The sequence below is a fragment of the Gavia stellata genome, chromosome 1, assembly GCF_030936135.1.
Source record: "Gavia stellata isolate bGavSte3 chromosome 1, bGavSte3.hap2, whole genome shotgun sequence".
Taxonomy (NCBI): Eukaryota; Metazoa; Chordata; class Aves; order Gaviiformes; family Gaviidae; genus Gavia; species Gavia stellata.
This window is the reverse complement of record NC_082594.1, coordinates 90,372,893-90,444,981: the sequence shown is the minus strand read 5'-3', so window position 1 is coordinate 90,444,981 and position 72,089 is coordinate 90,372,893.

The following is a 72,089-nucleotide window of genomic DNA, read 5'->3' as shown; positions in this document are numbered from 1 at the left end:
TGAACACATGAGAGGGGACTGAAATTTCAGGAAATGTGCTTAATTCTCCTAATATACATATTTTTTCTCTTTAGGCTTTATACATTTTCCACTTTTGGCAGGAGGCAAATGTGCTGTCATTGCTGTAAAAAGCATTTCTACAGTGTTTCAAACTTAAGCCTAAGGAGGGAACACTACAGATCACGTTAATTAATCGTCCTAACTTTTTAGGCTAGTTTTGAAAACTTAATCAATCTGCGACATTTAGGTATAATTAGTTGAATAGCCTTTGACATTTGTTAAATGATTGTCTTAAAATGCTATAAAAGCTCTGAAGTTCTTGGTGAATAATTTATCCAAAGTAACTTCAGCAAGTCACTGTATAGTAAGTCTTATTGAGCTTTACAGCATTGCATGAGACATATTATGACTTGGCTGAACTGTTCTAAAAGACATCTCAGAAGCATGAAAGTTTCTTCCTCCCACACTTCTTCCCTGTTTGAGAAAGAGATGATCCTTGCCATGATCTACCTTAGCTTCAATTTTTGATAGCAAACTTTTCACATATTCCATTTTGCATATTTTAAAACAGAAATTCTGTCTTAAAGGCAAAGCTAAATGTTTATTCTACCAATGCAATTAAATATCTTAGAGAGAAGAAACTTAAGAAGTACATCATCAGTGCTTATCCTTTTATCTCTTCAAAGTCATTGTAAAGGATTACAATTATCAAACTGAAAACCTATTTAGAAAAAAATGAAGATTTAAAATTTTACTTAACATCCCTCTTTTTCAATCTTTTCTTGGGTGAGTCCTTTCAACTGGTTGCCTGTTTGAAAAAGACCTCTTGGATATAATTTAATTGTAGTTTGAGAAGCTCCTCAAAAGAGTTTCTATTTATTTTATTTAGGCTTAGGAACACTGGACATTTTTGGTTGTTATGTTTGGTTGCAGGCCAAAATATTCTCTATTGAAAAACGTGAAGAATTTTTCAAACTAACTTAATTGATTACAGGTTTTGAATTTTTTGAAGTCTGTGTGTTCATCATTAAGCACTTAAATAATCTTACTAACCTCATTCTTAAGAGTCTAAACTCCAGTGAGAGGATGGCAGCCAAATACTAAAATCCCATTTATAAGGGGAGGTAGTCTAATAAATCACTTATATGCTATTGAAAATATTGCCCTGATGAATTGGTTTAAGAGGAATTTTCTCCTATGGGCACATTATACAGAATTACCCACTACGAGGTTTTCAATTTCTTCAGAAGAATCACCTGTTCCAGTTTTTCATTTAAGTCTTATTTTCCTTATACCTCCTTGGAATTGAAGGTATTAGAGATCATTTTGATGGTCCTTCATTTGATCAGAAGTTTTTAATAATTGCAGGTATTCTGAGCAAAGGCAGTCATGAACTGTACAAACCTGAGTCTCTTCCTCTTCCCTCTGTTCTCTATGATGTTGCTCATCTTCTTCTTAGATCAGGAACCTAACCATTAGCCTACAGGTCTTTTAAGAACTTGAATATACAATAATCGATATTAGCAATGATACTAGAGTGTCTGTACTTCTCTGTCTGCACATGTTACCTATGTGCAGAGCCACTGGTACAGTACACAAAGGAGGACTTGTAGGGTGATTAAAGAAACAGAAACATCTATTGAATGAAATAAGGCTAATAATGTGGCTGGAAGGCTAATGTGTGGCTAGCTTAGGCTACAAAACCAATAGGGAAAGATCACTTGCAACACGTCCTTCTGGCAGGCAGTGGGAAGGAGAGAGGGTAAGAGAAAGGGAAGAGCAAAGAACAGGAAGAGAAAGCTGCTGTTTAAACTAAAGGACCAGACTGGCACAAAAATAAATGGGTGCAAATAGCCAGGAAGACAGGAGTATGATTTTGGACCAGCCTTCTAATAGGGCAGGTAGACAACAAAACTAAAGTGGACCTTTACCGAGTGATAAAGGTGTGATATCCAGAGTTCAAAAGAATTGGACTTCATTACCCTGAATGTCCTCTCGTCCTGAAAAAGCAAGATTATCAGAGTGTCTCTTCTTTCAGATGCCAATAGAAACATAAATACTGATTGTCTATGTGCTGATTTAAGTATGTTTGCCGATCTATAATTACCAAGTATATGTGAACCATTACAGTGGCAATTTCTTAATGTGATTGGCTACCTTAAGCAGTCGGATTCTGCCTGGCCATAAGTCACAAATGCAGTAGAACAGCAATACACTGTGTACTTGGATAATACATGCAGGTGAAACAACTGTTTCTGTAAAAAAAGACTCATGTGGGCATCATAAGGAGCAGGGCTTGAAGTTTGGTACTAAAACCTTTTCTGATGCTGTATTAGCAGTATTTACAGATAGATATACATAACACTTCCTTTTATTTCTGTCGTGCCTCTCCTCATTACTACCTTATTGTCTAGCACAGTCATCTTTGACAGATGGAGAAATCTTTGCTAATGTTTGATTTCCAAGTGCACAATATGAACAAGTAAGAAGAGTCATTCAAGAAGATAGCAACTGAATTTTAGTCTAGTGCAAGAGCTCTAGCATGTAGTATAAAGAAGTTTCATTACCAAAACATCATTGAACTTCTACCTCTGGGTATGTATATTAGCTTCCTACATGACAGCACAGCTGGTGATAAAATAAGAAAGAGGATTATGAGAAAAAGTGTCTTAGTGCAAAGAAGCCTCACAAATATATAATCACCCCACACAACACAGAAAAGGTCAAACTGGCTCACTGTGCTTGGAAGGATACAGGAGAATAGTACTAATGCACATTTATAAATGGTGGAAAAAGACAGCTGATCCAATACCTGCTAAATGCTCCCTCCTCCTGGGTCCTCAGGGAACCCATCACTTCATCAGAATGCCTACAGCACTTTGCAGAACTGAGCAAAGTAAATATAAAAGCCTTCTGAACTAAAAATAAGGTGACCACTGAGCTCTGAAAAGGAAGACTAACATAAACTGTAATAGCCTATCTCTTTATCATTTGACAACAATGTGCCTTTTAGATGACCATCTAGTGAAAACTTATTGACTGTTGTACGCTGCTGAGTTAAAGGGAATCAAGGTCAAATCATTAAGGAAGAAAAGAAGAAGAAACAAAATCCTAAAATCAATCGGTGCAGTCCAGAACCAGGGAAATAAAAAGGAACCCTATATACAATCAACAGTGAACAAAACTCATTGTTTTTACTTGTTCCAGTGATGCCAATAATTATCATTTTATAAGAGCTCAACATTTTTTTCTATTTTTTCTTTTTTAAAAAAAGAAACTATGAGAATCTGATCTTCTATTTTCGAAGATAAATTTCTAAATTTTACAGCTTTGGGTAAAAGTTCGAAATACAGAAAACATGAATCCTAGAAGCTCTAAATGAAGTCCAACACAAACAGTATGAACAACATTATTTAAAATTTTCATAGTTTAAGATCAATATCATGATAATTAGTTTAAAAATTACTAGTTTGTGATTTTTGGACAGTATTTTTTTTAGTGATGGGGAAGAAGAGCTTTCTCAAAAATGGCATTAATGGAAAAGACAACTCAAAAAACTCATGGAATCATTTCAATCTGACAGCCAAGATGGCAGGCAGACTTTTTGTAATGTAATGTTCCGAATATAACTTTTTTCATAAGCAATGAATGTGGGTGCTACAACGTTACACAGATCTTCCCTCAGGAAAGTCTACTGGTGCCAATACTGTTCAGCATTATCATTAATGGTCCAGATGATGGGACTGAGCACCCCCTCAGTGAGTTTACAGATGATACAAAACTAGGAAGAGTAGCTGATGCACCAGATTGGTGTGCTACTATTCAGGAGGACCTCAACAGGTTGGAGAAATGGGCCAAGAGTTTCATGAAGCTCAAAAAAGGGAAATGCCAAGTCCTGACCATGGGGAGGAACAACCCCAGATCCCAGTATATGCCTTATCTGGCAAGCAGTTTGTCAGGGAAGGCCCTGGGTGTCCCAGTAGACACCAAGTTGGACACAAGCCAGCAGTGTGCCCTTCTGGCAAAGAAGGCTAAGGGTATCCTGGGCTGCATTAGGCAGAGTGTTGACAGCAGGTAAGGGAGGTGATCCTTCCTGTCCTGGCCCTGGTGAGGCCACATCTGAAGTGCTGGGCTCCCCAGTATGTGACAGACATGAACGTACTGGAGTGAGTTCAGTGAAGGGGTTCAGACTAGAGCATCTGACAAACAAGAAGAGACTGAGAGAGCTGGGACTGTTCAGTCTGGAGAAGAGAAGGCTCAGAGGGATCGTAAATACCGGATGGGGGGAGTGAAGAGGACAGAGCCAGACTCTTCTGAGTGCTGCCCAGTGACAGGACGAGAGACAATGGGCACAAACTGAAACACAGGAAATTCCACTTAAACATATGAAAAAATGTATTCACTCTGAGGATGGTCACACACAGGAACAGGTTGCCCAGAGAAGCTGTGGAGTCTCCATCCTTGGAGGTATTCAAAACCCAGCTGGACATGTCCCTGACTAACCTGCTTTCGCTGACCCTACTCTGAACAGAGACTTGGACCAGATGATCTCCAGAGATGCCTTCCAGCCTCAGCCACCCCGTAAGTCTATCATTCTGTGTTTTAATGAACAAGTTATACAACTCAAACTTCTTTTCCAGAGGACTAATTGTATCTCTAGACTGCAATCTCTTCTTCCCTGCTTCCCTCTCATTAAACTTGTCAGTACAACAGATGTTTTTATATTGCTGATAACAAATTTCTACCTACCTGACGCACACAGTACTGCATAAATCCGGAAAACCAATTCTAGTTAACAGTGACAGCTCCACAGCCACTACACTATTCCTGCTTTCTATCATAAAAAAGAATTCTGATGACTTATTATCTAGAGGGACATGAAATGAATCTTTTCAACCCTCTTTATGCCTTGTGTTTCAATATTTTGATGCTACGTCCACACTGGTCACTGGCAATCTATGTGCACATAGTAGAGGTAATGCTCTGGTAGGGACTAAGGGACGCTTATATGGGAATGACTCTGACCTTTCTCAACAAATTTAGTTACCAGTGTAATATGAGCACACAATGAGTTATTGCCCCTCTAATGAGTCGTAAGATAAACAAAGGCTTTGGAAGAAGATTTATATTTTTAGAATCTTTTTTTTACTATCTAAACAATTAAAAATAGTTTTCAATAGATTCAGAAGTAGACATAAGAGATATATATATACACATATATAAATATATGCATGTGAAATATATCAAAGTTACGGCAAACTCCTGGAAGTGAAATTGGGAATTTGAGCACCGCAGCAGGTGGAAGAGTGGAAAGAGATTTTTAATGTAACAACACATTCTGGGTTTTTTTCGTCTGAATACAGTATGATTAAGAAGCACTTTATTCAAGCTTTAAGACCAGGTTGTTTTGTGTCCATCTGACCGATATCAGCGGTCCGGATGTTATTCTCAGAGGAACAGGCTCAGCTTGATTTGACTAGAGACTTTGTGCTGACTTGAACAAGGGCAAGGTAGGTTGCTCATGTGGAGATGGTCCAAGTCTCAGATCAATGCGAACTATCTTGTGCATGCACCTGTTAAAAAAAGTATCAACTCGTCCAACATTTGGAAACAGCTGTTGCAAGTGAACAAGTGAGGTTTGGGTGTCTGTCTTCTGCAACAAGCTCTAAAAATTGAGAAAGGAAAAGGACAACCTAGCCACTGTGTATGAGGCAAACATAGAGACAAGTTGTGAGAAATCCAGGTTAGTCAGGACATGATGATTCCAACTAGTATGAATCTGTTCATAAGTTTACCTGATTGAAGAACTGCTCACAGCTTGTCAGAACTTCAGAGCTCTGTAACAGAATTGAAATGAATATGTAGCAGCTTTTATTACACAGAAGCAAAAAATAATTGACATCGACCACCTGGTGAGAGAACATCAGCACTAATGTAATGAACTTCAGTTTGCAGAAGACAAAAAATGCTTTGTCACAGTGATGAACAGATACTACTATACACTTGACTTCCAAAAGTGTCATGAAGAGCTGGAGTCCTTGAAAAGTGCATAGAAAGAAAATCATGCCACATGATAGTTTTACAGAGCTAGCCACTCTGGCAGCTAGGGTCTGTGTGCCTTCTTATGTGCCTAAATATGCTATTATGAATATCCATAAATTCATATTCTAAATATATTATGCATATACACATGAGTGTGCATACATAATCCATACATATGCATACACTTACATACGTGTGCATATAGACACACATATTTGTATATTTACACACAAACTTATATAGTTGCAGTATATATTTATCCAAGAGGGCAAGCTGGAAAGCACAATGAATGGTCATGAAGAATCATCAAAAAAGCTCGCAGTTCCTAGAAAATCCTTGGAAAAGAACTAAAATGTATATGAAAATGTAAGAATCCTCAAAATAGATGAATAAAATTATGTGAAGCTTTGCAGAGTCTCCAAGTGCATGAGGAGTTCCAGTAATAAACATCAAAAGAGAAAAATAACATCAATGTTTGAAAATTTGGTATGCTCTGATAAAGGAAGGAAGAATTGGGAGGAAGAGTGCAGTCTGTATAGCTCCCCAGAACCACCATGCAAATGCAAAACTAACAAACCTACAAATCAGTCTGTGGAAGATACTGAGAAATTACTCCAGAGCATAAAAGGTCACTAAACTGTTCAAAAGTCAGTTCCTCAAAACAATGGCAATTAAAAGAGAAAAAGTATATCAATATTTGTCTACACAGGTCTACGGGCTGAATTCTTTAGAACTGTAGAGGATGTTGATAAATAAATCTATGTCACAGGAACACTGCCTTTAAACCAAATGAGGATTTGACCCACTAATGCTGAAAATGTCTTACTGGGGATGAATCTGGAGAATTATACTTGCTAGAAAGTCAGAGATTTCAGAAAACAATGATTTACAGTCTGTGTCCTTAACAGACTATTGTAATGAAAAAGCATCCCTGCAGTTCTGACTGTGGGCTCTAATGCAAAAGCTGCTAAAAGCCACTAGCATTCTGGTAAGCACTTCTAAAAAAGATTAGGACTGAAGCAGCATGACAAAATTTTATTTTTATTTTCTTATATACCAGTGTTTTTTTCCTTCATCTGACATGTGTTTCTTACTGAAGTGGTGCTGCTTATTCTACTCTAAGCACTGAAGAACATCACAGCAGAGACCCCTTTTTTACAGAAATTTCATACAGATAGATGTGTTCTGTCCTTGCACACATGTAGGTGAGAGCAGAATTTGGATGTATTTCTTCACCGACAAGGGAATTTATACAATATTGGGTATTCTGTGCACACTATGTTGGTTAACAAGACTTTGAGTCAATCTTTCATAGTTAGGTTACCTTTTGGTGCAAAATTGTGAACATTTAATGAAGTTGGATATGCTTTTTTTCTCTGCACTCTATATAGAAGAAGTAAGTCCAGTGATTTGTCTTCGGTGGAATCACAGGAAACTTTAAAAACTAGAGAACATAGAGATAAGGCTAGTGAAAGTATGTTATATAAGAATGCACTCTTAAAATAATAATTAATACTGTGTGTAATCAAAACCAAAAGACAGTCAGCCCTGAGTGTAAGGGGTTTGCTAACAGAAAAAAAATCACAGAATTATATGAGCACTAGTATTGTAAGTGACACAATACAAATGATCAAGAAAGACGTACCTTATTTATGGGAGATTAATGCCATAATGTCATCCTTCATGGGGATTCATAACTCTGTATGGCAACGATATCTGGAAATGGCATTTGTTCAAATTCCCACATTAGATAATATATAAGATAATTTGCAGAACTAAAAATCTGTGATGTGGCAATTAGGTGAAAATCTGTGTAGAAATAAGCTGATCATTTCCATGAATCCACACAGCTTTAAAAAAGGGGTCAATAGTGTCAGAAGTTCAATGCAGAATTGGACTGCTCCGCCCTGCCCTAAACTCTCTTCTAAGTAATTTTTAACTTTCTTTATTATAAGAACACCAAATTTAATTAACTACAGATTAATCTACAAGAGGTATGAAGATATCTTGTAGAGCTCTGGAACAACATGTTTTGAAATATATATAGGAGACAATAAACAGCTGAATAGTTGAATGCAATAGGAAAAAAATATCTTGTTCAAGTACATGTTACCTGAATTTTCCAATTCAGAGAGAAGGAAGGTATTCAGGTTTGGAAGTTATGTAAGTATTGTATATGTATTTCTAGAATAAGAGAAACTGAGCTGATAGCCTTAATTAGTTAAAAAAAATAATAATCTATATTCCTTAAAAATATAACCCTAAGTGTTTCATGTTGGTTTGAATGTAGACATGTTGCCATTTAAAGCTGGGACTATATCTTGCATGATACTCCCTCCTATTCATTGGCCACACCGGAAATTTTATAGTAATGGTGCCCATGTCCACCCCCTTTTTCTTCCACAAAATTTCAGTGTGCCTGTTTGAAGTGTTGTCACATTGTGTAGAAAAAAAAAACCATATTAAAAAAATCCTCCCTTGAGCTCCTGTAATTCACATCCATTCCATGGAAAATAGTTAATTCTCTCCTGATGGCTTAAATGCCAAACTAGAGTATTTTTGGAAAATGTGTGCTAGCCAATCCCCAAGTCATCCTGTAGTCAGACAAAATTTAAAGGATTTCCTGAAGGAGTGTTTTGATATATGGCTTATAGACATTTAGATGAAATGACTTAATGGTCTTTTCTGGACTTAACTCTATAAGACTACGAAAACTAAAACAATTTAAAAAGTCAACAGAGGAGTCAAGATCATTTCAAACACTTTGAATCTGATTAATAGTACAGCCCCAAATACATGCAAGCTATCAATATATATTTGACTTTTCTGGTGGATCAATGTCTCTCTTCTGAAGCAGTTTAAATAAAGGAGAATTGAGGATTTTGACTGAGAAAACCATGCTGGATTAGGAAGATCACTGGTCTCAGATCTTTAATCAGATGATCACTAGTGTGATTAGTGGCTTTAGTGTATCTATCACACCACCTCTGTGAATTAGAAAGTTATCATTGTCCCCAGTTTTAGTTGGCAAGCAGGTGCTAAATGATTTACTGAACACAGAAGATTCATTCAAGATGAAGCAGGAAATCGAACTGTCCCAATTTTTATTTGTTTGTTGATAATATTTTGTAGAAAAAGAATAATTATTATTTTCAGTTATTAGACCAGCACTTTTAAATTAAAGAAACAGTGACAGCAATCTGCAATTCCAGCCTGCAGTTGTCTTCTCCATTCCACACAGACAAGGAAAATATTTATAACAATAATTGTAAAGATTTTTCTCATAACAAAGTTCTGTGAAAATAAAAAACCCCAATATCTTGACTTCCAGCAAAAAAGTTTTCATGAATACTTGCAAAGTTTTATACCAGTATAAGGTATAAAATCACTTAAAAGTACAGTCAATTTGCTTTTTGATATGCATTACTATGTGTTTTCAGCTGGAATTATGTACTACAAACAGGAAATGCTGTACATATACTGGATCATCTGCTGTCTTATAGGAACTGCTGTGCTGGAGCAGACCTGTGATTAGTTCAGCACTCTGTCTTTAACACTGGCCAGGGCCACATACATCAGAGGAAGATGTAACATACCCATGGTGGAAAATGACGGAGTAATCTGCCTCCTTAAAACATATCTTTATGCTCTTGTCAGTTAAAGATTACCTTGTGCCCTGAAGAGCAATGGTAATGACTTGAAGGATGAAGGATTGAAGCTTCTTGTTTCAAGCTGTAAAGTATGACAAATATAAAAAGAAATACACTCTCCAAATGGGTTGTTGCAAATATACCTGCTACAGTACTGTCTGAAACATATTATCTTCAACAGTACCAAAGAGAAAATACTAGACTAGATGGACTACTAGCCTGGTCTTGTCTGCTTTCTATTTATTTTCTTTAAAATATGGAGAATTACTTACTATCCTTCAGTTATCTTACTATATGATTTTATACTCATAAGGGTATCCAACAGTGGTGAGGATTAATATTTTGTAGACAATTATCTTCTAGGAACTGGGATAAGATATGCCATGTTGCTTTACTGGCCATGTTAAATATTTGCCAATGGCAGAGTCAAAATGCTGAACAGAAATGCCTCTGTTTATTTTTATATTTAAATTCTGAAGCACATGTTCAAACCTTAAATGAACAAGAAGAATTTTTTATTAAATGAGTAGCCAGGATATTGAAAAAAGTGTCAAAAGGTGCAGAAGAGTAATGTGATAGTACTTGATAGTACAGTAGATAAACAAATACTGAAAATAATAAAATTATGCACACTGGAGAAAACAATCCTAATTTTTTTCATGCAAACACTGAAGATGAGTTACTGCTAGTAGTTAGTAACTACCAGTTGTTAACCTTACTACTTAGACAAAGATCTTGCAATTTTAATGAAGAGTTCTATGAAAATATTAGCTGAAGGGTAAAGAGAAAAAAACCTAAAGACTGAAAAATAAAACCAAAATGTTTAAGAATGATAAGGAAAGGAATGAGAATAAAACAGTTCTTGTCTTCATATCCCCAAAAGGTTAATAATACTTGAAAACAAGAAGGGCAGCAAGGATTCTCAAAGATATACAAACACTTCTGTATGAAAACTGACCTTTAAACCTCAGGCATGTAACAGCAGTCTGTAAAATCATGGTTGCCAAGAAGAAGGTGGATAAGGAATGAATGTTTATTTTTTGTCATAAAACAAAAATGGAAATAAAGAACTGAAAACATCAGACTGGAATTTCAAAACAGGAGATATGCTATCACTTTGCTCAGTTGAACTCTGTGCATGCAGGTAAATGATTGCCTCAGTTTGCATAGGCTCAAAACATTTCTCCTAATTAATGGGAGAAAAAAAGTCATAAAGAACAATTCAAGACAATAACAGCTGGTTAATGGAGAGTACGAGCACACCCAAAAAATGTAATAATATGGTTGCTCCTTGCCTCTTCCCTGTCTACCACAGACTGGTGTCAAAATTAAGGTACTGAAATAGATGTAATTTTTTTCTGACCTGGTATGGCTAATCTCATACAATATTATAGTAAGTTTAAGCTATTACAATGACATTTCCCAATCTCTGCTTCCAGGATTACTTCCTGTATCTTGTCCTCTACTAAAGTATCATCATTCTTTCTTTATTTCCTTTTTATTTTCTGAAGATACTGTATTTAACTCAAACTTTAGGGCTGTCTCATTTTCAAATATTCCTATACATTTACTAATATATGTTTTGCACATATATTTGAATACATATATGACACATATGTATATAATATATGTATACACACAGTGTATATACACTACAGTGTGAGACAACTTTATACAAATATAATTTTTCTTAGTAATTTTCTGCTTGGTTTGAGGGACATTTTCCTATCATTAGGAACTATTAGGTAGTTTAACAATAACAGGCGGTATGGTTATAGAATTCAGTTCTGAACTTTAATGAGGAATTCATATCCTTGTTATATTAACTCCTGAAATTCCAAGTGTCAGGAAAATAATGGAGAAAAACAAAATCTTCAGTCATAAGATAGTTTTGGATTCAGTTGCAAAACTTGACACTGATTAAAAGCAAAGCATTTTCCCTTCTGGCAAAATATTACCGCTCCGAAATAACAACCATGAATGTCAAGCAGATTCTTCCAGCTTCCTGTAACAGAATTTGTCCTAAATTCTGACAAGACATGCAACAGAGCTAGTTTATGACTTTCCTGTTTTATGATATAGTCATGTCTATGACTGATACTTAGGACAATATACTAAAAGATACACATGCATTTCTCTGGCTCTAAAAAGTTTTTTAATATAATCTGTAGGCAGAATGAAAGAAAATATACTTATTCCATTGACTCTAGACTTCCAAACCAGCCAAAGAGTTATTGAGAACCTTCCCCTTCCAGGTAGGCATTCCCAGCTTTGTCTTCTCTTGGAATAAGAGCCCATTTTTTAATTAGAAACAATGTACAGCTTTAATCAGATAATACAAACATCTCATTTTCCTTGTTGTTTCTCTGTTTTATTTTTTAAAATTAATGTGGTACTTATAAAATTTCCTGATGCATTGCTCTGGAGATTGTGTTTGAAGGTATGACTTCAATGTGCTCTTTATCCTATTTGTTGTGATCCAAGACACCATTCCCTACTGTTCTAACAATTTGAAAAAGCAGCAATACATACTTATTTAAAAAGCCATCAATGAAATCTTTTGATTACAGGCAGTGAAATTATGATCTTTAGAGAACCTTATGTTTTCTGAAAGTCTTTTTTATTCAGATGTTTATCATACATATACAGGGTAATACTGCTTGTTTCATTTACATAAAAACACAAATATATGTGTCTTAGTCACTGTTAAATGATAATGATACCGGACAATCTGAATTCACTTAAAGTTTTATGGAAACAAACCACCTGGCATTCTCAAGAAGATTCCATTCTCAAATATACTAGTACAAGCTAGATTAGGTGAGCAAAACACATACACATTCATAACTGACAAGTTATACATAAAAGAACATTTTCGGTTGAGACTTTAACTATACCCAAACACAAATGTGGTAAACTATTATGAGCAAAATGAATAAAAAGTAAGACTATTACTTGACTTCCATTTTGTTTATAGTGGAATGTAACAAGACATGAGCAACATTAGCATGTTTTTCAGAATTTATATTTTAAACTTACACCTATAATTTCTACAGGAAACAAAGCAAATAACAAGAAAAAAGACACCCCAGAATCTTCCTAAAGAAGTTTGGTTTTCAAAATGTTTATATTTATAGAATGGCTTCTGTATTTCTGGTTTGGTTTTTTTTGTTTACTTTCAAAAATAAATTTAAGAAGTCCATCTGTCTAGTTACCTGGTTGGTCTCTTCCTGGGTTTGATTCAGCTAAATACCATTCTCCAGGGAAATTAATAGTTAATTTTATCCTCAGTAAAGATTGACTAATGTTCTTTCAACCCTGACAACCCAACATGACACCTAAGTGCCTGTTGCAGCAGAAGAAATCACCATTGTTTATTTGCCAGGTGGCCTGTAGCTTTCCAATTCTTTTTACCAGCTCCAACTTAGCACTGAGCTGTGCTCAAGCTGCATGTCATAAATGGGTCTGTAAAAACTCCTTTCAGATCCATAAAGCTCTTTTTCTTTGAGAAATATCAGTCATAGCCTGGTGGACATGGTCTCACAAAGGCCATCCTAGAGTAGGTGTTATGGTCAGCCACCTCAGTTTTTGAGTCAGGTTATGCTGGCTGGGTGAAAGTGCTTTAAGCAGCATAGTAGAGCAATGAGACACAGCCAATGCATATTTTCCAGCTCTAAAGATTTATTTTTAAATTGTTGTTTGTTGTTTTGCCAGTTTAGTGGGTTTACATTTCAATGCAATATAGAAGAAAAGGTAAGCATGTCAATGGTGGTTCGTTTGATAATTCCAAAATTTAGCTTCCCTAACAGGATTTTGCAACTTTTTTTCCAGTTGAAAGCCTGACTTTCCACTTAGAGATAAATAGCTTATATTTGATGCTGTTAATAAAGCAGTTGTTTTATTCTGAAGTAACTTATAACAACGGTATTTCCAATACCATAGCATTCCTGCCTAACAAGATAACCCCCAAAACCAACTGAAAATACACTAACATAATGAGTGAGTAAGTTCAAAAAATCATGTATATGATTCCAATCTAATGGATTTATTGATGGTAAAGTGAGAAGGTAAAAGGCTAAGAAATTGTAATCCCTTCCTCTTCTGTGACCCATGCAGAATGTAGTACATATACTTTTACATTAACTTTCATATTTTCTATCCTCATGATTTACAGTCTAATAAATGTCACCATATAACAAATTTTATGATACAGTTACCTTTAATTGTCTTGAACTTTTGCTGGGCAGCTGAGGACATCAGCAATTGCAGGACAAAACAAGCTTTCACTCTAGAAGCCTTGGTGAACACAAAATCAGCTGCCACGATGGCTGTTGACTATTGCTTGGCAGACTGAATTTTTTGTTCAATCACTTGAATGGCACTGAGGTTGAGTGATGAAAGATTTTATGATTGCAAGTCCTATTTCTAGTACTCACACAAAAACAAAATACGTTTTTCATCATCACAAAGCTAACAGCAGGAGAAAAAGCATTATTAAGCAGAGAAATGTACAGGTGAAACATGAATTTGAAGGTTAGTTTTGAACCTTCTCAGTTCTGTCAGTGTAGCAGTTTCAAGCACAAGAATTTTTTATATTTAATACTTGTAAGTATCTGCTGCTAAGTGTGTAATAGAAGTCACTGATTAGCATGTCATGAAGAAAAAGATTAAACACATTTATTTGATTCCTCAGTTCCAACATAATTTCAGCATTTAGATTACAATTTTCCTTTTTAAAGTTCAACCTATGGCTCAGAATGAGAGCTGTGGTGAATGCATTTGTATCTACCGTCTATTTGAAAGTAATTGGTAGCCTGCCATGTTGTAATTCAGCATTTTAAACCTCAGTAGGCACTAAACTATTTTTTTATTGTTGTTATTATTATTAGTGGTAGCTGAAGGAATATGTGCACAGAGGTTGGTAACTTGGCATTAACAAGGAAAAAACTGCAGGTGATGGCGTATTTTTGAAACAGCTAGGAAGCTTACTTATTCAAAAACTCTCAAAAACATAACAAATAAGAGATAATCACTTAACTATGCACTTATGGTAAATGACTTCTGGGAAATGAGTATGAGCAACTTACATCAAAGATTTATAATCCTTATTTTCATAATCCAATCTGCACATTTTTCCATTTGAAACAAATGCACTCAAAGAGCAGGATAGGATTTCCATGTTGGAAAGTGGCCACTATTCTTTGCGTTCTGGTCTGTGAGGTATTGGCTACTTTAAAAACCCACTTTCAACAAACAGAAATACACACATAGAAAACACAAACTCCACAGCTATGCCCACTCCAAAAAAATAATTGGGACCTGACAGCTATGGTTTGTCCTTCAGTTCATGCACCTTCATCTCTGTCAGCCTGTTGGGCATTGCTGCTGCTGGGGTACGGGAGAAAGAGTGGGTTCCACTCTCCTCTCCAGTCCCAGGACAGATCATATCTATGATAGTGACAGTTAATTACAAGCTAATCATAATCAGATGATAACTAATTAGAAAAGTGGATTACTTGACCTTCTGGAAGCAGGATTTTGAATAATGTTGTTAAAAAGGTCCTGTGGAAACAGAAGCAAGTTTTAGGCTACTAACTGGATGGTTTATTATAAGAAAGGATGCATTATTTCTATACATCAATAAATCATCAGAATTCTATAGACTATCTTAAGAGGAAGACAAACAGCTTTTTTAAAATATTCAGAAAAATTAGTTAAATTACCCCCAAAATAACAGAGCCGTAACTGAAAATACCTTTCTTCCAATACTGATGCTTTCATTTTAACTGAGCTAGGTAAGCATTGCCACATCTACTTATGTTGATTAAGTTCAACTACATTAAAGCAAACACAAATAATGCATCCTTTGAGGGAGGGATAGGTTAAAATTCTAATGCTGATAAAATATATTAACATTCATTTATTTTTTTATGTTAATACAGAAATTATCTCTAGTAACTTAGAAATAGTGTAGAATTAAAAACTATCGTCCTGGAGATACCAATTTTTTTTAGCATCTAACATTTTAAAGAACATATCACTAGACCACAGAGTATTTTGGAGTTACTTATTAAAAAATTCTGTAATTTCTTCTTGCGTTTAAAGACTTTATTTTGGGGAATGCTATTTTCAATACTATTTGCTATAATGCTATTTCTTTTCATTAACAAGTGCTTCACTCTGCTTCAGTGACTTCTGATAGTCAAGCAGTTACAGATGAATTTAATAGACTGAAGGTCATGATATTTTGATGTAAAATAGCCAGACATTTTTTTCCCACTAATTTACTATTGTAAAAGAAAGTCAGACATTTTTTTTTTCTGTTAAGTTTTCCTGTGTGCCTTTTTGCTAGAAAGTCTTTGTATGTCCTGAAATTTGAAAAAAGACTTTTTTGCTTCATTAGCTCTTCATATTTTTATCACTCTAGCAAAGACAGGAAACAAATTGACCTCAGGCTATTCTAGGCGTTCTTTCCAGAACTCTTGAGCTACATATTGCTGTTTCACTTAGTACATGGTTCAGATATGTTCAGGACTCTATTCAGTATACCAAACAAAAGAAAAACAGAGGCTATGTTTTGAAGAAATCATCTCATTTTCTAATGTTAATGGTGGGGTTTTTTAAGTCCTTGCACAAATAGACCACAATAGAAATTCTGCCTAAATACCAGAATATATAAATCTAATTTGTAGAAAAAAAGCACGACAACTAGAAATACACCAAAAATTCTGCTAGTTGCATAGTCTGCAATGATGCTGGAGATGCCAGGTGAATTCTGCACGAAACACATCCCCAAAAAAATATCCACCACAAGCACCCACTAAAGTATTACCCATTTTGCACAAGAGCTTTCAAGGCTGAGGACAGTACCAGGATTTTCTTCTTCCCTCACCTTCACTGCTTACTGCCAATATGGTCACACTGCAGAGGCAAACCTGCCACAGCCTCCTGAGGGACTTCAATCTGCAACTGGGGCCATACTCCAAGGAAATAAGAGAGGAGAAAAGCTTCGCTTTTTGCTTTCTTGATTTTCAGATTTTGGATGAAGTACACAAGAATTAGTTCCTTCTTTGTATAGCATTCTCCTTAGGAGTCCCTGACTCCCAAGACACAGCATCTCTGCCCAATGCAATTCTCCAAGAGTAGTTGTGGAATAATTGCTGGAGGTAATTTAGGAATTAAATTTATATTAAAGGTACAGCATTGAAGAAATCTTCAGGGTGGAGTGTGGTGAATATGCAAGGAATCCATCCCACAGAAGTTCCCTAGGCAACCTTAGATGTTGGCAACACCAGGGGAGCTTGGTGCGCTGACTCTAAGAGAAACTACACGGAGGGTGGAGCGGAGTGAAGACACTGCGGCCAGGCTCTGTGATAAGACGGGAACTGGAAGGTACTATGGAACTGACAAGCTGCATATTTACTACCCTGAGCTGCATATTTACCCCCCTGAGCCAACAGTCTGTCATTTTTTGACAAAATACTATCCTTTGGGTGAACTTTGCTCATTATAATCTCATTATAATACCAGAAAACACACCTCCATCCCAAAGCTACCCACCTCCAAGGTGCGACCACCCCTCACTGAGCTTGCGCTCTGAATTTTTCTTAGTCTATACCTTTAAAAGTAGACGAGAAACTTTTACACCAATTACAATAGAGGTATGTATAACTAGAGTCACTCAAGCTCCACCTGTAAGGACAAATAATATAAAAATGGCTTAGGAAAGGAAGGATGCCAGGGAAGATACCATCGCAGACCACCTTTGACACCTGGGATCAGTCGACGGGCTGAGCCTCTCTTCCTCCCCACAGGGACGCCTTTGGGTAAGATTCGAACACTTGGTTATACCGAGTGCTTCCCCGGGAAACTTAGAAATCTCTATAGAGTTGCTTTATAACTTAACGCGTTTGTACCCAGGCTATATTACTCACATTCTTGGTATCTGTACATGCTTTGCAAGCAGTAATTTTATCACCGGCAATCCAAAAGAACTTGTGTATCTGTTGCTTCAATAAACTGCACTATTCACTAATCTAGCCGTGAGAGTTCTCATTGAACGCCACCAAATCCCTTAAGTGTGGCCGTGCTAGTTCATGGAACGCGACTAGACTGAAAGTGTGCAGTGTTACGAGTGTATCCGTAATCGTGAGAGTTCAATACATTGAACGCGACCGGGCTTGTAACATCCTGGCGGTGTTACAAGTGGCCAGCAGGAGTAGGGAGGTGATCATGCCTCTGTACTCGGCTCTGGTGAGGCCGCACCTCGAATACTGTGTTCAGTTTTGGGCCCCTCACTACAAGAAAGACATGGAGGTGCTGGAGCGTGTCCAGAGAAGGGCGACGAAGCTGGTGAGGGGTCTGGAGCACAAGTCTTATGAGGAGCGGCTGAGGGAGCTGGGGTTGTTTAGCCTGGAGAAGAGGAGGCTGAGGGGGAGACCTTATCGCTCTCTACAATTACCTGAAGGGGGGTTGTAGAGAGGTGGGTGTTGGTCTCTTCTCCCAAGTGACGAGTGACAGGACTAGAGGAAATGGCCTCAAGTTGCGCCAGGGGAGGTTCAGGCTGGATATTAGGAAAAAGTTCTTTACCGAGAGAGTAGTGAAACATTGGAATAGGCTGCCCAGGGAGGTGGTAGAGTCACCCTCCCTGGAGGTATTCAAGGAGCGTGTGGATGTGGCATTGTGGGATGTAGCTTGATGGACATGGTGCTGTGTGGTGTTGGGTGGGTTGGTTTTTGTTGTGTTGTGCCTTGTTGTTGTTGTGTGGTGGTTGGCTTGCGTGGGTTGTTGTGTGTGGTTTTTTTTTTGTTGGTGTTTTTTTTTTTTTTTTTTTTTCTTCAGGTTGGACTTGATGATCTTACAGGTCTTTTCCAACCATAGTGATTCTGTGATTCTGTGATTCTGTGAGAGTTCAATACATTGAACGCGACCGGACTTGTAACATCCTGATGGTGTTACGAGTGTATCCGTAATCGTGAGAGTTCAATACATTGAACGCGACCAGACTTGTAACACAGAAAAATTGGGCATCACTCAGAATCTAAGCCTAGCCGCCCCCAGCCCCTCTGATATCTGAGGACAAGCTGGAACGCAAGGGGGTTTATTTTCTGCCAAATTGCCTTGCCCTTTAATGCGACAGTAGTACTGTGTATACAACAGTCATATTTATACTTAAGAGTTCTGGCATTGTTTAATATAATATACACCTAAAAATGCACTATATTTTATCTCAGAACCCCACCTTTAAAAGTTTTACAGCAATATCCCAGCGTAACTTGCTGTCTTTTAACCAACACACTGCCAAAGAGTGAAAAAACCCAACTTTTTTGGAAAGGCTATTGCTATTACACTTTTATTGATATGAGAGCTCAGCACTTTTAGAGGTGGGGGAGGAGAAAGAAAGAAGACTGACCAGCAAAATAAACCAAAAAATGGTCTCTTCTTTCATTTGCTGTCTTTGCTACATTTCAACACTTATTTATATATTCTTTCCCTCTATCCTTGTATTCTCTATGCTCCTTGAATTGTCCACTTCCTGATTTTTGTATTCCTCCCTCATTTTCTGTCCCCTGTATTTGTCTCTTTATCTTCTTTTTCCATGTCTCTTCTTCCTTGGTTTGCAGTTAACCTTTAAGCCTTCTTTAAGATCAGCTCCTTCCCCTGTGTCAGCTTCCCTATCGTTGCACCAGAGACAGAAGGAGCAATGAATGCCACCAAATCTAGCACTGGCAAGGATGGTTGAGACATTTTTGTTATCAAATGCACAGAAACAACTTCAAACAACCAGAAAGATGCAAAGAAACAATTTTCCTTAACCACAGACAAACGCTAAGTTAATATTAAGAGCTATTTGTAGAAAAATAATTTTATTCTTTGTTCAGCTCTAAATATTATTTCAACCTGATGGTGCTCTTTTCAACTTAATGTCACCCCACATGCTCTGGGCCTCACTGGTTTATTTATGTTCAGTGTTTCCAAATCTGATTATTATTATTACTTAAAGGTTACATTTGTGTTTGCTGCTTTTCTCCTTACGGTTTAAGCTGACTCAAAAATATTACTCTGAATTATGCATTACCTTTTTTCTTGTATTCTTACATTCAGAAAGTGCTAGTTTGTTCTAAAAATGTTAGTGGTGAAACCTTTGCCCTTACTTTTCAGCCTCAGATTAAAAGCATCAGACAAAAATGCTCATCTCCTAACATGACCTATTGACTATTCCACTCTGTGCCATCAAGTGTTAAAATGGCTTTTGCAACGTGGTCTGTGCTAGTGCATGAAGAACAGTTGACTGATTGAGAAAATAATTTTATTTCTGTTTTGAATCAAATTATACTGTTCGTACAGGGGACTCGAGTGTTTCCAGACCCATTCCCTGTAAAATATTCTCCATTCTCTTTTTGCTCTAGTATGATGACATGATTATTTAAGGCATGATTTTTCTATGTTAGCCTTTTTATTAGATGTGGGTTATACATTTATGTATATATACATATGTATATATACAAATAAAAAACCCACTAACTTTTCTCATAAGAGTTTGAAAAAGCAGAGATTGTCATGAAATGTTTAGTCATGCCCCAATTTTACCTTTCCCATGCTGAAGTCAGCACATAAGTCAGCTCATACAGTGGAGAATGCTGAGATGCCAACTTGTCAAACATTAAATCAGGGATTATCTCAGTGATGCTTCTGTTCCTTTGAACAAGACTCCCTTGGTGCTTAGCCAAGTAGTTGTTTAGTTACATATTTCCATGTCCATCTGTTGGTCTTTTTTAGAACATAATGCACTACAGAGTTTTGTGAGATTTTTGAGAACTGTGATTTTTGCATCTTTCCCTACATATTAGGGAAATCATAATTGTATCCTTACATAAGGTATGCAGCCTATGCTCTTTTTTTTTGTAATTATTATTTTAGTAGCTGTCATAAATACTACAGAGTAAAATGTGAACTCATTATTCCTCTCTACTTTGCACACCAAGAACTGTAATTCTGCAATGCTTAACAACTCAACCGCAGTTTCCTCTACACTACACTTCACATCAATACGTATTGTCAGGATCAAGCTTAATGATATAGGTAGTGTGTCCTCCTGAGCATGGGAAGAAAAAGATCTGCAAATGAAACGGCATTATTCTCCACTCACTCTGCACCCAAGAAAGTCTCCTTCTAAACTTGAGTCGTACCTTCATACAAACCACACCTTCCTCTGTTACCACACCTTGTTATATTAGATACGATTTCTGGACTAATTCCCTTCTGCATGGTTTGTTTGTTTTTGCAGAGGAAAGAAAACCATTGTACTTCAAAGAAATACAATCCAACGACTTTCCTAAGCCAGATAGGATCAATGCTATTTTTCTTACTTATGCACTATGTAGATTTTTCAAATACATACAGATCTAGATGACATTCCTCTATCAAAATTGTAATCATGTGGGTTTCAGTACTTTTTTGCTTGAATTATAATGGCCTTGCCAGTGAATCCTAAGCTTTAGTAGACAAAATGTCATCCAAGTACATTGGAGAATAAATCATACCAGCCTACCATTCTGAAGAGTAGATGGAAAGTCAGTGGATTTAACAATACATTGATTAAAATGTCCTTCTGATGGAAAAGGCGTAACATAAATCACAAAACCACACCAATTTTTCACATACCCTGATACCTCAGTGAAAGTTCAGTTTCTATCACAGTTCTGTGTTGTGTTTTTTTGTAGGGAGTAGGTGTTGAGAAAGTCTAGTGCTGTTAAGTTAAAAAATTTCCCTGTGAGGATAATGAAGCACTGGATCAGCTTGTCCAGAGACGTTGTGGAATATCTGTCCTTGGAGGTTTCCAAGACCTGACGTGACAAAGCCCTGACTGACCTGGTCTGAATTCAGTACTGACATTGCTTTGAGCTCCTGGTTGAGCAAAAGTTAGGCTAGAGACTTCTATGGTGCCTTCTCTCCTGAGTGATCCTATGATTTGTCAGTAAAGGTGTTCATATCATTATTCATATCATTATACAGCAAAGCAGTCAGTAGTTCAGCACGAAATCAGGGATGAGCTGCTGTAAGTTTGGACTGCAAGAAAGCAAGCTTTTAACAATAACAACATTTTCATATTTCTGTCATTCTGCATTTGTAAATTCTTGTTCCATCTTCCTAGTGCTTTGATTCCAGCCCCACCTCCACCAGTAAATTCATTATGATTTTAAGGACGTGTACTCTCTGGACCAGATGATTGTTTGTGTACGTGCACGTGACTTTCTAACTCATAAAATTTATACCCATGTTTTTGAAGCTTTTTGAAAAAAAAAACCACTTCAAACTAAAAAGAAACTAGAAATACATTAGGTACTTGTCTAGTATGATGCTTTTTGTGATGATTTAAAATAAGTTGGGAAGATTCCTGAGATCTGAAGGTCATATTTTTGCAGAGACTTAGATGACTACAACACAGTTAGATACTGGGCTGTTTTCCAAAGTGCCTAATTACTAAGATTTAATGGGAATTATTTGCTCACCCTATTTCAGTTCTTCAGAAAAATACAGCTATCCACTTACCTTCATTTTAATGAACGTATACACATTTCAAATTAGCCTTAAAGTAACTAGTGCTTGAATTAAAGGCTTAAATTTTTCATTACTCAGTCTAAAATCCTTTTTAAGAGATATATTTTTTTAAAATCTACTGCTTTAATATTTAGCCTTTCTTCTGTCTTACATTCACTGTTTAATCCAAGTGATTGAAACTACTATTTAGTTTTGGGGAAAAAAAATCGTAGCGTTGTAGTTTTAGGTTTCTCTGAAATACAAGTGACCAAAGGCCATTATTTAGCTGCATTTTATTGTCCTACACTAGGCAGCCAGCAGATTTTTCTAAAGCAGCAAAGTTTGTTACACAATCATCATGTATATCTTATTATCACAAGACAAAGAGATGAATCTGAAGGGTGGGGTTCAGCTGCTTATGCACAGATTAGGCATGTCTGATGCTGTTTAGATTTGCTGAAGTATCTGGCAGACACAGCAGTGTAGTAGGAATACCTCACATTCTGGGTAGGCAACTGGAGACCAGAAAAGGCACTACAAAGTGTCTAATATAATGATAATGCTTATGTTAAGGTGAATGAATTGCTCCCTAATAGCCCTTATGCAAGATTAACTCATTAAATATAGTGGAAAATAGTGGAATGTGAGTTGACAGACTTTGCCTGTGACTTCACAGATATTTTATTTTAATTACAGAAAAAAAGATCTGACTTTTGATAATATCTATGTATGTTCACTACAAAACAAGTAATATACCTTAATAAAATATTTCTCAGGTTTATATCATCTCCTTGAAAAATTAACATATTGAATAGGACACTACAAAGAAGTTATTCAGTGACCCTCCAATTGATACTAGATACTTATTGGTCTCCCTTATAGGCCATCTTTTATAACTCCAGTGGCTTTGTAAGTGATTGATTTCAGATGGTCTCTTAAAGACCACATTTATTTCAAAATTCCTGTAGTTATACAGAATTACGTAACACTCCACAATTGCTCCAAGGAACTATTACATTTAATTGTGCCAGTTTTACCACAGAATTTGTTCTTTTGACAACATTTTGCACACAAAAACTTAACCAGCAAATGCAATCATTGTGGCTTCACCCAACGGAGAATACATCAAGCTCCTTCTTTTCTGAGGTGGAAGATGCAGCAAAGTGCTCTTTCGTTAACAATTCCTTCCATGCTTCGTGGGCTTGTAGCACATGAACAGCAATGGAGGATTTGTTCTGTAGTAGCATTTAGAGACACACCACACATTTTCTGCAACATGTATTACCACAGAACCTAGTATTGCAACTACTTTGCGTCCCCGTTACGAGTTTTATATGCCACGTATTTACGTGGGTCCATCCCACAGGACAGAATAGCACACAAAATGAAATGTTACATCCTGCTTCCGAAGCACACAGAGGCACTGAGTGAGGTTCATCTCCCATTCAAGTGAGCCACCCAGGTCTGAGGTGCAGACAATCAGTCAGTGGCTCTGGTGACCTTTCTGTCTAAGGGTGGCATAGGCCGCCTTCTAGAGGTGCCTTCTTTTCCATGGACTATACAGTGAGTATCAGGTGGCTACATCATATTTCTAGATGCTAAATTTGGCCAAATGAATCCTACACACCTTCCATACCACAAGGAAGGCATCACAAAAATGGCTTCTTAGATTAAACATTACATTGAAGCAATAATAAAATATCAAACACAGTAAAACCTGGTGGTAAACAAATCCACATTTTTATATGTCTTTTGTTTTGTTTTGGGAGGTTTTGTTTGGTTTTTTGTTGTTGATGTCCCTACCTTGAATTGTTTGCTGTGGGTGACACCACTGGAATATACTGCAGATTAATTACTTTCCATTCTTTCAACTAATGAAGAAATACCAGCCAGTTGCACACAGGGTGCACACTTTTCACACGCTCATCATTGAGATATGTGTGGGAATGCTTCTCTGATATTCAGGAACATAGACAATGATTTCAGAAAATGAAGTCAACAGTGTCTGGTAAAATTATTATTATCTGTGCCTTTCAACTAAGAGTTATCTTCCCAAATCAATTAATCTTGAGACTATTATTTCCAACAAATCTATCACATCTTATTATTCCATGTGCTACTATTCTCTACATAACCTAGCAAAACATTTCATGACAATAATGCAAATTTTTAAAGTGCCTTTTGTGTTTATTGTTCCATGAACCACCGACAAATAATAAATAAAGTTGTCTCAGGGAAAGTAGATTGCTGCTGTCTGCAAGGAAGATGCAGCTGAATGAAATTATGTGGGCCTAATAAATAAAAATGTAACTATGTCCTTCCAAATATAAAATGATAAAACCCCAACAAACTGAAGAAGACATTGCTTAAGCAAATGCTTAAGCATTTCTATCCAGATTTAGAAATGCTTTAATTATTCTTTAAGGAAATATAATTTATTTTGATTATATGCTGTAGCTGCTCTTGGTGGTGGAGGTGGTGGTAGTGATGGTGATTTTTTCCCTACCAAAGTAATATGCTTTTTCTTCTAAATGGTGATTTTTACATTAGATTCTGTAAATAGGTGGAATATTGATTTTTTTCAGTGATGACCTTTTGTACTGTATTTTAATTGATTTCACTTCCCTTTAAATAAATAAACTGCATTCATTTTATGTTTCATCTGTACGTAAATCTGTCTTATCATTTGCTTAGATGTCAGAAGCTTTATTTATGTTAACATTGAGGTCTGGCCTTTAGTTCTTTGTGCTGTAAAAGTTGCATTCCTTTGTAACTTTTTACACATTCCCAAGTACTCCTAACAAGAAACTGGCCTTGAAAAATACAATGTTCACTGCTCAAAAGAATGAGGTCAAATTCTTTTGGTGATCAGCTTATCTGAAAAAGTACTAATCATTACCTGCTTAAATGTCAACTCATGCCTTTGAATCTGAATATTTTATTTAAGCTTTAGAGAAAATAAAAAAATAAAGTAAGAGCAAAAAATGTGTTAGTAAACAATTTTAACCACAAAATAATTACATTAGCATAGGGTGGAGCAAAATTTCTGTATTTAATACAGAACTAATTTTTTCAGGACTCCGCTTGCCTAATACAATAGATATGATGTAGTTACTGGATAAGGTTAGGTAAGACGCTAGACCTTTAAATACACATGACACATATTTAGGCACAAATCTATGGTTTTAGAAAGGAATTATGAGTCTATATCTTATTAAAATAAATAATTCATAAATTGACATTTTTCCCCAATTTTCATCATTACTTTTTCATTGAGCTGCTTGTTCCTATAAGTTACAGAGACGTACCATATACTGTACCACATTTTCTAGTTGAACAAGGAAAACATGCCTTCAGAAATTAATTTTCTAGCTCACCCTGGGCACAAACACTAACTATTCTAACAGTAACCAAATGCATTAGTGCACAGATTCAAAGAAAACCATCAAACTCAGGTGCTGTCTCTGGCAGATACTGGAAGAACTTTACAGAGGTGAAAAGAGATGTATATCTTCCTACCATATTCTGAACTACAACAAATCCTCCTTTCTACAGACACTTCAATAACTAGAAAATATTTCTGTGTTGATTTTGAGGTTTTTTGCTTGATTGCTCAAATAGAACTTAATAGTAGTAACAAGAAAATTATTTTTTGTCCCAGATGAAATATCATTTGGAATTTGTATTTTCAAATTTTTTAATCAGGAGAGGAATGTACAGTTTTGGAACTGATCAAAAAAATGACATGAAAAAGAAATATTTAAATTAAACCAATGCTTTTGATAAATTTAGCAATTTTAAAGATTTATTTGGATTGACTTAACATTTTCTTATACAGTACATAAGGAGGACTGCTAATGTGTATGTTCTGTAATAAGAGTTACTGGAGCAGTGGATTTTACATATACTTGCAAACCCCCGTGACTGAAAAAAGCCACGATTTTTACAAAATCCATAATAAAGGGGATTTGCTTTGGTTGTAGCATGCAAATAGGACTTAAAGTAGGCCTCTAAACACATAATTTCAGTTGCCACCATTGACTTCTGAAAGTACCCAGCCCCTGTTTCCTCACTGAGAAAATGATAGCCAAAATGTTAAGGGATTTTTATTTTTTTTTCCCTAAATGTGCAAATTGTTCATGCACTAGAGAGTCTGCAAGGTGTATTGGCAACAACGCCAAGTGCAAGAGTCCAGGAAACCATTTTAACAGAAGACTGATTCCTGACGTTGTTTCAAAGGAGCCTGAGCTACATCCGTACACCTGAGTTCAAATTTGTCCTCTGCAGAGATCTGGGTAGAACCTGTGACTAGTTATGTTGTACCCCGTCTTAACAGTTTCTGCTGGAAAATACACCTAGCTAAAGCTCATTTAAAAGGAGTTCTGGCCCTTTTACATAAGATAACAAATTAGACATGCTCTACCCATATGATCACTCTGCACTTCTCCAGCTGACTGTAAATACCAATTAATCAATTAACTTTAATTAACTCAGAGAGAAAAGGAAAGACAACACAGTAATGAAAACACACTTCCTGCAAAATCAAACAGAAGATGCAAAACCAGGGGTTAGCAGAGGATTTTTAGGTTCTTTGTGTGTGCCTGTTTAGGGTATGTAAGAGGTTTGGAGAGTGAGGGAGGCTGTGGGCACAAACCAGGCAGATGACATCATGAAGCACACCAGCCTAGGAATAATAAGACTTGCCTAGATATATGTGAAAGTTGGAATGGAGGAGTTTCTTACAGGGCATACTTTTTCTGCCACAGTGATGGAGGAGATGGAGATAAATGAAAGGGAGACAGATCAAGTGATGTAAGCCAGTGGGATAGAGCAAGGTACGGGGGAGGGACGTGAGAGCAGATGATCAAAAGAGCATTTGGAAACTCCTATGACAGGAGTTGCTCTTATTGCTTCTTTCTGTTCCACCATCTGCAATGGCTTGTCCTTGTGAGAAGTGTAATTGTTTTAATGGGCTAACACATGCAAAAACATGCCCTGCTTCTTTGTTGCTGTAAATACAAAAAGCACGACACAAGTCATTGGGAGTGAATCTTGTACACATACAGAGAACTTATTGTTTCTCACTCATTAAAAAAAAAAATTAAAAAATAAAAGGGAAGCAAAAACCATGAGATGTCGGGTCTTTTCCATGAGTTAGAGAAGAGAGGTAGACTCAACTGCTTAAAAGATAGCCAAGAAAATAAATATAATCATGAAAAAGTTAAAACATAGGAGGGAAAATGACCACTGAACTCTAGTAGGGCAAAGAATACCAATGAGATTCCCATACCTTCTAGAAGATGAAGGGATGAGTGAGTCCTCCACAATACCCTTCAGTTCACACCGTCATATGTGTTCATAAGGCACAGAGCTTACACACTAGCCAGATGCTCTTTGGAATGCAAGAATAATCCTAACAAGTTCTCAATTTAAAGGTAATACACATCAGATGATATAATGTTTTATTAACTTTGTGACGGTTATGGTAGAAGTAACATTTTGTAAAGGATGAAATTATCTTGATCATTTTTTTCTCGGTTTTTGCACCAACAAATAATCAGATAATTTGGTATTTAACAGAATGAAATTAAGCTTATCAGAAGCAAATGTTCCTCTCTTAAATAAAAGAAAAGAAAGTTATTTCCATCACTTGCACTAATAGCAAAGTTATTAAATTAAAATATATATCTACTGCAATGCACATCTCCACTTTTGCTTATGTCTCATTCTCTTCAGATGGCTGGTTTATTTTATCTTTTACCAAATCTGCCCTAAGGCAGTGTTTTTCATGTTTTAAAGAAATTCCCAGAACCTCCTGTGATATCAAATATAAACAGTACTGCACTGAATGTCCTTTTCCTCACCAGCAAAAATGGTAAGAATTATTTGCACCAGCATTTCAGCCCAGGTAAGGATACGAACCACAGGGAGTGTAAAAGTGAGGGCTTGTCATTCACCAAGGTGACTCAGATACAATTTATGTATGCCTAATTTCAAACAAGATAAATGTCTATAGATAGAGGAAGACCATCAACTGCAGAAGGTTTTGAAGGATTTTCTTAAATGGGAAAACACACTGACCAATAAAGGGAAAAAACAATGTTTGTCTTTGTTTTACTGTGCATTGCTACATAATATTACTATATCTGAAATTAGTTGCAATTGTTTGTATAAGTTTTACTACATCAAAACCAGGGAGTTTTATACCATACAAGCCTTTCTGTAAAATTTATGGGATAATGAGTATCTAGGATTCTCTCTTCAATGTCAGAATTTCTATGCATTTCTACTCATAAACCTTGTATTTCCTGTGAAGTAGGTGGAATGATAATGATTAAAGTCTCATTTTCCTAGACATTTCCACTCTTAAAACAAACAAAACTGTTTGAGGAATTCCTTGAATGACAGCAGATTTTTTTCATTCTGTAAGGTTTGGATCAAACATCTAAGAAATATTATTTCTTGGTTTCATGTAAACCCATTGAGATTTGATGAAGTTGTAGTATTTTTCAGTTTCATGGCTGGGGAAAGTACATGATCATGCAATTAAAGATTACATTATACTGCAGCTATTAAAGAAATAAAGATTTTCAAGAAATGCTTTACTTTTAAGCATTTCTCTTTGTAACCATATTATTTTTTTTCCACCTATCCTAAAACAACTCTCTATGCCTGTACTACCTCTTCCTGACTGGATCTAGAGACGCTTTTGTGACAGAAAAATAGCTTGTCATTTCTTAGCTGGGATAAAAGACTGTTTCAGTGTGCTGCTCAACAAAACAAAATAGGAAAGAGAAAGCCTGAAAATGTATTACAGAAGAAATTCGAAGTCTATTAGCACAGGAGCAAAGACTATGACCCTAGAAAGATGGAGAGCTGTTTGGCAAACAGTTCATTCGAAAAAGAGAACACAGTACTAAGACTATAGGTAGCAATCTAAATTCTCCTCTTTAAAAGCATGCTATCCACACTGTTTCCTTTCTTCTTGTCTTCAGATAACTATGTAGAGAATTTTTTGTATACACACACACATATATAAGGCCCTGTAAAAGTGATTATCGCCAACTGGTAATTTTAATTTTAGATCCCTGAGATAAAAGATGCTTGGTCTCTTCTTCCGCCTTAGTTCACTTATGGTTGGAGTACTGGTGGTTTTTCTTGTATAAAATTATAGTGCTCTGTGTAACAGCTGGGAATTTTTTTCAGATTTGCTAAGAATAGTGCTGAAGAAGTGCCAGTGTCCCTGATTTTAGTCATGAAGATGAGGGAGAATTTTGTGAACTGTGTTTATAAAAATCAGTATCATTCTAAAAGACCTCACTCTAATTTGTGTTGCAAGAAAGAAACAAACAGAAAACAGTCTACACCAAAATAGTTTTTGTTACTCACAAGGAAGACAGAAAGAGAAGGAAAGTCTACAGAACTGTAGAGAGGATCTCAAATACAAGTTTACAGCTGCAAGTTGTCAGATAGAGTGGAACTGAAAGAAGAGGTATTTTGATAAATGAGAAATTTTCTACTTCAAGATGCTCTTGGATAAAGATGACTCTGCAGCCCTGTTGCCAAAATTGGCATGTAAGCAACAAAGTTCTGTGGCAGCTCATATATGCTAATGACAAGCAAACATAACTTAATGCTGGAGAAATGTCAGTACCTATATTTGGTCCATAGTCCAAAAAAGATGTCGAGTAATTATTCTAAAATTTAGCATGCACTGGCAATGATCTGATCTTTTCAAATATTTTGCTTTCCACACTGTATATGCTCCTAAACAATTTACATTTGGTGAAGATTTTCAAAGATTTAATATAAAAATAGTAGAGATCGAAACATATCAGTAATGACCAAATTTCACTTCTCCACCTTTTAAAACAGTGTATAATGATGTAATAATAATAGCAGTATAATACCAATATTTTTATTACACTCTAAGTCAACTGCAGAAAAAGTGTCACGAAGTTAAGGTTATCCACCGATTCCTTATGTACAATCTATTTCTGAAACGAAAAGTTATAGCAAAGCAAGCTGAAATCTCTCAGTTTAATTTGCTTAATATCTCTTCAGTAGTACTCTATGGGCAAGGCCCCAACTTTCCTAAATCTGAACACTCATCTGACATATACTACTGAATAAGTCCAGTACAGAATGCATGAGCTTTTTAGGACAAAGTCCTAAAATTCAGGCTTATTCCTGACTGCATTTGCCTACATGACCTCCACATAAACCACTCAAACTTAAATGTTAATACTCTTCCACTGTTGTAGTAACGACTTGCTGCTGGGTTTCAGTCTTTTATTTTTTTTTATATTTATATATATATATATTTTTATATATATATATATATTTATGCACACACATATACATATATTCTATTTGGTGCTCCCTGAGTCCTGGATAATGTGAGTCTTCATGGTAAGATCCTTATATTTCTAGTAGCCAGCACCAAAATTGGCCACATGTACTTCCTTAATATATGTTTGAACCAACTGCACCAAAAGCTCTTCTGTTCTGTCTCTAGCGAGCCCATCATTCAGTGTGGTTTCACCTCAGAGTAACACATCTATAATACATGTTACTATCAGTTAAAAGACGACTGCCTTTTCTTTGTATTTCCCTGTGTATTTTTCACATTGCTTCATAAGTTTTTCTAGCTGGAAAGCAAGACTAGTTCATGCTGTCCCTTAGCAGAGGCTGTTGAATTATTACTGCTTCTATGTGTTAAACTTAGCACTTTCTGACAACCTTGATATGAAGGCTGCAAGAGATGAAGACCCTGTCATCATGTGGCAGCATGTTAGCCTTTGAACCTCTTCTTCTCCCAGTACCAGTTCCAGAGGACATAGGGGAAGGAGAAGTGTTTCCCCCAACTTGGTATTCTTGGAGATCTACATTTGTGTGAGGTACAAATAGTGCCCAGAAAAGAAGGGAATAATGAAGCTGTGTGGCCGTGAAGATATTCCCACAGTGCATAAGAAAGAGCATAAGTAATTAAGCAATACTAATGGTGGGGAAAGATGTCAGTCCAGATATAAAGTCTTACAGAATAAATCTGTGCTTGCTTTAATATTTCATTTTCTGGTTTTAGGAAGTTTAAATTTAATAACTTCTTGCCCTCTAAGTGTGCAAGACAGGACGGAGCAATTTTTATTGTGTCAACAGCATTTTAAAATAATGATCAAAATGACAGGCTTTTACTAGGATCTTAAGCCACAATGTGCTGTAGAAGTTATTAAAGAAGAACATCATGAAGTTGGTATTACAATTTCTTCATATGGCAAGAGATATCTATTTTTGGAGGGTGCTGCAGAGCACTTGATTACATCATCAACATTAAATGATTATAATACCCTCCCTTGTAACCAAGTAAACCACTAAACAGAGTCCTTAGATGGATCTGAGAAAATCTGCAATACTGCAATTGTGATTTGCAGAATGAGAATAAGTGGAGAAAAAGATAACAGTCGCTCAAAGTACCCATCATGCAGGAAAAGGACAAACAAGGCTCCTAGTTCCATGCTAAGGTGATAGTAGGAAGCAGGCACCGTTTTCGTCCTGGAGGTAAAGAGCGACCTTGTCATATATATGGGGATGGGGATGATTCCAGATGCTGGCAAACACCTATAGAGCTGGATGAAGAACCAGTCACCCTGCAGAATAGCAGCTAGAAGCGAATTAAAAGGGAGCATAGAAGGGAATTAATTTATCAGGTATAATAACAATGCACTTCTTTTTCTAGGAGATTCTTGAACATTAGAATTTTCCTTTTTTGGTATGATTTTGAACAGTTCAGCTCAAGCTTTCTGAAAGTGTGATTCCCCTTTTTAACTTGCCGTCTTTTTGTAACCTCCTAATGGCTCAAATTTATAGAATGTCACTGTCAAATAATTAAGGGAGGAAAAAAAAAAACAAATCATGATTTGAACTGGCTTACTTTAGGGATTCATATAGATTTTAGCTATAGATATAGATCACAGAATCACAGAATCACTACGGTTGGAAAAGGCCTGTAAGAACATCAAGTCCAACCACCAACCAACACCACCATGCCCCTTAAACCATGTCCCACAATGCCATGCCCATACGTTCCTTGAACACCTCCAGTGAGGGTGACTCTACCATTTCCCTGGACAGCTTATTCCAGTGTTTCACCACTCCCTCAGTAAAGAAATTTTTCCTAATATCCAGCCTAAACCTCCCCTGACGCAACTTGAGGCCATTTCCTCTTGTCCTGTCGCTAGTTACGTGGGAGAAGAGGCCAACACCCACCTCTCTGCAACCCCCTTTCAGGTAATTGTAGAGAGCGATGAGGTCTCCCCTCAGCCTCCTCTTCTCCAGACTGAACAACCCCAGTTCCCTCAGCCGCTCCTCATAAGACTTGTGCTCGAGATGATATAGATATAAGGTTCCGTATTTTTCTTCTTAAGAAAAATAATTAAGCTCTTTCAAATACTTGCAAGAACTTCTGAACCCTTTTATGACCTTGTCAAAGAAAGACTGAAGTGGAGTCACCTCTCTGAGACCACCTTTTTGCAGTCCAGCAGGAGGGTCAACAGGTATTTCAGACTCAGTAGGCAAAGCAGAAATAGAACATGCGAAAAGCAAATATACAGGGTAAGGAATGTATTTTACTCAGATGTGAGTTGACTTTATGTGTCTTACATTTTTTCCTGGCAATTTTTTTCTAACAAATATATTATGAGCATTTAATAAGAGGTCAAAGGCTGCTTGATGAGGTAACACCTTGCATTTTTTTAGCTTGCCAGGGCAGAATATGCCAGGAGCCACATTCTCAGAATGCATGAACTCTATTTTAACATGATTTATTGTGACAAACTTGCTTAAATACAACATTTTTCTTATACTAACATTCTGAAAAAAATCTTAAGATACAGAGTTTAATCCAAAGTTGTCTGACAAATGTAATTTTTCAAATATTTGCTTGTAAACTCTAAGCAAGTTTCATAGACCTTTTACACAGAGAAAAATATTTCATGATGTTACTTATTTTATAACATTCTGATCACAGAGAATGCTCACCAAAACCTGACCTATTATTTTGTCTTCTTAGCTTTTCTTCTGTCCCTCAGACATTCATAATGCCTAGACCAAAAAGGCTGGGAAAGTTGCCTATGCTAAAAGAGTTTGAAATCAGCTATCCCAAACAAAAACCAAACAAATTAAATGAATTTGGTAATTTATATTTTTCTGTTACTAAAATTCAGAAATGTTTCACATAAATATTTATCTATTTTACTTCTTTTTTTAAGCATGCAGTAACTATACTGCCAAGTTAAATGTGATCTGGAATAACATTAATGTTTTATTTTGAAAAAGAAAAGTTCTCATTTTCATGACTTTAAGATTTAAAAATGGTGTCTCGAGTTGCAAGTTAAATAAAAAATGGCTTTTTGAATGGATGGTATCTCTTTTCCGATGAAAAATATACTTGAAAAATTCCTACCCATCCTACCCACCCTAACATCTCAACCACTGTTTTCCTCTTTTCCTTGGCCTGTTAACTTGTAACACTGTTTTCCCCGCTAGAATGAAATACTGTCATATGGTAATGGTTTCCAAACTAATGGCAAAGACAAATGGCAGGACAATACTCAGATAATATCAGAATATTGAAAGAAGAATGCATGGTTCAAAGAGGAAACACGCGACTTTTCACAGTGAATTCCAGCTGTGACCTTACAAAATGGTCTACTTCCAGGCTTTATATCTATGCTCCACTAAAATATCATATTTTAATTTTACATAAATGGAAAGCAGAAATATAAAGCAACGTTAAAGAAATATAAAGCTGCTAATTTCAACAGGAAATAAAGAGAAGACTCAAGGAATGAATACAAGAACAACTGTACGAATGAATAGTAGACTTTGCATCAGTTGTTTACATAAGTGTAGCAAGGGTAGGGAGGAGCTTCTAGAAGAGGAGCTTCTAATCTGCAATGTTAGGTTAGCAGACAAGTAGAAATAGTGAGATTAGTGGCAGGATGATAGGAATAGTGCAACACTGACACTGGCACATACCACAGAAATAACAGAAATGTCTAGAATTACAGTAATAAAAACAAAGAGGAATTTTTATTTTAGAGGAACATCTTTTTGTTTTTGAAAACTGATAACTGACAAGAAGGAGAATTTCCCTGAAAAAAGTTGTGTCCTGATGGGCTACAAAAAAGGCTATACTGGGAAGATGTGATTCTCAGTCTGATGAGACCGATAGGGCATGGTGAGGACACTGGGCTAGAGAGGCCATCAGTCAGGTGGCAAGGTCCATGTTTGTAGGCTCTAGAGTGAGGCTGAGAACAGAATGAAAAAGAGATTATTTTTAATTATCCCAAGGGGGAACTCCCTTTGGACCATGTGAGGAGCACCAGCAGCATAAGCTCTCTCCTTGAGTGTTACAGGTGAACCTGTTTTGGGAATACAGAGGAGAGAGTAATCTCTTGGACTGCCACCTGTCTGGAAATTTCCAGTAGCTTTATATTAATTGGCATTTGAAACTATTATAAAGAAAAAAAATCTTCAGGAGAAATTTCAGAACACTAGACTTTTTTTTCTTATTTTTTTGTATTTCAAAAGTAGTATAGGTCTTAGGAAAGAAGAACGTATTTGCCATTGAAAATTTATTGGATTTTATTTAAAAGGTTCAGAAGAAATTAGTGGTTTCACTATTCATGAGAATTCTGCTCTAAACCGAGGTTTCTAGCTTATTTTCAGCACATGAACTCCGAGTAATGCAATAATTTTTTTATAAAGTTCGTACTGAAAGCGTAATATCTTCACTGTTAGTCTTCCAAAATCTCCTTTGTGCAGTTGAGCTGTTTTTCAAAATCCAACCGAAGCCCTAGAGACCACTTTTGAACTCCAAAACACCTAGTTTCTTATCAGCTTTTTTCTTCTTGGTACAGGTTTGTACCAATTTTTACTCTCAGCTTGTTCCTTAGACAACCTACTGTTTGAGAAGATTTTGGCATAAAATACAGCTCAGGAGAAAATAATGTACGTTAAAAATAGCAGGGATTTAGCAGACATGAAAGGCCTGCACTCACTTGTATTTACTTGGATTTACTTTTAAAGTCTTCCTTCCAAGCTGTAGCTCCTTCTATAAAACACAGAATAACAAAATCATAACATACAAAGTTACCAACCACCTTTACCTGAATGTACCTCCACTATGTTTCACATAAAGCTATTTCTTACAGAGACTAACTGGATTTTTTCTTTTATATTTTCCTTAATACCTCATTCCAACCCAGCATGGGAAAAATGAACAGTATTACATTATTACCTCAAAGTCATCAGATCTGAGTCTGTCACAGCAGAATAGTGAATTCCTAAATCTGGGGTACTTGACAGAAAAAAGCAAGCCATCCTGAAAGCAAATTAATATCATGTTACTTGTATTTCATTTTGAATGCAGTATTGAAATAATAATGAACTTACGCAGTGAGTAACACAGTTTGCTTTGAAGGGAATTTCAGCATGTGAGAGTTTTAATATTGTAATTTCTTTTCCATGTGACATTTTGTCTTCTTCCTCTATGAGTCAAGTTTATCAAAAGGGTTTTTGCTTTGTTGTGCTTTAACTTCTTCTTTGCTTTAATCTATCTTTGGATGAATTATTTTTTCTGCTCTGACAGGGAGTAGTCATTGGCTTTGTGATTATTAATAGTCATAAGAGATCTAGGATGGTCACGAAATAAGTCCCAGTGCTACATGTAGACCTGGACCTAATGCTGAAGAAATATAGCAATTTAACATTTGGTAATTAATGCCTTTCTGAAATGTTTTCAAAACAATTTATAGGGAAAGACTACTGTTGACACCTATACTTTTCAAAAATTGCTGGGAAATAAGAAGTTGTTTAAAATCTTATCAAGACATTTCCAAAACAGGAAAAAAAAAAAAAAAAAAGGTTGAATTGTAAGATAAAGGGAAAGGGAAAATAATCAAAAAACCTGTTAACAGAAAAATGTTGGGTTCAGCTTAATGCTGAACCAAGATACAATGAAACATTTTGACTTGTCCAACATATTTTAGATATGGCATTTTATAATACATATGGTTAAAACTCTTAATTTTTCAAATCTCTGACACACTTAAAAACAATCAAAAAACCCCTGGATTGTATGTGTTTTCATTGGGGTTTTCTATTGTAGCAATAGCTACAAGCTTTTAGAAATACATTTTTATTATAAAGGCTTGTGGTTCTAGAGGCCATGGTAGAGTGAAGTAGTCCCAGCATCCTCGTTCTCTTTTTTTCCCAGTGGGGTTAAAAAAAGAGGTAAAACCGTAGAGTTTAATATAATGGTTACAGAAATCTTCAAGCTAGACACTGCTGACAGTTGTTTCGGGAGTGTGGCACCACCGAAAAGGCCTAGCTGACCTATTAGAGCATGGCTTTGGGCAATCGGTGTCCTCAGCAGACAGTGACATGGCGTAAAGCAGATTCTCTAAGCTCAGATCTCACCCTTCTTTTATTTTTCAATCACTTTGATTAAAATAAGCTCTTAATCATTCCTGCCCTGTGGCTAGCGGAGTGCACATGGTGCCGCAGCTCATACAGCACAAGAGAGCCACAGCGGTGTAGCACCAGCATCTGAGAAACAAATCTGTCACCTGGTCACCTTCTGACTCTTCTTGACCGTTCCTGTCTTACTCAGCACACCAGCTCCCCCAGTGCCTTTCTATGATCAGTGATTGAATTACCCTAGTACCTACCCTAATTAGCAAAGATTGATCAGTGTTAAAATGTGGAAATTACATTATTATTAATACAAATCATTTGGTTCCCTCGAATTTGATCGAATTAAACAGAGAACTGGATTCACCAGTAATTAAATTAGGCAAAAAGCAAAACACACAGAAGAAATTCACACTTTATAATTAGTTCTTTACACTGAGGAAAAAAAAATACTGTAATTGCACAGCAGCTTTGTTTTCAGTAGTTCTTACTAGAACTGAAAAGAATATTATTAGCTTTCAAGAGAGATGAAAAGTTTTCACTGGTGATAAAACATATATATACACACATGTATTCACCTCAGCTCAACAAAGCCATAGCCTGGACTTAAATTTCTCCCTGCTTGGTAAAGTACATAAAAGTGCATTTAACTTTTAAGGCATGTAGAAGAGCTATTTCTTTGGTTGCTGGCTCATTTACTGCTCACAGAAATAGCAATTAAATGACTGCTAAATCTCACAGTTCCCACTCATTTAGTATTAGTTAAAGTATGTCCAAGATGCATGAAATGGGAGTGATCAGCAGTGATTTACATAGGAGTGTTTGTGTGCTGGGAAAATCTTAACTTGGTTTGAGTCTAGTCATTGCTGCACTTAAAAAAATTACAAAAACTCCTAACAAATATTAAAGTGACACATCCTATTTGTATTTCAAGAACTTCCTACAACCAGAAAACTGGAGGTGGGGGATGGGTGTGGTATGATTATCCCCTTATCCTTTGCCAGGTGACCTCTACTACTGAGATAGCAGGATTACCATTTTTTAATTCTGAAAATAATTTAATTCGCCTAATTTGGATGATAGAGGTTATCTATCTTCCACTGCTGGAGACCTGGAGTGCCAAAAGCACTCATCATCAGATTATTGTGTTCATGCCTCTTTGCCTTATTTTAGCCTAGTCACACAGCCATGCTGACCTACTGTTTCTGGTTGTACACTCGCTCTGAATTCTTCCTTCACCCTTTCTTGCTCTGCAAGTTTGCCCAGCATCTTAGGAAATGTTGCACCTGACCTTTGCAAAAGGGCAAGGCTATAGCTTTGTTTATACCACAAATACCACAGATCTCAGACAACATGTCAACCTCCGTTAAAACAGAGATGGTGATGGAAATAAATATCTTACAAACTTTATCAACAATGTTCTCCCAGATAGCAATCACACTATTAAGGTGTTGTGGCGAAGTCGGACTTTTTTTCTCCTCACACAGAACATGCTTTGCACAAATGACGTTCTACCACAAAACAATAACCTCTTCAACTCTGTCAACTAAATTCTACCCTGCAGTTCTGCCTGTCATTTTTGTTATTTTACCACTTTAAGTATCTGTTTGCATTGCATCTGCAAGAATCCTGTATTTGCAGTTTGAAGGCTTATGAATTTTACAGCCTATGCTTATATCAAAATACAAACTTTAGTGAAAAAACAACAGGCACATTCCCTTCAGTCTTCCTCCCTCTAAAATGTTCACAGATCCAAGAGTTTTTTGTCAGGTGGGTTTTCTTTTCTGTCCTTCATGTGTTGAAGGTGGCAATGTGTAATTTGAAAGTCTTTTTCATTCAGCTGCAGTTGAAATACTTGTGTGTGTGTGCACGCGCATGCGTGCATGTGTGTAGACATGCATGTCAACTGAGGAAATAAAACCCAACATTTTTCTTCAGATAAGATTGTAGCTAATTAGATACTAATAATGTTGAGAAGGAAGTCAGATTAAAAGCCCATGAACTGCAGGGTTAGGCCAAATATATAATATTAAAATACAGTAAAAGGCATATGTAATCTTACTGATTAAGAATTAAATAGTTGATCATCCTCTCTGTTCTTTTACTTTTTCTCACCTGATACATAATCATAAATGCAAAAAGGAAAAAATCCCCCCCAAGCCTTTCCAAATGATATTCAAGGAAATTAACCCTCATATTTGGGCTTGCTTATCTAGTTTATTATATATTTCTTGTTCCCAGCATTAAATATGTTGTGACACTGTAGAAAAAAAAAAACACTTCAAAAAATTTAACAAGCACTATTAGTGTTGAGTCTCTTCTGGAATGGTAAAAGACTAAAACACACTTACAAGAGAGGCATACATAGTGATCCTACCTGGAGGACCATTGTACATTGTGGAGTAAGTGATCCACATCATAGCAGTTGACCTTAGCAGGCGTTGGACACCGGATAAACTTATTTGACTAATCATGAAGGACATGCCTGTACATGCTCCCACTTGGCACCTGGTGATGACACCAACATCATACTCTTGTCTTTATCTCAGATTCGTGTACATCTAAGAAAATACTATAAAAAGTCCGAAGATGACAATGTTCTGAATCTCTTCCTGGACAGGATTTGTGCAGCCTGTTATGCCCTGACTGTATAGCCCCAAAGATGCAAAGCTCGGGGTTCCCAGCATCTGAAGGGACATAAGTTACTATCCTCTTTCTCTTTCTCATGATAGCTCCAATAAATAGTAGTTTAATCCAATACCTTATGGAGTATCTTTTTTACTGGGATCCATAAGGAACACTAGCATTGGTACAGTACAGCATCAAGCCTCTTATTGCAAGTCTTACCTCACAGAAGGAGAAGGAATAATTTTCAAATATCCAGCAAGTAATGTGTGCATGTTTGCTCATGCATTAACTGCTCATTTTGTATGTTAAATAATATCCATTCCTACATATTATATACATATAATATATTTATAAATTACATAAAGGGAAATAAATGAAAGATAGGTGCTAACAAATACATACTGGGAAGGAACTGAAGTATTGTGAGCTCAGCTCAGCAAATCAGGTTTCCTGGAAGTTATTTGCTTCTATTTGAAAACTTACCAGATCACCTTTCAGTCAAAAGGTACAGGACTTTGTAAGTCACACTGAGTACATTCTATTAACTAAGTAAATGGGGCAAGCAATATATCTGATTTAGAATAAGTAAAAGAGAACCAAAATAGAATTGAAAAAAACCATGAATTAGGCTAACGTTGGCTATGGGCTGTGAGATACATCTGCAGGATGAGCAGGTAATAACTGAAAAGAGGAAATTCCAAGGAAAAGAAATATTGCCTCATAGAGTATCTGAAAGTGATAATTTTCATACATTTAAGTATATACTGCTACCTTCATATTGAGACGTAGTATATCTTTCAGCAAAGATTAGAAAATAGTGATTTATAAGATGATTAAACTTTTTTAAAAAATTTCTATGTTCATATACAATGACATAGCCTTTGATCCTCAAGAAATTTTCCCATCTATTGAAAAATCTGACATCTGGGGAAAAAAAAGTCAACTAAATGTGATATCAAATAAGCTGTTCTATTTGGTAAAAGAATAAAAAATGGTTGAAAAAATGGGTTAGTCTTCATTTGCATGAATAAATGGTGTTACAGTCAAATTACCATGCTAATCTAATTACTACTGGACAGATTTCTAAGTACATCTGCAGACTTTTTGGTTGGAACTGAAAGAGAAAATAGGGAAAAATGTGACTACCTTTGTATTGTCTAGATCCCTTGGGCAGCTCCAGTCTAATTTGTTTTGTAAGACAGAGCAACCACAAAACTGCTCCAAATCATTTTGCCTAGTAATTGTCTCACAGGGGCTGTTACGTTGCCCTCACCTACCAAAGCACATAGGACATTAGCTGTAATGCCTTAATTTTAGCCTAGTACTCTCCGACTTCTAAGGAATTCTTAGATTTCCTGTTTAGGAATATTTCTGGCTTCACATGCCATCAAGGTTTGATATAATTTTGGCCTATTTGACATAATTTCTCTTTTAAACTTTCATTTCATTTCTGCTTGTGAAAATGAAAATAGGGCAAAGGAGAAAACTAATTCTTCTGTGTCATACTGAACAATAGAATTTTAAGTGCTTAACCTTTCCTAATATGCTTAAAGCATCAAAAAATAAATAGCTGCTGTCCTTGTTTTAACCATTCTTTAATTAGATAGCACACTGTATACAAAACCAGATTTCATATGAGATTTCATCAGATTAAATGACTCTGAAGTCTATTGCAGATATTTCAAAGCTATTTATTTTTACTTAAAAGGAAGTATTTGTCAAAAAAAGTTCAACACATACTTAGCAAAAGCATTCAGTGTACACATTTATTTTAAGCCTGGATTGTGTGTATTAAATCTGTTGGATAAAATCCATTTGCAGTCTCCAAAACTCACTTCTAATGTGGTAACTCTGAAAGTTGGCCTAGGATGTCACATGTTTCTTTGTGCCTCTTCTCTTTGGTACATGATACTTTGCATTCTTGTCTTTAAAAAAAAATCATCCCTCATGGGTGAATGAGCACTCTCACTTCAGAGCAGAGAGGGGGCAGGTATGGGCTTCAACTCATGTACTGCAGAGGGTAGAGACCACGTGTCCCACAAGGTGGGTTAGTGTAATGCACCAGGAAGATTTCAGATGATAGCAGGGAGACAGAGGACTAAAGAAAAACACTACTAAATTCACATTGTGGTTTAGAAGGGACACGTAATCTCTGTTCCATTTTTAAAAGGAGTAACTTAGGTGCCTAAATAGAGACGATTACCCAACAGCACAGGGTATTTCTACACTAACAAGTTCTATACCAAAGACCCTCAAAGACCAAAAAGCATTAAGATGTACCTCTGCATTCGACATTTCCCGTTGACTGAAAATTTAGCATACAAGCAGTTACGACTTTCTCCCTGAAATAACACTCTTCAGACCTTGTACAAGAAAGAGCCTAATAAGCCTAACCAGTTCATAGATGCGGATCCCAGGATCTCAGTGATCTGGAAACAGTCAGACCAAACACTCTCAAAAGCTACCTTCTGAAGGCAGGAAGGGTTTATTGATTCTGTACGGCAGGTCTGTTGTCCCATGAATTTGAACTCCCCCATGAGCTGTGGACCACTTTGGGCCCACACATCTCTGTCCTGTTTCCACAGAAACTAGGGCAAAGAGAAAAGATTGCATGCCATCCAGTCTTGCCTGCACGGGGACAGGATGCAACCTAAGCATTGTTTTAAGAGATAGAAGCTGGAAACTGTTCCAATACATACAGTTGAAACATAATCCTAGAGAATCAGATTTTTAAAAAATATTATAGAAATATGGCTTTATTAATAGGCTAATATGGCTAAAATTTCAATAATGAGAATTACCAGGTGAAACTTCAGAATTTCAGTTTAGCTGAACATTTTTCTTACCCAGTTTATATAATTTAATTCTAAAGCAAATGTACTGCACAGACTAAAAGCTAGAAATTGATTTGTATGCTATCAGCTTCTGCTAAAAATGAAAGTATTAATATGTTTCTCACTTTTATCTAACTGACATTTTAGCCCCAAATTGTGAGAGTACAGTTTTCTTAAGAAATCTAAGTATGATCTAATATACAATGAGGAACTCAGCAAATACAGAAAGAAAAACTGGGACCAGTCATAAAATCAATATGAAAACAGACTTTACCAATACCATTCCTACAAATCCTTCTAGGCAACGACAAGCTCAATAATTAGATATCTGACCTTTCCCATTGTTCACACTATTGAGTGTTAAACTTCTCACATTACACATTACTGTTATTTCTAATGATTAGGTCATCCAGATGTACAGCATATTAACATTCTGCCCAGGAATCATAATGTTCCTTCTTTCACCCACTCTGTTTTTAGTAGTTTGTCAATTTGCATATGACAATATTCCCTTTTTACGCAAAATGTCCCCGATTTTTGGCTCAAATTTGCAATCATTCAGAACAAATTTCTTGTTTGCATTATTTCATTGCTGCAAGTTGCTGCATCAGAAAAGAATAATGGATTTTATATTAGTAGAAAATATTATAAAATAATAAATCCTTCATTTTACTTTAAACTCCTCATGTTGTGACTAATTTAGCTATGCAGCATACAAAGTTTGCTCCTTAGATAATTTTTTTCAGCTGAAAAAATGTTTTGTACAAATAGGAAATTATTATTATAAATAATAATTAATATTATCCAGAAACTAGGAACTACAATAACAAATTTTGTGTAAGTCACTACATAAGTAGGAAGGACCATTTAGAGCGACGAAATAAATACAAGTGTAGTACACTTCCAATTGTGCTGAAAACGTGACTTGCAATTTGCACAATGAAGGAAAGTTTTCAGCAGTAAAAGCTGGAAAGGGAATATATATTGCACATGAAACAGGAAATTAGAAATAAGCAAGAGGCTATAAACATTCTTGCAATCTATTTTTGTCCTTATACCTCAACTCCCTATTCCCTCTGATTTTCCCCAGCTCATTTTCTCCATTTGAAGATGTAGCTGCAGCACTGAGGACAGATTATGCCTTATGTAAGGAAGAGTATGTGTATGACATATTGTTAAAGTTTTATTTTATTTATGTATTTATTTATTGTATCAACAGTACATACAGTACAGTACGTACGAGGTACCTCATTTAAGGTTTTCTGTATAGACCATTACTCATGTTGCTTCTGTAGATTAACATACCTATTAAAGGGAGCCTTCTGTAGACTAACATACCTATTAAAGGGAGCAGGAAGCTTAATGCGATTGATCCACACACAGAAGTGAATAATGTTTTCCTACATACATTTCGACCTCAAAAGTTCATTATTCTTAGAGACCTAGCATCTCTGAAAACATGGAACTCTTTTATCTTGACCACCTCTATAATTTTGAACGTTTAATCAGTATACTCTGTGAAATGGAAAATGTAAATGAACAAAGTTATATTTTATTAATTTTATTATATTTCTTTGAGATTCTCTATGCATTCACCCACATATGCAGACATACACCTTTGCTTGTCTTGCTTTCATGGACACCCATCAAGATCAATCAGAATTAACTTCTAAAATTAAAATGGATTAGTTAAACTATATTAAACTCCTGCCTGGACACTCCCATTCAGAATTTAAAAGGCTTGCACTTGGTTTAATTTAATTTATTCAGGATGTGAATCCACTAGTCTACTTTAATTATGGTGCTCTGAATTCACAACTTTAGTCAATTTGGGTTAACTTTCCTGATTGTCTTTATGTAGACAAGTCCTAATGCAATTTCAAACCTACAGCAGGATTACCTTATAACCAATTTACATATTCTCACTGTACATTCAAAGTCAAGATAAATTTCATGGGTTCCTGAATGGATTTCATGGGTTCGTGCAGCTAGAAAGGCCAAGATACAATCTAAATTCACAGAAGGCACAGCATTTCTCTTGAGTCCACCAAAAAAAATGTTCAAATGAACTACACTGAGGTAAATGCTTCTAGCTGGAAGATAGGTGCGATGGACACTTTAACAATGTGGGTCACTAAGCAACCCATAACACTTTTCACAGGATTAAAAGTGTTATTCCCAAGATACCCTGAGTAATTACCTTCTGTCTTCCTAACTCCCCTTGCAGTCTCAGCTGGATGTAGCTTTCTCTGCTCAGCAGTGTAAGAAAGGAAATACTGCTACGCACTCCTGAGCAGGTGCCACTTTGCATTTCAGTGGTGGATGGAGCAGCCTGTATAACAGCTGAAATATGGTTAGCAACCTCAGAATCTTCGGAAAGCAAAAAATATATAATTCTTTATACACAATTGTTATTGTTTTGCATTTGATATATTCCCTGAAATGAAAAGCACTACATATTGACATTTCAGTAACGGGGAAATTTAATAGGGATTCTGTGCTTTACGGTATATCAAATACTTACCTAGACATGAAAAAAAGCCTAAATAGGCATTAAGGAAGTCACTATTAAAATTAGATTAATTAATTGGAAATTTAATTAACATTTTAATTAGCATTTTAATTACATAAGTATCAGTGCTTAAATTTATTAAATACATACTTTAAGAAACTTCAAAAGTTTAAGCAGTATTTTTAAATTTCACCAGCCTAAAAATAACAGTTCTTCTCCAACTACTGAAAGTAAACATTTCTCTTTCATGCATGCATTTTTCTTGCTGTCTGTCACTTTTAACACGAGATTTTGGTTTTTTCCTAGGCCAAAGCCTTAGCTAACACTACGCCTGTTACATCTAAGCAGCAGGTATTTTTGTTCTTGCTTCTAATCACTTTAATTATAGAAGAAATATAATGTTACATAGCGAAGCATAACGGCTAAATGACTGGAAAAAATCCTAAAAATTTAATTGTATTTGCAGATGAAGATATTTAAGGAGTGGATTACGGATTACATCCTGAGATGCCCAGAATGACACACCTCCCCCCCTCCTCCCAGTTTGGCATTGTTTTCTAAATAACATTCAAAACAGCAGATCTTCATTCTCCTTTTAAAGAAAGCCTAACTATTGCAGTATACTGTACTATAACGTGTTGTAAAATCTGTAAAGTCTGTAACAGTCTCTACATACATAAAAACATTGCACAACAAATTTCAGATATATTCCTGTTTTAATCAAGAAGCAAGCAAAAATATGCTTGTTTTTAATTTAAAAGAAAGGCATAGTGGAGTTTATACTTTCAAAAACTCTTGCATGTTGCCTATAAAAATAGGTTATTGTTTTCTTCACATGGAAACAAGCTACAAGTGGCAAGGACGCTGAAGTCAAAGTCCTGAAAAAAAAAAATCACCTGTTTGGTGTTTTTTCTCTTTTTTCTCCTCCTAAGTATTTAATTGACTGCCACTAGAGTAGCTTTTCTGATTTTCATCCAAGAAACAGCCAGGTATTTTTCGAATTGCAGCTAACATTATTAATAATGTATAGTATAGCATTTTTAATTTTTTTTTAAAAAGTATTATGTGATGACATGGATATGACAGTATGCTAACGTACAGAAAATGGGTTAGGTAGTAGGCAAATGGAAACCTTGATCTCCTAAAAGACTAATAAAGGCACTACCTATCTTTGAAATTGCTACTATGAATGTCTTTTTATTATATATGCAGAGATAGTGAATGTAACGCTTCTACTCATACAGCACATTTTAGTCCAGCGATCTGAATATACTACACAACAATGGGTAAGTAATCTGTATTCTCTTTTTAAATACAGAGTAACTGCTGCATGGAGAGATTAAACATTTCACCCACAGTCACACTAAATGGCTTATTCTCCATCACAGAATGGCTCTGTGGAGGTCGTAGAACAGAAGAAAGTATTTCGTATACCAAGAATGTTCATTTTCCAACGCAAGTTGTTATCAGCTACCTGTCACATAGAGATGCTACTGGGAAAACGATTCCAGTTAAAAAAGTTTAGGATACAAGCATGTTGAGTTAAAAACTTGTTGTGTGGAAACTCCTCTATCAGCAAAAGCTCAGAAAGATTATTAACGGTAGCACTTGAGCAGGTCAGCTCTGCTAGGAACATGACAAATCCTGTGCAGAGCAACTAAATAGGTCTCTTGTGAGAGATCAGGAGGGCTCCATGAACATAGTGCAGAGATAACTGAGGATTTGTAATTGGACCACTGTGAAGTATTATGAATTTACAAAAGCATTGCTTCAGATCTAGGGTCTATATGCAGGTCTCACTGAAGAAGCCAATGAGCCATAACAATGTTTAAGACCTGATATTTTGGTCTAAATCCCCCAGATGGATGACATTGGTCTTGTATTTTTAAAAATAACAGGGGGACCTTTAGCCTACTCTTGTCACTCTACCACTTATTTATCATTTCCTGTAGCATTTGAAGGATTTACAAGGACGTTCTTTTAAACACTTTTTTTTTTAAGTCAGTCTGAAGCTTCTGAGCTGTGCTGTATCTCTAGGCATTGTGTGGTGCTTAATTAGTCATCTGATCCAAATGTTGGGAGGAAAACAAGCTACCATTAAGTACAGCTTTAACTACCAGGCAGTGATCAGGACTTCTTAGGAGTAGGAGGTAGGATTTTTCTGACACAAACCTGAGCATATAGCCCCCTGAGGATATATTTTATAGATATTTTTGGATTTATATGAAACGTCACTTATTTTAATTGCAACTGTGTAGGACCTTGATCACAAGCAGTGCTAACATGGCTTTTGGTCTGTAAGACCCTATTAACATGGCCTGTTTTTTCCTCTTGGTGTAATAAACAACAAGAATGAGGCATCAACAATTTATAGAAACTTTGGATGCTTCCGTATTAATTACCTACCTAAGCAACCATAATTCCTGCAAGTAGTCAAAGTAAAAGGTTAGTAAGGAAACATACTGGCATTGAATTTTTAAATTTTTTTTACTTTTTTTAGACTTCCAAATTTTAACGGTATAAACCTGCTTTAGCAAACTACATATTTACATATTTCTTTAAAAGTATTGTATTTCTGGGATGTATGTGCATATGTGGAGGCAAGGAATTAACAGATCTGAAAAAAATGTTAACAAAAATGTCATTGCCACTATAATCTATTTTTTCCTATTATTTTAATTTTCAGAAATAGAAATTAATCTTTCCTACTGAGCTATTGGTGATAGATAACCAAATCTATTTAAAATACACACACAAAGAGAAGGAGAGAAAGAAAAAGAAGAGTTGTTTGGTGCGATACCCTGATTTATGTTGTCAGGTAAGCTTGTATTTGTCCTTTTGTCCACCTGTTTTAGCATCTGTTATTCAATGTAGGACAGGTCTTCCAAACACTCATATACAAAATCATTTTTAAATAAGGAACAATAGGAAATTCTAAGTTCTGACTTCCAGGAAGTGAAAATAACTGGTTGCACTCTGAAAATAATATGTATGACTATTTTTGGTTGTCTTGGTCCTTTTTGGAGACAGTCCATGAACAGCTGGAACTGTTTATAAAGTGAAAAAGCCTTAAAGTGCAAGGGAAATAGGGAAATAGTTTCTGTAACAATCATATCTTTGTAGTGACTCTTCAGATATTACATTGAGATTGTATTGCAAACCCACTTATATCTATATAAAGTCAATCAACACTTTTACAGTCTCAAAACAGCATAGATCACTTTGATGATAAAACTTAAAGCCACTCAAGATTATTTTTCCATTCATTAAAAATACCAAGAGACAGGTGAAGTGAGCTTGTTGAACCATTGTTTGGGATACCTCAACAATATTGTTAAAGTGTTAATTCTAACACTGCCACCAATTATTCTTAGAACGCCTATGACTGAAGTTCTCCTAGGTTAACCACAAGGACTTCTCAAGAGAAATACGATTTCATGCAGCTCTAATAAGTACACTTTTCATTAGAGCAGCAGGGAGGAGGAACTGGTTGCTTAGCAATAGTAACATAGAAGGAAAAGTGTCTGGTCCTTTAAATGTATAAAGGGGTATGTGTGCATTTTTGTGGGTGCACGTACAGATATCTATAAAAATATATATCTCTCTCTCCTGTTGAAATGTGTATGGCATTCATACTTATTTTTAAAGAGATATGTTTAATGGAAAAAAAAAAAAAAGAAAAAAAGGAAAGAAAGAATCTTAGTTTGGACATGATTTAACGTAATTTTCCTAACTAAAGATTTATTATGTTCAGTAATATATAAAATGAGCTCTTTTTTTGCCCTTAAATGTTTGTGTAATTTAATATTTTTGAAAGGTGGGGGTTTTATTCATTTTTAAGGTTTTAAACTATTTTTGTAATACAAACATGACAGCATGGATTTTACTGAATCATTTTTTCTTTTTCCCCCAAAATGGGAAGTTTTGTTAAAGCAAGGTGCATTCACTTCAGTGCTCATAAGCAGGTACAAACTATACCCAAACAATACTCACTAGTTTTGATATAGGCATATACAGGATGCTAGGGCTGTGGTTTTTCTGTTGTTGCTGCTGTGATGAAGACCCCTAAATCACTACTGAAGCAATACTAACCAAACAAATTTAGGATGATCACCCACAGCAATGTTGCAGTCTACGACAGGAAGCACAGTAGCTTTAAGCAGCAAGAAAAGTAACAGAATATGTGCAAAATTGAAATACTAGAAAAAGGTTTTCTCATTCACAACAACCTCAGGCAAGACACTTACTTGTCTGTCACAGAGAGTTTTATCAATAGTGAATGTAACAAAATTATAGATAGCATGGATGGCTTTTCCAATCAGTGATTGTACAAATCCATTTTTGTTATTGATTGGCTGCAAAAACTGAGGTGGTTTATCTAATTTTCTTTGTCAGGCAATTTATTGCTCTGTACTAGAAAAAGTTTAAGATGAACTCTTCCTTAACATTTTGAGAGTGCAAAATATCACTCTTCACTAAATTTTAAAATTTCAGAACAGAAGCAATCTCAAAGGTTAGCAGCCTCAGATTAAACTATTTTGGTTATTGTTTTGCAAAATGGTTTTGCCTAGTCAGCATCAGTATTCAATTTTGTATTTGCTTATTTCTTGTAGACAGTCACTCATTAGCAGTCGATACAGAAGGCTAGACATAATGATGCTGCTTAATCTCACAGGTTTTATAGCAAACTGTTAAATATTTACCATCTTGCTGTAGTTGGGTCTGAAAATAGCAGACTTTAGAGCTTCATTACTTAAATCCAGACCCGAATTTCAGGCATAATTTTGAGATCAAGTCTGCAAAGGAGTTCCAGGTACTTCCTCTTCACCTGACCTGTAACGAGTATTTTTTCATCCAGAACCATCAGTAAATGATCTTAAAACAGCTACTAAAGAAAACCCTTTTAACAAAAACCAAAACAACAAACTTTCATCCATCTTAATGCCACATGACTCACTATGTAGGGTCAGAAATTTATTTGAGATTGAACTAAATAATCAGATCCATTCTTCCAGTTTGTCCAAACATTGGTCAGTGCCCGGTTCTTTATCCAAAAGGGCTTTCAGTTGACACAGGAAGCCAAAGATTTAGAGAAAGGTCTGGCAGTAGAGCAATTTCTCCTGTCATTTCCTATGGGTTTCTTCTTGACTTGGAAGTACATGATTTAAGAGAAGGCAATTAGCATCATATATGGAAAGCACCATATAGTATAATGGATATGCATATACAGTTCCCAGTATAAAATAGAATTTGAAACTGGAATGTAGACAGATTCCTCAAGTCATTATGTGAAATTAATATTATTCTTCATTATATTAATTAATATAATCGTACAGAAAATCTTGTTCTTTGTAAATAGTATGAAAAGTGAGTATTACCTGAAAAATAGAACAGCCCAGGTTGGAAGGGACCTTGAGAGATCATCTGGTCCAACCTTTCATGGGAAAGGGAGCCTAGATGAGATTATCCAGAACCCTGTCCAATCACATCTTGAAAACCTCCAGCAATGGGGACCCTACCATGTCCCTTGGGAGGTTGTTCCAGTGAATGATTGTTCCTCCTACAAAAATTTCTCTCTTATGTCGAGCTAAAACCTGTCCTGGTGCAACTTGTACCCATTGCCCCTTATCTTGTCCATGTGGCTCCTTGTGAAGAGACAGCCACTGTCCTCTTTGCAGCCACTCTTTAAGTATTTTGCTTTTGCTCCTCAGTTCACTGTGCAACACACTACATTTCAATTATTTTCCAAGAATTTCATACCACGTGCATCTACATGGAACAAAATAAGTGACATCAAAGCCCTTCAATATCTTAGCATTTTAATTTATTCTTTCTTTTATTTTCAAATTAGTTAGAATAATCTCTTTTTTCAACAATATCTGCACCTTTCTCAGTTAAAGTTCATCTCTTTTTTAGCTTCAGAGACCAGAATATACACAGTTTTATAAATGAGGCCTTATCAGTGCCTAAAAACATGACAAACTTTTTGAGAGGTACATTATATTTCAGTTTGGTCATCCATAAGAGACTGATTAAACCAGAGCTGTTTCCTGAAATGCCACCTCTAATTGATGTGCTTTTGGTTTGTATTGTTTTTTCTGATTATTAGCTATGAACTGCCCCAGTTCTTTTCAATATTACCAAAGTCCCCATTGGTATATTTCTTGTTCTGTCTGTAATGTCATTAATCAACATACTAATGAGGATTAATCTGAAAAATTATCCTTAAAAAATTTCATTACTTATCCCTATCTGGAGAACTCTTCTTTTAATATAAACCCTGTGCAGTCTCTTCCTTAGCCAGTTCTTTATCTCCTTTATAGCTCTTCTCTTTATTTCCATCAGCTACACCTTAAACCACTCTACTGTAGCAATTAAGTAAATCATCTATTTAAATCTAGGTAAATTAGGAACCCCACATCATATTTGTCTCAGAGGTTATTTTTGTTATTATAAAAGCATATTTAAACAATTAGATGTCATCTACCTTTGATATATTTTTGTATATTTTATCACACTTTCTATTTGTTTCTCTGTGCTCATTTGCTCTCCTTTAGAATCTGTTAAAAGATGTTTGAAAATTGGGCACCTAAATCAATGCATTTTTTCAGATTCCTCATTAAATCGCCAATGTCTTCATATGATAATCATCCACTTCAAATAAAATTAAGCCTCTTCTGCATTTTCAAATTAAGTTTGTGTGCTCAAATTTGAGTATCATCACAGTTATTTTGGTTAATAAAGTCCTATTCTTAAAAATACTTTAACAATAAATATTATAAACCATTGAATCAAATATATTTGCAAATATTTTATTTGCATCTTTCTCCCATTTGACTTGTTTCTAAACACTGTTCTATAACAAACTCGCTGGGAAAAACAGCAAAAAATTTTAACCTGTTTTTTGCTATCTTTACTTTTGTAATATTCTATTATATTTGCCAATAGTTCTTTGGAAGTCTTGTCTAAACAGTAGTCACCAGTGACTATGAAAAAAGGTTTTGTTCCCATGATATGTCAAATACTAATGCAAGTTAAAGAACCAGCAGAAAAAGAACTGATAGGTTTTTAATTACATTATTTTGAAAATTTTAAAATATTTTAAAAATTCTAATTGGACTTTTTTCATTTTTTCCTCTTTTTTAATTAGTAATATAAAGGAAAAAAAACCCTATTCTTTAAAAGTAGAGTTATTTCAGTAATACTCTCTGTGAAAAATGTCCAATTTGAGTCTTTATTTTCTTTTTAAAAGTATATAAAATCAGATTAATGATGATAATTTTGAAAACTATTTCATTAAATTTTTTGCAAGGAAGCACAAAATAGGGGCTACAAAAGCTCCATTTGGAGGTCTTTAATCAGCTCATAAATGATGTGACCAATTGACCATGAGATGATATGACCAATTCAGATATGAATTGAAACTTATTTTCAAGCTCTTCAGCTGACTGTAATTATTTCAGCAGTAGTATATCATTTGCAAGTTAAATTCTTCCAAAGTTACAAAGGCTGAGCTGAAGGATTGCAGAAGGGCTTGCAGAAGCAGGAAAATATATTTGTATATTGTTGCCTTTGTATAAGACCTGATACTTATATATTGATCGAACTAAATTGAACGTTAAGTAATAAAGCATAATTACATATCCAGAGAGCTAATAATAAAGAGTAAAGTAAAACAAGCTGTAATCCAATCACAAAGGCAAAGTATGCAAATGAAACAATCAGGTTAAAAATGCTGAATTGTCAGTGTTAACAAGGATTTATGGAGAAAGAACATCATTTCACATAGCAGAAAAAAAAGTCTATTAGCAAATATAATCTCCCTGATGCACTTCCTTTTTGGTACATGTTAATTCTTCTATTAACAAATCTCCAATGATTTTGCATTGAATATTCAAAGGAACTGAATCAATATTAGGGAATCATATTATTCCCTGCCAGAAAGGAAAGGATTCATTACAGATATTGGGAATTTATTTAAACGTATGAAATAATATTGCCAAGACACTGTATCGAGTGAGACGGGATCCAAGTGCTCAAGACCTATGGAGTTCTCATGGTAACCACCACCCCTGAATCCAGGACATATGATGTCTATTCTGGAAGCAGTCTGCCTTATTGCTCCTGTCTGCCTTTATTTAGATTTTTGTTTGTTTCATTCAAATATTACGTTACAAAGTACAACCAAGCTTTATGTGTACAATAAATCCAAGAGTTCAACATATTATATATTAGATCCTAATGAAGAACCCCCTTAGTCAGCTGTTGTGCGTGGGGGAGTACCATGCTCCATTTCTGGTCTGGAAAGCTTTAAAAGACCCTTAACTACTATAAAATTACAGCTCTACCTCATAAAAGGAGTACAACTAAAGCACTTTGTTGGATAAAGTATGAGTGACTGATTGTCTTTGTGCACAGATAAGATGAGCATACGTTTACTTTTAAATTAAGTTTACATTTGTAGTTAAGAAAAGACAAATATAAGAATTCAATATACATCCATGGGCTATCCATATTTTAGAAAATCTGGCAGAAAATCCTTTCTCTTTTTGCGTGTCTCTATGATTAGATTTTGACTCACTGCAATTAAAACATACCTAACTAATAGCACCTAGAGTAGAATAAAGGTAATTTGATTTTTAATTGGCAAAAATGACCGGACAACATTTAGATTCTACAGTGTTGTCTAGAATTATTCATACACACTGCAATATGTTTCTCACCATTGATGATTTCTAGCCAAAATAAGCATTAATTGCATTCTGAGAACGTTTTATCATACAGCTACTGGGATTCTCCACTAACAAGTGAAACACAGTGTCTACTGCTTCAAAAATGCTCTTCAGTTTGTGTTAGGGGGTCTGCTCTGTAAGGTGTTAGCATTTGAGGTCCAAGTTAATAACCACAACTGACTTACAAAATATGATTTCCTAATATAATTTATGTCACAGTTACAGAGGGAATATAATTCTCACTGGAAATCAAATGCTTGAATCCAGAACACAAACTGGCTTAAAGCTGGCACAAATCTGTAAGCATTTAATCTTCCTGAGGGACCAGAAATTATATTAGCTTTTCACATTGTGTCCAACACTGCCAGACCACAGTTACTGCTGAAAGACTCATCATAGGACCTGAGCCCCTTGAAACGCAAGGCTGATACTGGGCATCAGTGCTTTGCCATTCCCCAGACAGGTTTTTGCCCATTCCTCGGTACTTTCAACATGTTTTCACTCCTCCCATTTCATATTCCACACCTAAACAACGAAAGCCCTCATTTTAGCACTTAATGACTAGGGAAGGAGGCAGGTGAGGAGTAGAGAGCACAACTGATCATTTTTATAGCTCTAATAAAGCTAAATATGTCCATCCGCTACTTTAGTTATTAAAAGATGTTCCCTCTATAACCTTGTTCAGAAAAGCACTTAAACATTCAATGTCTCTCTGAAATCTGTGGTGTTATTCACACACTAAAGCTAAGTGCTTTGTTGGACAAGGGTCTTCATACAGATACTAAATTTACTTTTCCTATTCCCATCCAGCAGCTCAGGAACTCTCCTTTCTGACTAACTAAAAAAAGGTTTTTTAGAAAACCTTTTTACTACAAAACCAAAAAATTATTTTGTCTTAGAAACAGGGTAGAAAATTTCTTTCTTCAGTGAAAAGGCTAAGCATTTCGTCAGATAATTGAAAACCAAAACCCGAATGCTGTTGTCGTCTGCTTTTAGGTGCCTGTTTTCTGTACATAAAAACAAAGGAAGATATTTTAAGATATGTATTTTTTTAATATTCAGCCAAAATTTACATTTCATGGGAACAAGGGAACAAAAATATCTGACAAAGACCTACTTCAATCAATTAGACATTGTCGATAGTGCTTTTATACTCTGAGAAAGCAAGCTGTCTTAGAAGGTTTTTGGAGGATTTTTCATTGAGCTAGTTTTGTTATGACAACAGTCTTAGCTCCTGTAAAAGTCATTGTATTGCTACCATGGTGCATGTGTTGGAGAGTCTGCACATGTTTTCTGCTTTTCTTTCTTGGCAAGAGAGAGGAAGCTTCTGTGCTGTGACAGCTCAACTACTTACAGTCATCCTGAAGTCATACACAGAGAAACAGTGTAGATGGCAGTGTCAGGAACAACTTGCCTCTCCAGCAACTGGGTTGCTAAAACCAGAGTAGTAATGTGGAATCACAGAGGTAGCGGATCAGAGAACAGTAAGATATTCTGATAATGAAGTCATTCTTCACACCTTTAGGGTAGCGAATTCATTCATTTGTGGCAGACCTTAATTGTCAACCTGCACTTGTGGGTTCACAGGGCTTTTAAAAATACTTGTCACCTGAACATGTGCACTATTACAAGTTTCATTAAACGTGTATTTAAGACATGCCAAATTTGGTTCTTGGTCACCAAAATTTAACAGTCCATTGTATGCTTTTCTGGCCAGCCAGTTATTCAAATGCAACAAAAAGTGACACAGCAATGCCTAGTTGGTGAACAAATGCATGTGGTTTTAGGATTAATAAATTTCTTACAATACTGACTACTGTGAGACTTAGCCAGTTTTCAGAAATGAAAAAATTCAGCTCTCCTTACTGGTGTGGAGTTCTATTTGCATACATATATTTTTTAATAACTTGAGTTGTCTGTTTTTCTTAGATGTAACAAAATTGTAGTGAGTTGGTGATCTTCAAGGTGTCCTTCATGGAAATATTTAGTATATCTGCAAATAGAGATGAATCTCTTAGCTGCTACACTCTTTGAACTGCATTCATTACTGTAGTAGTACTACTACTGTACTGTAGTACAGTGTACCATACTATGTAGTTCTACATACTGCCTTACTGCAAGATAACAAAATACTAATCAACAAAACAGAAATATTTTCCCAACCCAGAAACCATAAAATCAAAAATAAAGCTCAGTATATTTCATGCTCATAGCTATTAAGAAACTAGTCTGCAACTGATAGCAGTCTTCCGTCATTGGGTCCATGTTAAAAATCTCCCTGGAGTAACCCTCCCAGCAATAAAATGCCTTTGACCTGGTATTCAAACAATGCTGTGGGAATAAACCTTGGTAGTGTGTGCTTTTTAGAGTCACAGTTATGAAAATATAATGCAGATGCAATTTCATATATGTTTTTGTAGGCAACTATAGTCTAACTGTAGGACAGATTTCAAGCCACTTGATTTCAAGGCAAATCAAAGCAGAGAGGAATAATTTCCTGCCTCTTTGACAGGGACACAAACTCTGAATAGAGTACAGTCACATTCTGCTTGGAAACTGTAACAGTTGCAGCAAGCATATGGAGCTGCCATGGAAGAAAAACTGTTCGGTTTGTGGAGTGAGACCCTAATCAATGTGATTGATGCTGGATATGATGCAGAAATTGCATTCCTTTTGAAGGAGGATACTTGAAAGATAAATACAAAATACTTTAATAAATGGGACAGGCTGAAACACCTGTAATACCTCTAGGATAGATGTTAAAATCACTTAGAGTTATATTAGCAATGAATCATTTTCCCTAATACAAAATATAGAAGATATATAAAGTAAAAATGAATCACTGGTCCAATACTTACCATGACATCTGGATTACAGTCATTCTATCTTCCTGCTGTGCATATCTGATTTTTTACACTATTATTTTATCCTTTTGCAGTAGTTGGAACTGTTATTTTACTTATATATTAGAAAAATATGTGATATAGTAATTTATTTTTAATAGGATACAAAAGTAGGGTGTAGTCAGTGAATTTCGTGTTAAAGGCCAGATTCTGGTAAACTTGCTTGCACTGAATAATACCATCAATGAGTAACTATATTAAAGCCATTGGAACTTTGCCATTGCTGTTGAGGGAACAGTCCTTTTCTTTTTGAATAATTAGGGCAGGATTCTGAAGACAGAAGGCAAGATTTCCTCCTGATGAACCAACTATTCATAGGTATGATCAGTCATGGTACTTTTTGTCATTGTTAAATAGGCAGTAGGATGAATGATAGTGGTTGCAGTTTCAGAAGTTCATTAGAGACTAAAAGAAAAGCTGAGAAAGGTATTACTGACATGTTATTTTCATGAAGAGTTGGTAAACTCAGGGTCCCTCTGTTCCACACATACATAAACTGAAAATATTATTTTTAGGTGAAAATGGCATGTGCTTGTGTTCTAAAGCACCTCTGACTGTCTTTCATGATGCTTTTTTTTCCCTCCATCTTTTATTTATTATCATATGTAAGGAAAATGATAATTCGTTCCTATTAGATGCTAAATTGACTAGATAAGATGCTATTTAAAACAATATTTGGGAAAGTCATATTCAGGCAACACTATTTTTTGTTTCAAATATTATTTAACACACTTACAAACTGCTAGATCTTAATCTAACTATAAAGAAAATTATATTATTTCAAGTAAATGATTAAATACAATCTCAAGTGCAACAGAAGTACTCTACCATGTCTTCAGCTCTGAGGCCAACACGTGGGTCTGGACCCTAGCAGACACTGTTCTGTGCATCCTCAGAAAGTGCCACCTTGGCAGTATACCTGTTGCTCTGCTAGCAATAGTAGGCTATAGGTGAAGAAAAACCATTTAGAAACTACTATGAAATTGGATAAGCATTGCAAGGACTGTGTCTGTATCAATGCTAGGATGCCAAAAAATCTGAAAATTGGAAGTATTATATGTAATTAAGGTGAAAGCTATATGTTATATTCAAGGCAGGAAAAAAATAATATGGCTACAAGTAAAAGTTAATCAAGCATTATTAAAATTTCATGACAAGACTCCCTACTGTGAAACACCAAAAATGTTTTGTTTCTCTGTTGCCTTTATCTAACTCCTGTTGCTTGCTTTTGCAATATGATATGGAAATGAGCTTCACAAAAAAAAAAAAAAAAAATTGCCCCAACTTTATTCATATGCATTAGATAATGCATATGCACTGAGCCATAAAATACGACAAGCACAAATACGTAACGGTAATTATGAATTTTCAAAGAATGTCTTCTTAATAAAAACGCAGAGTAAAGGATGTTTCAGTGTAAATAATTAAAGTGAATTCCCAACAGTAAATATCATCTATAATGGGCAGAAAAGCATGTGTGCAGATTTCAGTAAACTTATAAGAAATCTCCTGGTCAAATGAGTCTCACCTCCTTTTAGATCATTCTAGCGTACTCTACATCAAGTTTCAAATTAAAATAGTGAATTACTTCAGCTACCATAGATAAGCATAGACTTAAAGTAAACATTAACACTTCCTTTAATGCTGCTATTTTTTTCAGTTGGATTAATTTTATTAAATTACAGTCCTATTTGGATTACCAGTGTATGGAAATACCCTTTTTATACATCTGATCTTAGCCTGTATCGCTGTGGTAAAAGCTAACAAAAACCTAAGTATGCATATGTAGCTTGGGAGGATACAGTTGGACAGACACATTCAGAATTAACCAACTTTCAGGCTGCTAACTTAGCTTAGTTTACTTCGTCTAACTTTAACTATTTTGCTAAGCATTTAGTCTAAATTGTTTTTCTCAGTATTCCAGATGTTTAATGAGGACCAAAAAGGCAAGGAAAACAGAGTTGAGGTATCTAAAATGAGTGAAATAAATTTGCCTTTCGGAAGTTCTAGTGTCTCTCCTTGACTTTAAAAGATGTCTACACAGCTAACTTAGAGCAGACAACTAACTTCTAAATAGCTCAATTCAGGGGAGATATTTCCCAGTCACTATATCACAGTTTTCAGCTGTCTTCAGGGAGTTTCCTATATAGATGAACATGTTTTCTGTTAAAATAGTCCAGCTGGTAAAGTGATTGGTGATAAAAACTGGTTCTTCCAGATACAGCAGATTTCTTTCATATATTTATGGTATTTGGCAAATTTACTGCTCTTAAAATCTTGAGTGCATTTACCTCCCACTGAAGTAATTGAAAGCCAACAATTCTCAGGATCAGTACAGTCAGGATCAGCAACTATAGGACTCCGTAAAATTATTTCAGTTAAGTCCTTTCTTGTATAAGCAGGCTTTACCATATACAAAATGAATTTTCTTTCATAAATGTTTTAATCATATAGCAATCTGACTGGTATCAAGATGCCTTTGCAAGCAAAAGCAGCAAAGGCTTTTTCGGCAACCAGCAAAGGCTTCAATATTTCCTTTCAATACTTCTGCTGTATGCTCCAAGCAATTATATATAATTTAACACATATTACATTCTGAAAGGAAAGTCAATAGCTTGCCTATCCTCTGAACCTTTAAAATCTGATGAAAAATATCCATGACAGTGGCAACAATCCTGTGTTTGGCCAACCATATATTCAGACGTGAGACTACAAAAAGGTTTATATTATAATTTTCCTCCACCCCATTCCTCTAAAGAGAATTATTTATTTAGTTAGAGATATGCAATTGCTAGTCATGCCCTCACTGCACAGGTGCTCACACTGTATCCTCACCTGAGCAGAGAGTGGAGAGAATAGCTTACACCCAACTCCTCCCTTCACATCCTAACAGCAAAGGAAGGCCAATTTTATAACTGCTGGAACTGACTCATGACCGTGGGACCCTTGTGTTGTCCTTTCACTAATAGGAATGTAAACCTAAACTAGTAAACTGTACCTAATTTTTGAAGTAATATTAAATAAAAAAAAAAAAAAAGCCCCATTGCACTCAAGGGTAGTTCTCCAAAGATTTCTTCTCTCCCACACGTAGTTTCTCACTTTTAAAAACTGTGAAGAGAGTCCTCCTGACGAATGTTGTGTTAAAAGCTTGTCCTCCATACACTTATTCTAGATATGCTTTAGACTTTAGATATACTAAAGGCTCTTGAAGTACTGGCCACACTATAGCCCCATGTCATGGGAGGGGAGTTGCCTCTTGGTTTACTAGATCCCAAGTCATTTAGTAATATGAAGGAAACTCATAACTCAAAACTTTGAGTATGAGCAAAAAAATCCTTCATGATTTTCAGTTCCTGAACCTCTGAGGACAAAGAATTCAGCAAAAAATCACAATAAACTCAGGAACAAAATACTAGATTCTCTGAATGAATACAATACCTACTGGGATCAATAACAGTGTAGCACAATGTCCATTGCAGATCATGACAGACTTTTATAAACTCAGTTATAAATGCAATAGCTTTAGAATAAATAGAATAAAAGAAGTGGCGTGGGTTGCATGAGGTAGACTGTAAGGAATTAAAATATTTGGTTTCATTTAACTTAAAAATGGCCAATTTCTCAACCAACAAACAGTACATAAATGCTTTCCTCAATGTTTTACAAAAAAAGCGTTTTCCAAAATGTCCATGCCCCAGGTCTGAATCAATGTTAAAAAAAAAAAAAAAGAAAAAAAGGACAGCCAACCAGTACTAATTAAGTTCGGTATGACATTCACAGCTTGATTTATCTTGGTTGTCCTTAAGATCACTAATTACCTTTACAGTAAAAACATAAGCATACAGAGTCATATCTTTTAAAACATGTACTTTCAAAAGACCTAAGTTGCAAAATACTTCACTATATTCTGACTGTATACTTATAGACATGACTGGCAACATGTGAATTTGTAAACTGATGACTAAGCAGGTGGTGGACTTGACTTTGAAATGAAAGAGTCATCCTTGCTTCTCAAAGAAAAAGAGATTGTGTTACCTCAAGAGATAGTGTTTCATCAAAATGCTAGTTGAAAAGGCAGCTTTTCATTTATACAGTTCAGATTTTAGAGAGCACATGTGCAAGAACTAAGTACCAACTAAGTATTTCTAGAAGTACTCGTATTATCAGCAAGCATAGTAGGTGACTGGTATTCTTTCCATAAAAGATAAATATTCATAACACTTGCAAGGTAATCAAGTCTTGTTTAATCTTTCTTTCCAAAAGAAGTTATTTTTGGTCTTTTTCATACAGGCAACAGTTGCTACTAATCTCCATTTCTCAGTGCTGTCTTCTTTTCACTATCTGAACATACTATTAACTCTTACAGGTCCCCTAACTCAAGGTGCATTTGTTGCTGTCAGATTATGTTGAAGATTTAACAGAAAGTGGTTTGCTTGTTCTTTCATGATTTGGGGTTTTTTAATATATTTTGTTTCATTCTAGCAAATACAGGAAAACTACTCTATTACAGATTTAGTCAAAGGTCTGTATGAATCAACCAAGGGAATTCTGCAAAAGGAAGGAAAGGTAGACAGTCTAACTCTCAGATATCTAACTTTATATTTAAAAGTCCTTATTGCTTTTAGAGTAGTATGTCTGTAATAGGTTGCCATAGAGAAATGAGTTTTTAGGGAGCTGAATCAAATTCATTGACAGGTAGAAATTACATTTGTGACCCTTTCTAAAGACTATTCCCTTCCTAAGATAGTTCCTTCTCTTCCTCCTCTAATCTTTCAGCTTCATATACAAGCTCCTGTAGCTTGCATTGGATTGATTTCCTACGCCCAAGTTTTCCCAGTTTTGCAATACACCTAATTCCTGTAGGTTTGCCATCTTGAACTGTCCTCACTGCCCTCTAAACATAATTCATTAAGTTCCTCAGTAAGGTTCCTATCTTCAGTCAGACTTCCAGTTCCTTCAGACTTTATTCTTCCCTGTCTCTCAAATATCATTTACTCTCCCAAATCAACATAGTCAAAACGTGAGATCGTGTCAACTCTTCCTCCTTCCACCATGACTAGTCTTTGGATCATTCTCCTCCAAGGTTTTATGGAGTTTAAAGACAGACAAACTTGGACTTACAGAAGTTCAGAATACTGCTTTCAACTAAATACTATTCTTTTTAAAGTACTAACATATGATAAATATTCTCAGGTATGTATAAATATCTCAAAGCTTGAGAATATTTTGGTGCTAAAAAACCCAGTGGATACATTTAAAATGTGCTAGGATAGTGACTGCAATTATGTCTTGCCTATACTCCTGTAGAAAACAAAAGTTATTGATTAATCTTCAAAGGACTTATCATTAACAGAAGAAAGGAATGTGAAACTCGTAACCAGCAAAATAAATGAGGATTTGATACTAATTTCAGTAGGAGTAGAGCTGGGCCTAAGTTTGATAAACCAGTAAATACAAGATAAGATCATACAGAGGGTTCTCAAAGAATGTTGAAGTTGAATGTCCAACTGTTTCCATCTGTTTTATTTACTTGGTTTCATTAGTAATTCATCCTCTTTTGAAACAGAAAGCAAAATCAAAGTACAAAATCTTCTAAACCTAGTCAAGAAACTCATATGAAAAGTAGCATGAAAATAGGCATATTTTGATTTGGAACTAGGTTTCTGCACACATAAGTGAGAGGATAATCACTTATTTGAGAATTACAGCTGTATTTATTTGTCCTTACAGATTTTACACAAATGAGACTTTACGTCTGTAACAGTTTTTGACAATGTGCTGTCTGTAATTTAACAATACATAGATCATTAGCATTCATTTTTAGCCACAAACACAAGTCATAGTGCTGAATATATCAAAACCTGTAAAGCCTATTAATTAGTAACACTGGCAGTTGTGTGATATCTTATTGTCATTCATCAAACAGCTTTATTTTGGTTTAAAATGATATCACTAAAGGGCTTTTTTCCTCTGTCATTCTTCATTTACAATCTCATGCAGGGAGAAACCCACACAGACACAAACCCACACATAATATGGCCTTATTAATTGAAAGTGAATGCATCTGAAACAATCTCTGCTCATAAAATAATATTTTAGCATTTTCTGACAACACAATAAACAAATTGCTAATCCAGCAATTCAAGATGATGCACATCCTAGAAACAAGTGACTTTAGCTGATAACATTGTAAATCCTAAATTTCTTTTGAAGTAACATTTACAGGAGTTGTTCTTATCTTTACATAAAACCCAGTAATATAGACTGACTGAGTGTTGACTGTAATAAAATCAGACATTTCTTTCTGTATCCATTAGCAGAGTTTCCATCTGTTTTATTTACTTGGCTTCATTAGTAATTCATCATCTTACCTTTTGAAACAGAAAGCAAAATCAAAGTACAAAATATTCTAAACCAAGTCAAGCAACTCAGCAGTTCTATTGAAAGAAAACCCACATAGATTGTAAAGTCAGTCCCTCAGTTTTAACATAAAGTTGGGAATATAAAACCATGGAAACACAAGAACCCAACATTTACAGGTGCGGCAGTATGTGCTTCTCAAAAGAACTCACAACTCATTCTAAAGTCACAAACTTCTTTCACTTGGAGAGGTATAATCTTGTTTAACTAGGACAACCGAAGCTTCTACCACAAAACAGTCATATACCTTTAAACAGATATTATTAGGTAGCAACATTAACCAGTGGATCAAGCATTGCACTGGTAGTCAGGAAACCCTAAATAGTAATCTGATTCAACTGCCTAACCATATTAATCTATTGCCAGATGAGTGGTATCCCTCCTTGATGTCACCTGTTGCTCCCAGAGAGATGCAAGTCTCTGCAGGCTGTGTGTCACATATGACAGCATCAGGGTGTCTCAGATATCCCAGCACACCTCTAATGGCAATAGATGGCTACACAAAAATCCTACCCCTAGTCAAAACAGGCCGTGGACTGAGGCAGAGATTCACTTTACTACTGAATGTGACCACTTCAGAAGGAGAGGAATTGGTCTTTAAATACAGTGATTTTATTTAGCAGGTCTTGATTTATGATAATGAAATTTTGAATGCATGGCGGAGCTGTAGTTACTCATGTAGACACCTGAAGACAAGTCTCTTATTCTTGAATGGTATCCCTGCCTCAGAAATCCAGTGTCTCAGTAGCCTACCTAGAGTCCCCAAAATAAATACCAGTACTAGTCAATGAATCTTAAATGTAGTAAAGATTAATTAAATGTTTACAAAGTGGTGTCAAAAAGAAAAGTGAAATTACATAAATTGGAATCTCTATTAATACCGAGTATGAAAGGCTAAGTAAAATTAACAGAAAATAAAAAGCTCCAAGAATGAATGATTTCCACACTATGGAAGAAAAATCTGCTGAAAATTATCAATCTAATACTTGAATTGTGAAGGATCTGGGAAAAATTAGTCTTTAGAGGTAGAAAAAGAAGTGTTACTTTCTCCTATTTAGCTTCAGAAGTCTTACAATATGTAAGCATTTAGAGTTTGAAAGGTCAAAAGTAGATTCCCCAGTGCCTTTTTCTTCCTCATGAAGGAGAAGACAAAAGTTGTATTTACCATCTCAAGTCTAAAGAACAACTTAATTTTGAAATATCACATCAGAAGTTCATTAAAGAAGCTTGATTTCAGAAAAGTCTTCTTGCTGTAATATATCACTAACATTTCTCAAAATAACTGTCTTCAAAAGAAGGAAAAAAATTTTCATCTTATGAGTAGAAGCACATAAACTATGCATAAAGTTAATTTGATACAAACCCAAATGGTTGATTCCTAGCTAAACTTCATCAGGTTTTTGACACAAAACTTAACAAATCATTTGGTGAGAACATACCAGCACCTAAAACAAGCATCTCCATATTGAGATAAGAAATCTCCCTCTGTAGTGCTAAGAAAACCGAAAAATGTTATGAAATGTTTTCTGCTAGAAATTAAACATTTCTGCTTACCTAGTAGTTGAAATACTCCAGCAGAAAGAGCCTTATATTGTTCAAAAATGCATACTTAGACACAACCAGAAAAAAAAATCTGTCCCAGTTTACTTGTTCTCTATGATTTGTATAATAGTCCAGTAACTACCAGACTAATATTTGAGGTTTCATCTCATAAAATCTCTGTTTTCTCTCCGGTAGCTGTTGTATTTTATAGAATGTAAGAAATTAACTAAGTAATGCCTTGTGAATCTCTATTTTACCACATCATGCATAATCTCTAATTTCCTTAAGGCCTGTTAAGCATCACTCAGTGCATAAGAAGTGAAAAAACACTTGTTATGACAAGTATTGCCTGCGGACTGTGGAATACCCCACTTTCTGCGTAAGTTTTGTCACTGTGTATAATTTTTAATATTTGACTGCGAGTTATCATAGAAAAAGATTGAATGTGTGATCTTGCACAGTGACATTATACTGGCTTATTTTCAAAGATGAATATCTTGAATTCCATTGAAAATGAGACGATGTTCCATGGAAATATATAATAGCCAGTCTACTGGACAGGTAGAGGAAAACAAAGGCATTCATCACAAAGAGATCTGATTGCCACTGATACATGGATTTATGTCAGCTGATCCAGAAGCAGCAGCATTTTTGCTCAAGTCACAGACTTTGAACTTGAGTTATTCCTAAAATGAAATGATGAAGTGGAATCACGATCCAATGTTCTCTAAGCCTGAAGTTCTTCACTGTCCCAAAATACCTGCATTTTTTCAGGAATTGCTCTTGTATATCTGTCTCTTTATTTTTGAGAGAAGAGAGAAGAGAGGAGAAGAGGAGAGAAGATATTATTCTTTAAAAAGTTAACCTTTGTCTTTCTACTCGAAAACACTTTAGTCAACTGAAATTATGAACATTAAAAAAGGGCAGACTGAGACTATATTCTGCGGCAACTCTACAGAGGAAAAACCTAGTGAAGAGGAGTAGAGGCACTGTCATGATACACCATAGCATTAATTCAGAATTGATTTTCCTTACTTGCTGGACAAGAGCACATTTTTATACAAAGCTCTGTTCATGTCCCATAGCTATTTAGGGTCTGTAGGAGGAAATGTTGACAGTCTCTTTCTTAAGCCTTCTTGTAGCTAATACTGCAGCCACTGCCAACTTGGCATTGCTAGGCTTCTATTGGACTCTGTGCAGGATTTGTAAAGCTTAACAAATTGAGAAAAATACTTGCCTCACAGCAACTACAGGATTTTCTCTTAGGAGATAAGTATTATGAAAGGTATGTTGCTTTAATGATTAAAATTTTCTAGCATTTAGATGGGCCACAAATCTATGGGCTTACAGTGATTGAAATCTATACTTAAAAACACATCTTTGTGTTGGAAAAATCAATTTTATATCTTTTAATGTCTCTGTGGTGAAAATACATGAAGATTTGCAGTGACTTTCAAACAACGAAGAAGAAACAAGTACCATTTCAAGATGCTAAACTGTTTCTTATTTTACTTAAATTTACAATTAACATTATAGTACAGTTTATAGAGGTTTAACTTTTTCCTCTTTTCAGTAATAATAGTCAAATGGGCCCTTGCAACACAGAGCAAATATCTCCAGATCATTTTAAATGTTTTAAACATTAATCTATAGTAGAAATACAATTTACAAATATTGCCACTAACAGCCAGTATGCTGCACGCATTGTTGAGCTCCAGAATGGTTAAGTATTTTGCATTTTGAATAGTCAGAAGGTTCACGAAGAAGCAGAAAGTGCGGAGAAATTACTGATATTTTTGCTGCAGAACTTTATTAGGTGTTTCTGGATTCTCTTTTGTCTCATGAAAGATGCTCATGAAAGATCTGTTCATACCATACTTACACATTTTCTGAAAGTATAGAAGAACAGAAAAATGGCTGTGCTGAGTCAGATCAAAAGCCCATCAAGCCCAGTTTCCTTCCTAAAGGTGGCCAATAGCAGATGCCTAAACAAGAAAAAAGGCACCATAGCATGGTATGCGCCAGCGCTCCTCTAGCCTCCATCTCTGCTCTTCTGCAAAGAAACCTTTGGTTCAGGTGTCATGAGAAAAGAATAAATGTCTAGGCTGAGTATATAAAGCCACTTAAGTATTCTCTGTCATAAAGCAATTGCTGGCGTCCTTTAACACCAAGCTGGGATTGAACACCAACATGTGATAAGAACAACGTTGGATACTGTAAAGGGGAAGGAAAACAGTCAGGATAAAAGCTGTTTCTTAACTTTGTATGTTGGAGCAGTGTTATGCCTGCAGGTTTTCATTTACCTGTAAAAATCCTGGGGGAGGAGCCACAGCACTGAAGGGAGGAGAATGCTGGTGCTGGTGTCAGTACTAACTGTGAAGACCCATGGGGGTTTTCCAGGCACTGTGTGTTCATTCAGGTGAACTTTTAATGTAATACAGTACTCCTGCTGATATAGTTTAGAATGGTCTTAAATCAAATCACTGAAAACTGTGGCATATGGTTAGGCCGTTGATCCCCCTCCTGGTATTCCACTGAATACTAGGATGCAGATCTAACCCTATGCTGTATTTTCAGCTATGAAACATTTTAAAGTACTGGTCTATCGTCATTCAGAGAGTAAAGCCATTTTCTGAAATGCTTACAACTTCACAAAAATGTTTTCAGTTACAGTATATTCAAAGTTTTGTAAGATCACACAATCCTGTGCTATTGATTCTCCTCAAACCTTTTTTTCCTCTTTTTTTGTTAATGTTGCTGCTGTTATCAAAATGAGATCAAGCCTTTAGGGACATTGGGATCTGTATTTTGCCCAGAAAAATAAGCTGCTGCTTTTACATGTCCTTGTCTCTTTGTTCAGAGTGAAAACCATTAGTGGCAAGAATTTACCCTGATATGCACCTCTATTTTCTCAGCAGCACAGTTGTTTCAAAATTTAAAATGGCAATGATCTGTGAACAGCAACAATAAGTGGAATTGATAATGAAACTAACTTCGTTATAAGCTCTCTAACTGCTCTTGTCTCTCTATGTATCTTCTGTAAGCTTGATACTTTTTCTTTCAGGTGTTACATGAATGTTTCACATTTGTAGCATTCAGTGGGGAGGAAAAAGACAGCTTGTCATCACCCTCAACTAGGTGCCTGAGTTAAGAAGCTAAACTGAATCATCCACTTCCATCACTTTCACCATGGAAGTTATTCTCTTTTTCCATTGTCTATAGAAAGACTGAAGAGACATTAGACTCATAAATCAGTTACCAAGAGCTGGGCAGTGTGAATAAGTAACCCATTGAAACCTGCTTAAACAACCATGACGATGCTGAATAGACCCCATAAAGTTCCATGCATCTTACATCCCATTAATGTTGCTGGGCACCCAATAATCTTGCTCAATTGTACAAATACGTGTTTACAGAAGACAGTAACTATTAAAAAAAAACAAAAAAAAACAAAAGGAAGGAGAGATTTAGCATCTGCAGTGTTCTAAAACAGAAGGTATGACTCTCAACTGTAAATTCACTTTTATATCTATAAGATTTATATAGACATATATATACATAAGAAGACGTGAGCCCAGAAATATAAAAATGTATGTGATACTTATGTTCAGGCATACCCCAAAAACTTATCCATTGAAACAGTTATTTCAGTGTTTTTGAATCTAAGCTTTCATGCAGCATCTGCTCTACAAAGACTATACTTATATTATGGAATGTTTGCTTTATCACCTTGTCTAATAACTACAACTAATTTAAGAATTTATAACTTCCAAAGACCTTGTAGACTGCCAATAATACATCAGAGAGTTTTCTTAATAATATCTACCTAATGCAATAATTTAATTTACTTCTTTACTGTTTGTGTGGGCAGGAACAGATTTAATCATAAAAGCACAAAAGATACAGCTTTTACGAAATTGCTAGTTTCATTCATTAAAGAAAAAATAGAATAAAATGTAGGCCAAACACCCTTGAAATCACAAAACCCTGGTTTCTTAATGCTACAACAAATAAACACAGTACTTAGTATACATCTACATGTCCAATAGAAATTGTGTTGCACACCTGACATCTATGATGTACGCTTTTTTGCGGGTTTTAGTTTATACTGGTTCTAGTCTAGCTCCGCAGGTGGAAAACACAATCATGACTGGAGATTTTGGTTTAGTTTCATGCAAAAAGAAGCCCAACTGTTCATTCCAAGGCTGTCCAAAGATACGAATCAAAGTACAGTGAGTAGGGAAAATAAGGACATTCACTTAAAATGATCTCTTCTAACTTGGAATAAAACACTCAGGTAGATGCAGATTAATTAACATAATGACTGTTGTATTTATTGCTGCTTTAGTACTACTGTAAAATGAAACATCCTCACTAAGTCATTTCATTTAGATTTGGTATGCATGTAATGAAAGGGGAATTCTAACCAATTACAGTTTACAGCATTTGGTTGAACAACTCTTGACTATTTATGCCTCTTTGAATGTGACACTTAAATTAACAGAGCAAAGCCTCAAAGCCACAATACCTGAGTAAACATCATTTACTTCAAGAATAAATAAGTTCCATACTCTATAAATCTGGAGTGTCTGAAGACTTGCAAATTTCGACAGCAAAAATTGCAACCACTTTGAAAAAAGTATGTTTAATTTTACCTTTAATTCAGAATTCTGCCTTTAAGCACCAATCAGCTAAACATGAGACTTAAAGTAGTATATGAAAAGACTAATTTTTCTTTCACAGGTTAAGAAAAGGAAGTTTTAAATTTCTTAGAACAATTGCTGAAACCAGTTATCTATTTTCAAATCTATGTATAAAAAATTGAAATGCTCCTCTTGTCCTGAAAGTATCACCAACTTTTCTGGTATAGTTCCTTCTAGTCAAGCATATGCCCCAAGGCCTAGAGCATATTCCCGTGATGCACCATACCCCCCAAAGTACACCCATGCTGTCAGTTAAGCTGTGTGGGCCTCTAATGGTGTGCATATGGTCTTATAATTGGAAATAGTAATTTGATGTTCCCTTTTTCATTCCATTGCCAAAAAAGATCCAACCCCCCAATATTCTTGTACTAAGCAAAAGGTCTACTTAGGCTGAATAAAATCATATAAATATCCAGTTCAGTAGGACAAAAACAAGTTAATGTCCAAATATTTAGTGAAATATTATTATCTGCATCCCAAGTCATATAAAAGACTGAAGAAAATGTTTACACTTTTATTTTGCTATCTATTTTCTACAGACATTAGGATATGACCATTTTAGCAATTTTAGCACAATCTCATATAATCAAATATGATTGAGTTTGTTTGAGTAAGGGGAGAAAAACAGAACTTCTTTCCTATTTGATAACACTTTGCTGAACAGACAGTACCTGTTGGTAGCACTGAGAGAGACAAGCCTTTTCACAGGTAGTAGTAGGGTCCTGATCTTTCTCCATGTCCAGGAAACTTTTAATGGCATGTAATTAAATGTCAGTTGGAGTGATGGAGAACTGAGATCAGTTATTTTTATTTGACTGTGAAACATTTCATTTGTTTACAGGTCAGCATGTCATTTGGGGTGACTGATACAGAGAAAAAAAAACGTTATTGACTACAGTCATTTTCATGATGCCATGAAACTGGGCAACTTAGAGTGATAAGATACTCTCAAATGAAAAGAGATTTCACTAAACCCAGAGACTGGGAGCTACAGAGGCCCTAGTGAGTTAGGAGCCTAGATACAGGATCTCTGCAATGTGCTCAGCCAAGCCTCTAGAATTTTATTATTTGACATCTTATTCCCACACACCCTGAAGTGCAGCTGTAGTGGACTTCCAAACTCCATGCTATGAGCTGGGAAGATCTTCCCCCTGGCCCGAGAATCTAAGACACTGAAGCCAAAATATTGAAAGCCTTGAACACATTTCTAGTGCCCCCAGATCTTGGGAAGCCTTGCCATAAATGTTCTCTTGGCATTTTAGACTTACAGTACAGCTGATGCCCTGCTCTATCCTTTCTCTTTTCACTTTGGCTGTGGCAAAAAAGTACAATCAGCTATTTTCTTAACCAATTTTCCTTTCCAGAACAAGGATGCTCGGTCAGAATATTCAAGCAAAGTAGAAAAGGTAGCATGAAACTACTTCTGCACAATTAACTAAAATATCTCGTATTTTCTTCTTTCTTATGAAATAGTATAGATTGTATAAATTTTGCTCTGTGTGACTTTGGTGTACAAGATATTAAGACTGCGATATGAAGCATCTGGTTTGTTCTTTTCTATTTTCCAAGTGGAAGCAGTAATAGTATTATTCAACCCAAATAAAATGTAATAAATAGATATAAACAGTATAAAGGTAGTGCACACAGTAAAACATCCATAAAGAACTAGTAGCTACATTTTCCCTGAAAGTTACATGTTCTAGTTCCTAGTAATATAACTCTGTAACAATTTCTTCCAGAATATAAATACTCCATTCATACACAAACATATATCTTTTAATAATAATGGTTTCTATTTATTCAACGAATCTTCCTGGCAGAAGACTTATATACGTGACTCATTGTTAATGGGTAAAAAAGCACTAAATAGAACTCTATTTGATAGTCAGATTATAACTAGGGAGAAATTACCATATATTTATGTCACAACAAAATGTAACAGACTACCAAACTGAAATTTTATTTTCATACAGTGCTGAATCACTGTTTTTTCTGGCTATTATCTATATTCTATACAAGATATTCTACCCCTATATTAGGTTGTGATTTAAAGAGAGATAAAAGAGTTACAAAATTTTACCACGAAGAGCCATGCATAGCTTTGAAAAAAATTTATGAAAATACCATTATGACAAACTTTTCTGATTTTCTGTTGAAAATTTCTATTTAAAATGTAACATACCATTCAGAAAGTTTCTGAGATATAAATAAAAAAACATCTAGTGCCATCTCAAGTTTATATGTCCAAGTATTTAATTGCTATTACTAGGGGGAAAAAAAAAAAAAAGAAAAAGTTTTTCGTCTGGCCTGACAATGCCTTAATTGCAGTGCTGATAATTAGATATTCTTTTATTGCGATTTGAAGTGTCATTACTCTCGGACATCTCTCTTTCATTTGAGTGCTTACCTTTCTCATGCAAGGCAGCTATCTTGCAAATCTTTTGGATACATTAAATAGCCTCTTTAGTCTCCTGCTCTTTCATTCTTTTCACTTTCATCTGAGACCTATATAGACATGCAACTTTTTTTTAAGTAGCCTGACTTTTATTATATTTTCTTTTGTATGTTATTATATGTTAACAGTAGTTTCTTCGAATTTTTATGATATGACTTAAAAGCCCTAAACTCATGGCAAATAATACTTTTAACACAATGAATGCTGAAGAATTAAGTCTACAGTAAGTATTAATGACCACACATGACATTTTGCATTAGTCTGTCAAATACCCCCAAAAGCTAACTTATAAGAAGGAAATGCGTGGGAATAGAATTTGTTCTTTTTGTGAGATGGTACTTGTCTTTAAAGTACCTGCCTATTTGGGATAGTTTTGAAACAGGCAATTGCTAGAAAGTCTATTCCTGCCTTTTAACTCAGTCACCTTACGTGCTAACAGCAATTGATACGCAGTCTAGTGATCCTGTTCCATTCCAGTCAGTAGAATTATTATTAGTGATTTGAACTGGAAATGGATTGAATCCCAAATAAACATGGTGTAGAAACAGATTTTGCATGCACCATTGAAAGTTCTACCCCCACACAATCACTAATAAAAAAGTTTACAAAACATCACAAGCCAATGATTTGTGCCACAACATTTAGAAAAATGT